A 68,516-nucleotide genomic window follows, 5' to 3' on the forward strand; every position below is an offset into this window, starting at 1 on the left:
TGGGTGGGATGAAGGGATAAAATAATGGGATGAAATGGGGATAAAATGATGGGATGGAAGAGGGATAAAATAATGGGATGGCACAGGGATGCATGGATGGGATGGCACAGGGGTAAAAGGATGGGATGGCCCATGGATGAGAAGGAACAGGGATAAAATAATGGGATGGAACAGGGATAAAAGGATGGGATGGAATATGGATACATGGATGGGATGGCACAGGGATAAAATGATGGGATGGAACAGGGATAAAATGATGGGATGGAACATGGATGAGAAGGAACAGGGATAAAATAATGGGATGGCACATGGATGAAAGGATGGGATGGAATATGGACACATGGATGGGATGACACAGGGATGAAATAATAGGGGGGCACATAGATAAAAGCATGGGATGGTACAGGGATCACTGAGGGGATAGAACACGGATATGTAGATTGGATGGCACAAGGATGGATTGATGGGATAGAACCTGGACGAATTGATGGGATGGAACATGGATACACCTCTGGAATAGCACATGGATGCACTAATGGGATAGAATGTGGATACACCTCTGGAATGGCACATGGATTCACTACAGGACAGCCTTGGAAAAGGCGTTTGAAGGCAGATTTATCCTGTGGGAATCACAGCTGGCAGCACTGCTCCAACACCCTCCTGCTTCCAGCTGCCCATGGCATTCCCCAGTCACAGCCAGATCCTGGTTACTTACAGACTCCCTCCAGGCTCCTGCCTCTCTCCAGGGCGCTTCCCAAAATTCTCAGAGCTGTACTTGGATGATCCTTGTGGGCCCCTTCCAACCAAAGATGTTCCATGGAAATCCCTCAAGCACCCACCTTGACCACAGCACTTCCTGCTCCAGGGAGATACATGGCATACACGGAATATTTGGGATCCAAGGAATACATGGGATATTCGGGATGCATGGAATATTGGGGATCTACGCTGGATCTGCACGTGCAATTCCCGTGGCGTGGCTCTCCGTGCACAAGAGGCCATCCATGCATCCCGACGCCATCTGGGGCGCCAATTACTGGAAGCACGCACGGAATCAAGGTAATTACTCCCGCAAATTGGCCGTGTGATTGCACGGGCATCCCTGGGATATTCCAGGCCTTTTCCGAGCCAGGCTTCCAGAAACTCCAATAGATTCCAAGTTATGTTGGAAATTATCTGCCCATCTGGCTGGGCCTGCCAAAAACGGCTGTTTATGGGCAGAGAGATTAAACAGCCGCTCTTGATCGATGGTTTAATCATTGGGAGGGAGGGAAAGGCGTTGGATTTTCCCAAGGATTGACCCAGGATCTGGGGACCAATGACAGGTTTAATTAAACAGGGAATAACCGGCTTTTTCTCCTGAAGTATCCACTAAAAATGGCCCTGGATACAGGAGGAGAACGTGTCTGATGGATCATTGCTGCACTGAGAGGAGCCGTGGGTTTAAATAATCCTGGATTAATTATTAAGCCTGACTTGCCTCCATTTCCAATGGCACAAAACCTGGGAAGGGCTGGAGGAGTTCGTGGCCTTGTCTTTCCAGGGGGTTTCCATGCCTGGAGCTCCATCCCCTCTCTGCTCCTCACTCCTGTGGGTCACATCCAGCTCCATGGAAGCACCAGGGGAATTCCAGTGATCCCACAGGAATCCTTGGTGTTGGAAAATCCATGGCATCTGTCCACTCAGGTGAGGCCCTACCTGCAGAGCTGCTCCAGCCCTGGATCCCAACACCAGCAGGACTTGGAGCTGCTGCAGCAATTCCAGAGGAGGCCACGGAGCCGCTCCAGGGCTGGAGCCCCTCTGGATCCAGGCTGGGAGAGATGGGAATGCTCACCTGGAGAAGGGAAGAGCTCAGGGCCTAAAGGGGCTCCAGGAGAGCTGGAGAGGGACTGGGGACACTGGATGGATGGACAGGACACAGGGAATGGCTCCCACTGCCAGAGGGCAGGGATGGACGGGATATTTGGAAATTAGGAATTGTTCTCTGGGAGGGTGGGGAGGGGCTGGGATGGAATTCCCAGAGCAGCTGTAGCTGCCCCTGGATCCCTGGAAGTGTCCAAGGCCAGGTTGGAGCAGCCTGGGACAGTGGGAGGTGTCCCTGCCCATGGATCCCTCCCAGCCCAAACCGGTTTGGGATTCTGGGAACAGAAGCACAAAAACGTGGAAATGTTCCCTACAGCAGGACAAGGATTAAAAGTCATTCCCAGCATTGTGCAGCCGTGGATAATTTTTCCATGGAAAGCAACTCTCAGTGCCACACCAGGAGGGGGAGGAGGACATCAGTCCAGGGTTTTTGGGAAAAGCCTTTTCCCATCACCAGTGGAGATCAGCAGGTTCAGCATTCCCAGAGGGCACAGGACTCGGACGGGATGGGATGGGAATGGGGATGTGAATCCCTGACCTCAGCACCCAGATGATTCCCAATGCTCACCCAGCTCCTGGATGGATTCATCCCCTCCAGCACCAGGAGGAGCCTTTAGACTCAAATCTCTTCCCTTTTGTTCCTTTTTCGTTTGATTCCATGTCAAAAATTCCAGCATTTATCGCACTTTTTGTGCTCCTTAACGGGAGCCTGGTTTTTTTTTAGGGATTATATAAAAATCCATATTTATGAGACGAGCAGGGATCAAGAACATGGAGATTTAAAAGATCCAATTATCTTCCCAAAGTTTGCCTTTATGTTCATCCTAATGAATCCAATGTTTTCCAGGGAGATAATTGCCTTTCCCAGCTCTTTAGAATTCCAGCATTCCCTGATTTTCAATTTAAAAGGAGCCTGTGCCTCCTGCTTGAAGTCTTGGGTCTCCAAGGAATTCCCGAGGAGGAATTTTTTGTCCTGCACAATAAAAATAAAACTTCCTAAACATTCCTGGCATCCTCGCTGGGTGGAACATCCTTTTGTGGGGATGGGAAAACCCGGAATGTGGGATTCAGAGGGAAAAGGGGAAAAGCAGAGGAAGGTTGGATAGGAACTGCTGCCATGGGAGACACCAGGGAACAAGTTCTGGGCTGGCTAAATAAAGTTGGGAATTCGGTCAGGAACTGGACAATTCCAAGTATAAATCCCACACTTCCTGGACCAGCGGCTCCGTGCCCTGGCTGGGCACCCCAAACCCCAAGGATCATTTTGGAATCGTTATCCTTTAGGATTCCCATCAGGATAAAGACCCCAAAGCCTCCTACACTCACACGGAAGAGGTTTCCAAGGCCTTCCACGTCCCTGATCCCACCGGAGCCAATGGGATTCTTGGGATGTGCCCCAAACCAAGGTAAAAGAGGGACAAAAAGCAGCAGGAATTTGTACCTGGAAAGGCTGAGCTGCCCCATTCCCAAGGAAAACCAGGATTTCCCAAGGAAGCAGCTATTCTCCCCATATTTTTGAATCCAGGCTCTTCCATGGACATCCAACCCCGCTGACATTCCAAGCTCTCCACCCGACCTGTGGATCAGCATTCCTGGCAAAACAGCAATTCCAAAAAAACCCCAAAGCAAAACCCTTAAATTGCACTTTAATTGGATTTTCCAGAGGGTTATTAGGAAATGTTTCCAATCAAGGAGTAAATTGGGATTGTAATAAAATATTCCATAAATATTTACATTGGCCCTGGCTCCACTTGAAAAGCAGGGATATTTTTCCCTCTTGGACACGCTGCCAAAGGAGCCGGTTGGAAAACCAAGGTCCCAGAGTTGGTTTGTTTCCATCCAGGAATGATCAGAGGGGGTTTTCCCCCCCAATTCCACCTGAAAACATTCCCAGGTGCATCCCAGGTAAGTCTTGGGATCCAAATGGGATGACCAGAGGGAGCAGAGGAGGGAAAAATCTCCGAAGCTGCGGCACATCCCAAGGAATTTACGAGCTGTGTGGGGTGGGCAGGGCTCCAGCTCCATCTAATCTGGATCCAGATCCAAGGGAACCGTCTGGTTCCACGGGATGAGGTTTTAATCAGGTGTGGATCAAGGAATTTCCCAGAAGTAATTCAAGCCAGGCTTTGTTTATTGCTCCCCCCGTGACCCCCTCGTGCCATATTGAACCTGTTACCTGCTGATATCCCAGGATTCAAGAGGGATTAGGGAAAATTTTCCTGCTTTTCCAGATAAGCTGCTCTGTCTGTTGGAGCACAGAGGAAGGGGAGTTTTTCTCCAGCATGGAAAAAACACAGCTGGATGAATGGGAAGGGTTAGGAAAACACTGCTAGGGCAGGGATGAGCAATCCATGAAATATTCCATGGATTAATCAATCCCAAGGAAGCAGAGCTGGAGAGGGATGGGGATGCTCAAGGGTCATGGCCAAGCAGCAGGATCCTCATCCAGAATATCCATTGGAGGGAAACCTAGGAAAAATCAGGACAGGCCTCCCAGAGAAGCTGTGGATGAATCCTTGGAAGTGTCCAAAATCAGGCTGGATGGGAATTGAAACAACCTGGGATAGGGGAAGACGTCCCTGCCCATGGCAGGGGTGGAATTGGATGGGATCGAAGGTTTAGGAGCAAAAATCAGGAGCCAAGGATTTGAGAACAAAATCGGGATCCCAGATTTCGGAAGGAAAATGAGAAAATTCAAGGATTAGGGAGAAAAACTAGGAGCATGGGGTTTAGGAGAGAAGATCAGGATTCTGGATCTAGGAACAAAATATAGGAGCCAAAAGTTTAGGAATAAAAATTAGGAGCCCAAGCTCTGTGAGGAAAAATTTGGAGCTCAGATTTGGGAGGAAAAATTCCAAGTTCAAGATTTAGGAACAAAACCTAGGAGCAAAACTCAGGAGCCAAGAGTTAAAATTGGTATTCCAGAGTGCAAAAGCCTGGCAAACCCAATGGAAGCGGCTGGGAAAACAAGGAGCAGGGAGGAATCCCAGGTGGAAAATTTAGGATTCCAGTGAGCCCTCAGAGCTGCCAGTGGCACCAGGAGTTTCCCGACTCCAGTCGCATCCCAGTGCTCCGTTCCCATGGAGCAGCCGCTTGGCAGCTCCCAACAGCTGAGGATATTCCCATTTTCTCCGTCCTTTCCATAATTCCAAGGGACGGAGCCAATTGGCTCTGCCGGGGCTGACGGATGGGAGCTGACAGCGTCACTTCCCATTAGGATTATTTCTGGGAATTCACACCGGGATGGCCCCGGCTGGCATTCCCAGCTCCCGACTCCCTGGAACAATCTGCTGCTTCCCAAGAGTTCAGGGAATGTAGGAAAAGCCGGGATGGGGACATTTATTGGCACCAAGGAGAAATCCTACTGGAAGTGAAGGCTCAGGATTCCCAATTCGGGAATTCAGGATTCATGTAAAGAAATCCTACTGGGAATGAAGGCTCGGGATGGGATTTTAGGAAAAGAGTGGAATTCCAGCCAAAGACAACTTGGCTGGAATGTGAAAATCATTCCCAATGGCTCTGGGACACTCAAAGGCATTTTAAGGACATTGGGGACAAATCCATGGATGGGAATGTCATGGAATGCTGTGGGTGGGAAGGGATTAAATCCCATCCCATTCCATGGGCAGGGAACCTCTCACTATCCCAGGCTGCTCCAATCCCCATCCAACCTGGCCTGGAATACTCCAGGGATCCAGAGGCAGCCACAGCTTCTCTTGGAATTCCATCCCAGCCCCTCCCAGGGGACCATCCCTTCTCAGTATCCCATCTAAATCCCCTTTTCCTTTCCCTGTGTCCTGTCCCTCCATCCCTTGTCCCAGGCCCCTTTCCAGGGAACTCCTTTTCCCTGCTTGTTTTTTCCAGGATGAGGGAAAGAGCATTCCCAGCTGGAATGTTGGGATGTGGCTGGATGGAATTTGGGGACACGAAGGTGGGAAGAGCCAGAGCATGACTGACTCCGGAATGATCCCTTCCCATGGAATGGGATCAAACCCTCGCTCCATCCATGGAATGCCAGGAGCTGGGAACGAGCTGGGATTTGCTGCTGATCCAAGGAGGTTTTTCCATGGTTTGCTGGAAAACAGGGATGGGAATCCCGATCCCACACTGACACCTCATGGAAAAAGCGCTCATTGCAATTCCAGTGCTCCGGAGATGGATTTTTGGGATAAACGCTTGGATCTTGCTGCCCACTTTGTCCTGATAAAGGTGGTTGGGATAAAGGGATATTTCCCCTGAAATTAAAGGGATTGGGACAGGATCTGCCTGGGAAAACCTGGAGATCTTGGAGCTGCAAATCCAACGTTTCCCCTCCAACTTACCTCATCTGCTGGGGCTTTGGAGGAAAATGAAATAAATAAAAATAAAATTAGAAATAAAATCAGAATTAAAATTAAAATAAGAAGAAAAAATTTAAAATTAAAAATTAAAATTAATAAAAAAGGAATAAAAATAAAAGGAAAATAAAAATAAAAATAGACTAAATCAAAATTAAAATTAAAATAATTAAAATAAGAAGAAAAAAGTAAAAATAAAAGAAAATTAAATTGAATAAAAATAAAGGTAAAATAAAATTACAAAAATAAAATTCTCAAATCCAAAGGAGTGGATTCGGAATTCCAAGTGTTTTCAGCTCTTTCCAGTATCCAAACTGTCTCCATGAGCATCAGTTCCTGGTGTATCCCAGTTTTCCACAGAAATATTCCCAATGGGATTTAACTTGTCACCAAGATAATGGAATCCAAATCCAAGAGATGGCTCCTTATTAACGATTAATGAACTCATTAAATCCCACAAATAAGAGCCTTTCCCAGAGTTTTCCATCATTTCTCAGTGGTTATCCCTACCCCATTCCCAATCCCCCAGTTTTCTACCATTCCCAGTGGTTATCCCTATCCCATTCCAAATCCCATTCTCCCAATCCCAACCCCAATCCCAGTTCTTCCAGGGGGCAGGAAGAGGTTTGGGAGCAGGGAAGCTGCCCAGGCTGGGATTTTCCCAGGAGCCATTCCCTGTCCCAGGGCAGGGCCAGGCTCGGGAAGCGGCGCCATTCCCGTGGTTTTCCTGCCCCATCTAGCGGCGCTCCGGGAGAGCTGCTTCCCACGGATCCAGCCGGGAGCTGCCTCTGGAGCTCATGGAATTCCTGAAGGGCTGGAAAAGCTCTCCCTTTGTCCCCCCCTGAGCTCTGGAGTCCCAGCAGGGGAAGGACCTGGAGCTGCTGGAGAAATTCCAGAGATCCCGCAGCCTCTGATCCCAGCTTTCTGCAAAGCCAGGGAAGCTGCTCCCCTTGGAATTCCCTAAAAACCAGGAAGAGGGTTGGGAATAAAAGGATTTATTAAACAACTAGCAGGGAACATAAAGAGAGCTAATTCTCACCCTATCTGTGAAAAAATCCCCTCTTCCCCCCATTCCCACATGGAAAACATTCCAGAATTCCCTCACAACCCCAAAGCAGCTGGGATGTGATTTCCCACTGCTCCCAGGATTTTGGGTGGCTCTGGAATGTTCTGACAGCTCAGTGACACACTTAAATACTCCAAATTAATTCTTGCCAGAAGAAATCTGAATTCCCAAGGTTTTCCTGCTTCCAGTAAAATCGGGAACGGCCAAAAACACCCTTAAAGTGCTGGACTGCAGCTCGGAATAGCAGCGGTTGGGTCTCCCAAAAGAGTGGGAATGACCAGAAAAAATGGATTTGGGATTTAAAAACTGGGAAAACACTGGAAAAATCTCCCAAGGAAAAGCCTGCTGGCACTGTCTGTAAGGATCCAGCTCCGTTCGAAATTCCAGAGGGACCTTGAGGATTTCCCTAAATCTATGGAAAAGGACAGATCCATCCAGAAGTTCTTTGGGATGACCAATGGAGCCATTTCCCAGCTTCCCTAAAAACCTCTGGGAATGAGCACAAAGCAGTTCCTGAGGAGCAGTGGCAGCAGAGCATTCCTCAGGCTGGGAAAATCCGGGATTCCAGCAGGAAAAGTTCAGGGCTTCCTGCGCCTGCAATGGGAAAGAGCCACAGAGAACTTTCAGGATTCATCCAGAGGAATTTTGGGAGCAGCCAACTCCTCATTCCCAGGTTTTTGCACTACCACCCACCTCCTAGAAAATCCAACATTTAATCCAAGGAAACTCCGAAAAATCCAGCGTTTTCCTTGGATTTTTAGGCAGCAGGAGCAGCACACAAAGTTGGATTCCAATTCCTCAATTCCCTCTTCCCATGGGGAATTGGAATTTCCCAGTGGATAACATGAGCAAGAGGTTAGAGGGGCAGGAGAGGGAATCTAGGGCATTCCTGCTGCTATTGCCAACCCTATTCCAGCCAGGAATGAAAACCCAAAGTGGGAAGGGCAGCAAGGTTGGGGGGAAAACATTCCTGAATTTTGGAAGCGGTCAGGAAAGAATTCCAGGAGCACTTCCTTGGGCTGAGTATAGAGCTGGAATTACCAGGGATGCCTTATGAATAATTTGGGAAAGAGGGAATTCTCCAGGCTTCCTTAGTGGTATTTTGCAGTTGGAATTTTAGTAGGAAATCCACTGCAATTGCCTCCTCCCACAGGGAATTGGAGTCCTGAGAAACTGGAATTTCCCAATCCCGAGAAATTGGAATTTTTCAATGGATAACGTGAGCAAGAGGTTAAAGGGGCAGGAGAGAGAATCCAGGGCATTCCAACTGCCATCCCTGATATTCCACGTGGGAATGCAAACCTGACATGGGAAGGGCAGCAAAACCAGGGGGAAAGCATTCCTGAAGTTTGGAAGTTGTCGGGAAAGGATTCCAGGAGCACTCACTTGGGCTGGGCGTGGTGCTGGAATCCCGGTCCCAGCGCCGATCCCGCCCTCATCTCCACGGCCACGGAACACTGGGAACACACCAAAGTCAGGATCCGCTGCTTCCCACCATTCCCAAATCCTCATCCAGAGGGATTTGGATCCCCAGCCCTGGAATGTCCAAGGCCAGGCTGGACGGAGCAGCCCAGGATAGCGGGAAGTGCCCATGAAATGGCTGGATTGGGATGAGCTGAACCTCCCCCCCAACCCAACCCAGGCCACAATTCCAGGACCCAGGGTGACATTCCCAGGGTGACATTCCCAGGGTGACATTCCCAGCTCACCCTGGTTTCCACATCCGTCCATTCCGAGTCCGCGGCGTCCCCGGCAGGGTCGGGATCGGGAGGTGACGAGCGGCGCTTCCGCCTGGAATGGGAATTTTGGAATTACAGCACAAACCTCACGGAATTTGCCACATTCCAACACTGGAAAACATCTTTATTCTTCCTTAATAAATCTTGGATCCAGCAGCTCCAGGAACCATAAACTTCTCCAAGTTTATGGGATTTCAAGTTGGATTTTCCCATTGGATCATCCGGCCTGGTAGAGGTTCCATGCATGCACCCGGAATTCCACAAATCCAGAAGCCCAAATTAAAGGTCCCATCATTGGAACCTTGGGAATTCCAGGACTCCAGAAGCTCAAATTCAAGGTTCCACAACTGGAATTTTGGGAATTCCAGGATTCCAGAGGCTGGACTCACCCGGTGGGAGATTCCTGCTTGAGGGTCTCAATGTCCGTGAACTGCACGGCCTGGCCACCACCCCTGGTCTTGAACACGTCCCCCTGGAATGGGAAAAGGACAAGGAAAAGCAGGATTAGGACAGGAACAACACTGGGATTCATCCCAGAATTCCAGCCCAAAGAGATACGGACGGACACAAATAAGCTCCTCACATTTCATTGCCAATGGATTGATGCCTTTTTCCACAGGAAAATGCAGGAATCATGGGATCCACGGATCAAGGGATTCCAAAATCATGGGATCCACAACCCATGGATGGAATCCATACAAATAATGGAATCCCATAAATCACAGGATTCACAAATGATGGAATCCCACAAATCATGGGATCCATGGACCATAGGATCCACAAATCATGGGATCCCACAAATCATGGAACCCAACTGTGAAAATGCCGAACTAAATTTGAATGATTCCAAAGCAACATTCCCAAGATTCCCACAATTCCCAAGGTCACTTTAATGAGCTCAGTCTGGATCTCAACCTTGCCCCCAGCCCGGAGCACCGAGTGCCACATCCAGGAATTCCTTGGGTCATTTTAATGAAATCTCAGTGATTCCAATGCAACATTCCCAAGGTCACTTGGATGAGCTCAGTCTGGATCTCAGCCTTGCCCACAGCGCCACATCCAGAAATTCCTTGGGTAATTTTAACGAAATTTCATCAATTCCAACAACATTGCCAAGATTCCAAAGGTCACTTTGATGAGCTCTGTCTGGATCTCAACCTTGCCCACAGCCTGGAGCACCCAGTGCCACATGCAGGAATTCCTTGGGTAATTTTAACAAAATTTCGACAATTCCAACGCAACATTCCCGACATTCCCAAGACTCCCGAGGTCACCTTGATGAGCTTGGTCTGGATCTCCCCGTCGGAGGCGAGCTCCTGGTGGGTCAGCAGGTAGCGGTCGCAGCGGGCCAGGGCGCGCTCGCTGGGGGCGTCCACGGTGATGGCCCTGGGCACGCGCGGCTGCAGCAGCGTCTCCGTGGGCACGTGGGACGGCGGCCGGTGATCCACCCAGCGCTCCCCGGCACTGCGGGAACGCCGCGCCCGCAGCGGCGCCACCGGAGCGCTCTGGGAACGATGGAGAGTGGGAATGAGAACGGGGAATGGGCATAGGGAATGGGAACGGGGAATGAGAACAGGGAATGGGTACTGGGATCCACCCAGAGCTCCCCGGCACTGCGGGAACGCCGCGCCCGCAGCGGCGCCGCCGGAGCGCTCTGGGAATGATGGAGAGTGGGAATGAGAACGGGGAATGGGCACTGGGAATGGCAGGGATGGGGGTCAGTGATCCACCCAGCGCTCCCCAGCACTGCAGGAGCACTCTGGGAATGATGGAGAGTGGGAATGAGAACAGGGAATGGGAACTGGGAATGAATGGGCACATGGAATGGATGAGATTGGATAGGGTGGGTGTGGGAAAGGCAAAGGTTTGGTCCTTGGGTTGGATCCTGAGGGCACCACCAAGAGCTTGGCATCGAATTATCAGTGGAACATTCCCGGCCAATTCCTATTTTTTGGGCATCAAGTCATCCATGGGATATTCCAGGCCAATTCCTATTTAATGGAAATTTTATCCCAGCATTGTCCAATCTGTCACATTCCTTTGAGTCTCCTCAAGTTTGGGAAAGCTCCTCCCAAATTTCCAAATTCACAGCACCAGCCCAAGGGATTGTCCTGCTCTGCTTTCCTAAAGTGCTCTTGGATTGAATCCTGAAGGCACCACCATGAGCTTGGCATCAAATTATCCATGGAATATTCCAGGCCATCTCCTGGTTTTGGGGGATCAAATTATGAATGGAATATTCCATGTCAAGTCCTATTTCTTGGGAATTTTGGTCCAATCTGTTGCATTCCACACCTAGGAAGGAGAGGACAAAGGAAGGGATTGTGATCCTCTATTTTTCTAAAGTGCTCTTGGACTGAATCCTCAAGGAGCCAAATAATTCATGGAATCAGAGCTCCCAGTTTAATGGGAATTAGGGAATTAAAGCTGAGGCACACAAAAGGTTTATCCAAGGCATGTTTCCAGGCAGGAAAAGCTCCCAGAAGCACCTTGGAAGCTGGGAAATTGCAGGAGGGATTGGAGGAGACATGAGGGAGACAGAAAGGAAAAGGGAAATGCCAGGAAAAGGGAAACACCAGGGAAAAGGGAAACACCAGGGAAAAACATGAGGACACCCATGGCTAGAGCAGAGTGTGGCCACCTCAGAGCTCCCTAAAAGTGGGAATTCTCAACTTCCAAGGAAGCTCCAAACACCCAGAGGGCAGCGAGAGCAGCCAGGCTCAGTCTGGGACCAGCAGGACACATTAGGGACAGCTCTACTCTACGTTAGGCTCGAGGACAGAGCCAGGCTCAGGCTCAGAGAACCTTTAAGCCAGGCTGAGCCCCACTAGGCCAGGACTAACCCTGCAGCACGGATCCTCTTCCTGCTCTAGCTCCTCTCTATCCCTGGGCACCTCCAGCGCTCGGCTCCAGCACATCCCTCTCCTCCTGGCAGGGCTGGGCCAGGCCGAGCCTGGCTCTGCTCCAGCTTTATTCCTGGGCTTGGGAATGCTGGCTGGCTCGCAGGAAGGGCCCCTCTGCTCCCACTCCAGCACACAGGAGGCCACAGAGATGCTGCTGCAAGAGTTGGAGCGCCTGGGCCCCCGCGGGGCCCCCCGGCTGTCCCCAAACTCAGCGGGGTCACCACAGCTCTGGGGAGAAGGGAGAGAGCAGTGAGACACAGCAGGCTCCATGCAAACAGGGACAGGCAGACAAATCCAGGCATTTCCCGTTCCTGTGGAGATCAGGAGGTGGGAGAATGGATGAAGAGCACACAGGACACAGGGAATTTGAGCTGCTCCAACTCAGGGCTCAAACTTCAGCAGGGACATCACAGCTCTGGAGAGAGGGGAAACATCAGTGACACGCAGGAGGTGTCGTGCAGTCAAACAGGGACACCATGCAGGGACAGACAGGTCCAGGGATTTCCTGTTCCTGTGGATATCAGGAGGTGGGAGAATGGATTAACAATGAACAGAGACAAGACGAGGAACTTAAAAGGTGCTCCAACTCGGGGATCAAACTTCAGCAGGGACACCACAGCTCTGGAAGCAGGGAAACACCAGTGAGACACAGGGAGGGACAGACCCAGGGATTTCCCATTCCTATGGACATCAGGAGGTGGGAGAATGGATGAAGAACAAACAGAAGAAAAGGAATTCAAACTGCTCCAACTCTGGGCTCAAGCCTTAGCTCTGGGGAGAAGGGAGAGGTCAGTGAGACAAAGGAGACTCCAAGCAAAAAAGGACAGAAAAACCCAGGGATTTCCCGCTCCTAAGGATATCAGGAGGTGGGAGAATGGACGAAGAGCAAACAGCAGACAAGGAACTCAAAGCAAGCTGCTCCAACTCTGCGCTTGGGGGCTACTAATGACTAAAATCCCTGCACTTAACCCCAAAAACGCTGTTTCCTAAACGCAGCAGGTTTGGGAGTGACTCACGGGAGCAGGGGAGGGAGACACGGATCTCGGGAGAGGCTTTTCCCGCTCCCTTTCCCGGGATGGCCTCTCCGGCCTCTCGGCTCTGGGCTCGGTGACGATGGCCTTGAGCTGCTTCAGCTTCTCGTCCTTCACCCACAGCTTGTTCTGCATCTCCAGCTGCTTGGCTGCCACGCGTCGCTCCTACAGGAACAGGGACAGCAGTGGAAAACATGGAATTAATTGCTGAGGTTGGAAAACCCACCAGGATCAGCAGGGCCAAGCTGGGACTGAACCCAGCCTGGAGCCCTGAGTGCCACATGCAGGAGTTCCTTGGGTACCTGCAGGGATGGGGATTCCAAACCTCCCCGGGTAGTTCCAACGTTTATAACCCATTCCATGAGGGAATTTTCCCAGTATCCAACCTGAGCCTGCCCTGGCACAGCCCGAGGCTGCTTTCTGTCTCCTCCTGTCCTTGTTCCCTGGGAGCAGAGCCTGACCCCACTGCCCTCCTTCTTTCCATTCCCTTCAATTCCTTTCCTTTCCATTCCATTCCCCTCAACTCCTTTCCATTCCATTCCCCTCAATTCCTCTCCCTCCCCTCTTCCTCTCCATCCCATTTCCAACCCAGAATTCCCACAAACACCAACAAATCCGCTCCTTAAGATCCCACACCCCAAATCCCCAAATCCCCGATGCCTTGATCCCGCTTTTCCCCCATTCCTGCACTCACACATTCCTTCTCCCACTTGAGGGAGGTCTCAGCCACCATTCCCTGCAGCCTGGCCTCCAGCCTCCTCTTGTCCGACGCCTGCCGCTGCAGCTTCTGGCTCTTGCTCTCCAGCTCCTGCTGCAGGTTCCTCTTGTCCTCCTCGTAAATCGTGGCTGTCTTCTCCAAAATCTCAATCTGCAGCAAGAGAGGAAGGATTTGGGTGGGAACGCTACCTTCCAATCCAGGAATTCCTGCTTGTATTTCCTGGGAGATCTCAATCTTCACTTCTAAATCGCTGATTTTGCTGCTTTAAAAGCCCCACCTCATAAAAAAGCCAACAGATTTTCAGCAGAAGTTCCCCCCAAAATATTTATTCCTGATGGCAAGGAATTTGCCAATAATCCATTAAAAAAAAAAAAAAGGGTTTGTGCTCCAAAACGACCCAACTGACCTTGTACTCCAAGGTTTTAATCTTCTTCTCCAGCCGTTCCAGCTCCGTCTTCTGCCCTGTTATGGTTTTCTCCTTCTCAGCCAGTTTTCCTTGGACATAATTTTCCTTGGATGCAACACTGGAGTCAAATTCTTGCAGCATTGTTTTAAAGGCAAGAACTGGAAGAGAATTCAGATATTTTCTATTTTACCTTTAATCTTCTCTCTTATCCCCAGAACATCCAAACCTCTGTTTTTCCCAACAAATTTTAAAGCCTAAAATTCCTCAAAAAAAGGTTGAAACAATCAATCTAAACAAGAAAATTGAGACAAGGGGAATCCTTTGAGGAATAATAAGGGCACCAAATCTGAGTTTTGCCCTGATGTTCCAATTTGGGGCAAATTCCTACCACTTTTGGCAAATTCCTCTGTCAGCATCTGCCTCATTTTGTGGCGCTGCTCCAGGGCCTCGATCAGTTTTGGGAGTGTTTGGTCATCGTTGATGTCCAAGAGCTCACAGGAAGGCAGGGGAGGGAAGCTCTGGAAGAAGAGCTCAGCAGCAGATGGCTCCTCTGGTCCTGCAGGATGGAAAATCTGTCAGCAGGATGGGAAAATTCCAATGGACAAAGGGCAGGATCATGGAAAACTGGGAGTGATTGATGGGAGCTATGGGTTTCCAAAGAGGTGAGGGATGGGAAAGGATTAAATGTGACATCTTTGATTCCTTGTTTTACTAAAAGCAGGTCCTGAACATTGGGGAACATCCCTCAATTTCCTTGGCACAATTTCCTGTCAGGAGCTACAATACTGGGACCATGGATTCATCCCAGTCCCATGGAATTCCTTGGAAACCTCCACAGGGACACTGCCGAGGGACACAGAGCTCCTAGGGCACTGAGGTTCCTCTGGCACAGTTAAGGCTCAGTAGAATTGGTTTAAAATTTAATTCCCAGCCTTGAATTCCTAACAGAAAACTCTGCTGGAATCATGGAATGGTTTGGGTTGGAAAGGACCTTAAAGTGATCCTGTTCCATGGGCAGGGACACCTCCCACTGTCCCACATTCCAACCTGGCCTTGGACACTTCCAGGGATCCAGGGGCAGCCACAGATACTCTGGGAACTCCAGCCCAGCCCCTCCCCACCTTCCCAGCCTGGAATTCCTCCCCAGTATCCCACCCAATTTCCAATTTGAAGCCATTCCCTGTGTGCTGCCCCTCCGTCCCTTATCCCAATCCCTTCCCCAGCCCTCCTGCAGCCCCTTAAGACCCTGCAAGGCTCTCCAAACTTTCCCTGAACCCTTTCCTTTCCCAGGTGGACATTCCCAGAGCAGAGTTCCCCATCCCAGCCCTCACCTGCTCCCACGGGGCCGCCCCTGAGCTCCAGCTTGCGGGACAGCTCCTCGCGGAACGCCTGGTTGCGGAGGCGCCGCCCCGGCGTCAGCCCGCACAGGGGCCGGTCCAGGGGCCTGGCCACCTCCACCTCCTGGGTCATCTCTGCAAAACGCATCACTTGCTGCAAGAAAACGGGGAAAAAAACACCAGGAGATGGGATTGGGAGCGGGGTTGGGTCATTGAAGTGGGAAAGGAGGAATTACCCGGCTGAAATCGCAGCTACGGATTGGGATCTTCCAGAAACCTCCCCCCAGGGAGCCACAAAAGCGTGGGCAGAGACAGCTGGAGTTCTTGGAATAGGAAGGATTAAACACCCAAATATGGCTCCATGGAATTCTGTGAGGAAGGAAAACCTTTCCCACCTTCCAAGCAAGGAGCAGGTGTAAAATGAAAGCAAAAACAAGACTTGGGGAACAGATTTATCCCACAGAACTATAATTGAAGGGCTCAAACAAAAATTATAATTCTTTATGTCTCTTGGAGTACAAGAATCCAGGGAAGAAGGAAAAGAAGAGCAGGAAGGAATGGAAAAAGGGAATTTACCAGGCTTTCCTCGTAGTCCTCAGCTTTGGGATTCACACACACAATCATCCGAACTTTCCCTTCTCCATCAAAATAGTTCTTGAAGAGATGAGTCAGCTTGGAATCTCTGTATGGAACCATCTGGGAATAAAGGCCGAGAAAACCCCATGAGTTTTCCTTATCCAGGTGGTGAAATCCAAGGATAAGCAGGGAAGGGCTGCCCACCTTGTTTGTTCCGTACAATTGGTTTTCCCGCAGAACCTCGATGCACGTCCTCAATGTCATCAAAGACTGGTTGATATTCCCTAAAAAAAGCAAACACAAGGCAAAATAACTCCATGAGCAGCCCTTGGATCACATTCCCAGATTAGTCAGAAGAATAAATTGCCTAATTAACAATATTTGTTAATAATTGCTCTAATTAACTGAAGTGGCAGAAGCGCTGCTGCAAGCTTGTGGGAAGATTTGAGGTCATCAAATCCTAACTGATCCTACCAGAGCACTTCAAGAATTCCTGGGATTCCTCCCTAGGAGACAGGATTAGCAGGAGTTTAATTAGCAGGGTTAATTAGCAGGGTGCTCCAGGGTGTTCCTACCTGCCTCCCGCAGTCTGTTTCCCTCAGCTTTGGTCCTGTTGGTTCTCTCACTTCCCGCCAGATCCACCAGGGACAGCTGGCTCAGGGTGATCTGCTCCTTTTCCTGGGACACAGAAGAAATCGGGGATTCCCTCCAGATTGGGCTGGGGGACACCTCATCCCAAAACCCACTTCCAAAGAATGTGCTGGATACGAGCTCACAGGGGTTGGTACAGCCCAGACAGCAGCACAGCTTTTTTATGAATAACTCTGTCACCTCCAAACTTGAGGCACAGGAGCTGCTTCCAAGGTAAATTCCATAAAATCCTCCAGGAATGACCCAGAACTGACCTGGAGGACATTGTCCCCATCAGCATCCAGAGGAGCCTGTGCCAGCTTGATGATGAACACGGAGTGGGAGCGGCTGGATTCCCGGTTCAGCTGCGTGTTGGCGATGCGTCGCTTCTTCTGCCCTGCTCAGACACCCCAAATTCCCAAAATTCCTGCTGCTTTCCCACAGCTCCCTCCAGCATCAGGGTGTGAGGGGTTTCCCAGCTGTGGGATATTGGGAAGGGCTGGGAATGGGGAGGCCCTAAATGCCTGGAGAAGCTGTGGATGCTCCATCCCAAGGATGGGGCTGATCCAGAGGAATTTCCCTGCTCGTGGATGATGTTTAAGGTGCTGGGAATGTGGGATCAGCCCTGAATTCCAAGATTTTTACCTCTCCAAAAGACTTCAAAAGCTTCCTCTGTGGATTTGACCTCCACTTCGGTGCAGCCCGTCACATACATGTTGTGGTTCTGGTCTTCCCGAAGGATTTTGGACTGGGGAGGTCTTCGGGATAGTGGGAAAGAGGGAAAAAATCCAAATAAATCCCAATGGAGGGGAGTTCTCTGTGCAGCTTCGTGCCATGCAGATTCTCTCGGAGGGCAAATTTCAGCAGGAAAAGGTCAAAAATCAGAGGGAAAAAATTCAGAACTTGGAGGGAAAATGTCGCAAGTCTGAGGGGAAAAGGTCAAAAATTCTGAGGGGAAAAATGCTGGGGGGAAGAAGTCCAAAAATTCGGAGGGGAAAATGGTGAAAATTCAGGGGAAAAGGTCAAAAATTCTGAGGGAAAAAATTCAGAATTCGGAGGGAAAATGTGACAAGTCTGAGGGGAAAATGTCAAAACTCTGAGGGGAAAACATCAAAAATTCAGAGGGAAAAGGTCAATTATCCATCTAAAAGATGGAAGAGGGAATACAGGACATGGACACACAGCCAGGATTAGTGACACTCCAGCTACTGCTCTAATTAGCAGCTATTTAATTGCAATTAATTGCTTTGGTGGCAGCTATTGCTTTTCTACAAGCACACAGAAGCAAGGAGAGCACCCTAGGTTTCCTAGGAAAGCAAGGAAAGGCAGGGAATTTTCTGCTTCTACTCAAGGAAAACAGCACTGGAATAACGGGAAAAAGACATTGGACACATACACAAAGTCTCCATTTCTCACAGGAGTGTTGCAATTGTTCCACCTACCAAAAAAACGGGGAAAAATATTAAATATTTGATTTCTGCCTCAAGTCTTTCCACGCTGCTGCTTCCAGAGGGAGAAATAATCTCAGATATTTTTTTTTAGGATGGGCTTTGGGAAAAATACCTTTTAATTTTTTTTTTACATTTTATTTTAATGTTTAAATTTTTAATTGAAATTTTAATGTTTAAAAATTTTATTTTAAAATGGTTTAAAACCATTCAGTGTTTAAACACTGAATGGTTTAAAAGCATTCCCAGAGATTCAAAACCTTCTGGAATGAAGACCCTGGAGACAGCTCCCAGTTTGCTTTGCTGTTATTAGCCTTTGTTAATCAACCACTCCTTAATTAACACAGGACTGAGAAGCTCCTTTAATGGAGTTGGAATTTCAATCCATAGATTCCAAGTGGAATTTGCAGACTTCTCCTATTGATTTTAGACATCACAAATGCACACCTTTGGAAAAAAAAAATCCCTAAAAAATATCCCTAATTTCTGGTTTTATGGGAATTACTGATATCAAGTGGAATAATAGGGAAATATGGAGCACCAAACCAGTGTTTTGCACTGTTTCCAGGGCAAAAATCTATGGAATGGCTTGTTCCAAGTTGAAATCACCTGTTAGAATAGACGGGGAATTTAAGTGGGATAGAATTGGCTAATTAATTAAATATTTGCTTGCCAATCATGCAGCCTAATGAAGAAGGGAGCACCCTGGCCACCAGCACTGAAACATTCCTGGCTGGAACCCTTTCCACGTGTGTTTAACAGTGATTCCCAGGAATTCTGAGCCAAGCTCCCAAAGGTTAGAACCAAAAAAACAGGGTGGACATCCTACAAAATCCTCCCAGGACTGGGAACACAGGAATTCCCAAACTCCCTTGGGTCTGGTGGGCTCCAAGCAGACGATGGATGACGGAATAGGACACAGAGACCCTGCTCTCATCCCACTGCTCTCATCCCAAACCCCTTCCCAGCGGCTTGGCACCAATTCCCAAGCCCAGCCTGGGCCAATCCCGGCTTTCCCAACTCACTTGGGTTTGATGGAGTCGCAGGGAGCCTCCTCCAGCAGGTCGTAGATGTAGTTGTTGTAGATCTCGATGTAGGAGACAAAGACGCCGTAGACGTTGTCCTCGTCCACCTCCTCCGCCCGGCAGTGATCCTGCACGTTGATCATGTCGGCAAACTCGGGATCCAGCTGTCTCCTGTGGGAAACGGGGATTTGGGATGGCATTCCCGGCAGCCGGGACGCGCCGGGGCGGCTCAGAGCGGAGCTGCAGGGCTGGCTGGGGAAACACGCAATATTCGGCAAAAATCCCGTTCCTGCGGGGTCCTGGGCAGGGCCTGGAGTCGGAATTCCATGATCCAACGGGGGGAATTCCATGACTGGAATTCCATTATCTAACTGAGGAAATTCCATGATCCAACTGGGGGAAATCCATGATCCAACTGAGGGAATTCCATGGTGGAAACCCACTATCTAACTGAAGGAATTCCACGGCTAGAATTCCATGATCCAACTGAGAAATGCCCATCGTTGGAATTCCATGATCCAGCTAAGGGAGTTCCACGATTGAAATTCCATTATACAACTTGAGGGAATTCCATGATTGGAATTCCATGATTCAGCTGGGGGAATTCCATGATCCAACATGAGAAACATCCGTGGCTGGAATTCCATAATCCAGCTGAGGAAATTCCATGGCTGAAATTTCATGATCCAGCTGGGGGAATTCCATGGTTGGAATTCCATGGTCCAACTGGTGGAGTTCCATGGCTGGAATCCCATGATCCAGCTGAGGGAATTCGGTGGTTCTATGGAAATATCTCCAAATTGAACTTCACTAGATTTGGTTGGGAAATCCGAAGTCCAGTTTGAGAGCTGGATTCTTACTGAATACCAGGGGTTTTAATCCTGGCTTAACAAGTACAAGAAATAGGCTGAGCCTAAGTCTTCTCAACTAAAGAGCTGCTCAAACCACATGGAACACACTCATTTCCCATTAATATTTTACTAATTATTATTATTAATAACTTTGCCCATGGAACAATATCAACTTGAAGATCCCTTTGAAATTCTGAGGGGAAAAGGGACAAAATCTCAGGGAAAAAAGTTATGGAATTACTTCCTCCAAGCTGAAATCTCTTGTTAGAACCACAGGAATAGATTGGGAATTTCAGTGGGATAAAATGATCTCATTAATTAAATAACTGCCAATTTTTTCCCATTTTCTTCCTTAATTTTTTCAAGGGAAGAGCCCAAGAGAAGCTAAACCCCATTTCCAGGGAATAAATTCCCTCTGCTATTCCCAGAGTCACTCACTTCCCAGCTGGAGTTTTTGGGGTGGGCAGGGCCTCTCTCCTCTGACGTTCCAGCAGAGCCTCCACCTCGCTCTGCACATCCACCCCGTTCTTGTCATCCAGCTTGAAAACCTGAGGGAAAAACCAGGAATTTCAGCCAATTCCAACATCCAGGTGCTGCCCAACAAAGCGTTATTTGGTTCATTAATTAGTCTGATTAGGCTGGTATCAATTTATTAATACCATGCCCCTCATTGGCACTCGACCCAGCAAGATCTGAGAGAAACAATTTGCAAAATAATGTTTTAGAAAAGCTCCCAAGGATGAGAAATCCAGGATTATTTCAGTGTATTTTAGGCACCACTAGTGCACGACTTTGGAAAAATATCCCTGATTTCATGAGGAGACAATTCATTTTTGGTTTTATGGGAAATACTGAAATGAAGCGGAATAATATGGAACTATGGAGCAGCAAACCGGTGTTTTCCACTGTTTCCAGGGGAAAAAAGCCATGGAATGGCTTCCTCCATGTTGAAATCACCTGTTAGAACAGCAGGAATAGATTGGGAATTTCAGTGAGATATAACCACCTAATTAATTAAATGTATGCTTATTAATCACCCATCCTAATGAGGAAGGGAACACCTTGACCATCAGTACTGACACCTTCCTGCCTGGATTCCTTCCCATGTGTTTTTAACAGATTTTTCCAAGGATGGGCTTAGGCAATAAGCACCAAACCACTGAATGCTTTAAATGCATTCCCAGAAACCCAAACCCTTTTGGAACGAGGACCCTGGTGTGGGGCTTTTTCCCTCTTCCAAGCCCTCCAGGGGCAGGTTTGGAGCAGGAATCCATGGATTTGGGGCTGTGGGGAGGCACTCACGAATCTCTTGGCCTGGAAGGGGCCGATGCTGTTGAAGATCATGGCCAGGCAGCGGGGCAGGAGCCCCCCATCCCCAGGAGATCCTGTCATGGTGTGGGTCTTCCCACTGCCCGTCACTCCATAGGTGAACAGCAAACCTGGGAATGCAGGGAAAAGGGAGAAATCAACGGGATTGGGAAAAAAAAACAACACACCTCAAATATTGCACGCCATCCAAAGTGGTCATAGCTGGGAATATCCATCATCCTCTCCAAGCTGTGCCATCCCTGGAATATTCCAGACTGGATGGGGCTTGGAGCACCCTGGGATACTGGAAGGTTTCCCTGCCCATGGAATGGGATGAGCTTTAATGCCCTTCCCATAGATTGGATGGTGCTTTTTTGCCATTTGTTGGCTTTTTTGGGAGTTGAAAATGCACTTTGCTAAAAGCCCAAAATGCTGATTGCACAACTTGCAACTCCCACAAGCCATGGGAAAACTTGGGAGAGCAGGGAGAGGGATCTGGATGCATCATTCATGGAATTCCAGAACGCTTTGGGTGGGAAGGGACCTTAAAGCCAATCCCATTGCCAAAGGCAGGGATACCTCCTGCTAAGCCAGGCTGCTCCCACAACACTTCCATGGCACGGGATCACCCATTCCCACCCAAACCATCCCAGCATTCCTATCCAGAAAGATCTTCCAGGAGTATGCTGGGAGGAGCCACAATTCCAAACAAACCTTGGGAGCACTGCATCATCCATTCCCACCCAAACCATCCCAGGATTCCTATCCAGAAAGAGCTTCCAAGGGAATTCCAAGCTGAAATCTCTTGTTAGAACAGCAGGAACAGATTGGGAATTTCAGCTAGATACAATTACCTAATTAATTAAATATTTACCTTTTTTTTCCCAATTTTTCCTTCATTTTTTCAAGGGAAGAAAAGTGCAATCTCTGTGTGAGGAGCTGAGCTACGATTCCAACCAAACCTCAGGAACCCTGGATCATCCATTCCCACCAAACCATCCCAATATTCCCATTCCAGAAAGAGCCTCCAGAGGTGTGGAGTGAGGAGCTGAGCCACAGTTCCAACCAAATTTCAGGAACCCTGAAATCCTGGGAATGGGGCCACAGGAGAGGAGCTCTGCTCACCGTTCTTGCCTCGGATCAGATCCTCCACCAGAGGCTTGGCCACCACGTCAAAGAGCTCCTTCTGTGCCACCAGCGTGCCAAACACCTCCTTGAAGGAATACTGGGTCTGCCAAGAGAGGGAAAACCACCCTGGAATTCCAGCCCCACAGCCTGGAGTAGCCAGAGGGATCCCATGGAGCAGAGAATCCCCAAAGGACAGCTAAAAACTGGAATTTCCTTTCAGAAATTCCCAGAATCCAAGCAAAGGAACATCCACCATGGCCAAAATGGAGCTGTTCCCTCATGGAATTTTGTTTATTTTGGATCTTTTTCCAGTCCAGCCTCAGTTCTCAGTCTTGAATTTCAAGCTGGTTTTATTTTTTTAATGAATTATTTTAATTTTAAATTTAAATTAATTTTAATTTAGTTTTTAATTCATTATTTAAATTAATAAGTTATTTTAATTTTAAAATAAATTTTACTTGTCCTAAATTTCAAAATGTTTTTATTTTTTAATGAATTATTTTAATAAAATTTTAAACTAATTTTAATTTTTGACGGTCATTTTCCCACCAAAACTCTTCCTTAGGGAAATAGCTGAATTCCAAATTTCTGAACAAAACCTCGTTTAATTAAATTAACATTTCATTAATAAGGCTTTCCCTGTTTTATTTAAACCTTTGAAGACCCCTTAATGCCCTTCCCATTGGAATCTTCCAGCTGAACTTGGAAACAAAATATTCCACATCCCAGCTAAGATTCCCACCCGGAAAAGCTGTGGATTCCTTTTCCCTGGAGTGTCCAAGGCCAGGTTGGATCAATCTGGAATGCTGGATTCCCATGGAATGGGATGAGCTTTAAGGCTCTATTTGACAGATCAGGAAGTGATGAGGTTTTTTTGTCCTAGATGGGTTTTGGGTGGAAAACTTTTGGATTTTGCACTCTGCAAGTGCCACAAATCACGGGAAAGCTTGGAGAGCGTGAGCTGGATGGAATTCATGGAATTCCAGAACTCTGGGTGGGAAGGGACCTCAAAGCCAACCCCACTGCCAAGGGCAGGGACACTTCCCGCTGCTCCAGGACACCTCCAGGGGCGGGGGCAGGAATTCCAGGCGAATTCCAGGCGGGAATCCCGTTACCTCGCGGTACTCGCCATTGCGGAACACGCGGTAGCCCTCGGGAGGGTGGATCTGCACCGTGGTGCCGTTGATCACCTCGATGCAGCACTCCTGGTCCGCACGGCTGAGCGGCCGCACGCGGCAGTACACCTGGGAATGGGGGAAAAAACCGGGAATGAACGGGAATGAACTGGGAATGGACTGGGCAGTACAGCTGGGAATGGGGGGAAACCGGGAATGGACCAGGAATGAATCGGGAATGAACCGGGAACGGACCGGGCAGTGCACCTGGGATGGGGGGGGAAAAGCCGGGAATGAACGGGAATGAACCGGGAACGGACCGGGCAGTGCACCTGGGAATGGGGGGAAAATCGGGAATGAACGGGAACGGACCGGGAATAGACAGGGCAGTACACCTGGGATGGGGGGAAACGCCGGTAATGAATCTGAAAATGATGGAAACAGAGATAAACTGGGAAAAAACCTGGGAATGAACCCTGCAGTACAGCTGGCACTGGAAAACAGGGATAAACCCGGGAATGAACCTGGAGTGAGGGAAACGGGGATAAACCGGGAATAAACCTGGGAATTAACCTGGCAATACAGCTGGGATTGGAATCAGGGATAAACCGGGAATAAATCTGGGAATGAATTTGGGCTTGGGAAACAGGGAATAAATGTGGGAATGAACCTGGGATTGGGAAACGGGGATAAACCCAGGAATAAACCGGCAGTACAGCTGGAATGAGAGGTGGGAATGAGGGAAACAGGGATAAACCGAGAATAGAGCAGGCAATGAAGCTGGGATTGGATAAAACAGGGATAAACGCGGCAGTACAGCTGGAATGAGAGGTGGGAATGAGCGGGAACCGGGATAAACCAGGAATGATTCCGGGATAAAGCCGGGAATCCGGCGGGGCGGGAAGGGGGAGCTCGGGATGGGCCCGGCACTCACCCCCACCGGGTCCTTCTGCGTGGGGTTCGTGGCTTTCCTCGGCCTCCGCGGCGTCCTGGCCCTACTGAGGGGAGATAGCGTCAGGGGACCGGGAACGGCCCGAACGGGGAACCGGGAACGGCAGGAACGGGGAAACCGGGAACGGCCGCACCGGGAACGGCGGCACTGGGAATCGGCAGCGGGGAGGGGGAGAGGGGAGACAGCCGAGAGGACGGGAGGAGCGGGCAAGGGAGGGGAGAACCGGGAGAAGCGCGACAGGGGAGCACCGGGACGGGGGGAGCACCGGGATGGCGAAGGAACCGAGAGGGAGCTGAGGGCGACCCCGCCGCCCCCCGGGACCCCCTCAGGCCGTCCCCCCCTCCCCGCCCGGGGCTGCGGAGCCACTCACGCCGCCTTCATGTCGCGGGTGGCGCCGCTGTCGCGACAGGGCCCGGGGCTCGCGCTGCGGGGCTCGCACCGGGCGGCGGCCGCGCGCCCGAGAGATTCAAATCTGTCCAATCAGCGAGCACGGCGCCGTGACGTCGTCACGCACGGCACGTCACCATGGTGACGCGAAAAGGGGGCGCGGCCCGAGGCGCGGGCGCCCCCTGATGGTGGCGGTGGTGGAGGGGAGGCCGCGGGTTCGAATCCCGGCCCCGGCAGATCTCGGTTTTTCCCTCCCTTTTTATCCACTTAATTTCAATCTTTCAGGAAAACAGGTGGAATACAGACCGTTTGCAGGGCCAGGGCTTCCCTGTGTGCCTGCCTGGAGGTGAATCAGTCACTCAGTTAATTCCCAACCCGATGGAAATGACTGAATTCCCCATCTGTGGAAAATGAGTGAATTTCCATCCCAATGGAAATAATTCCCAAACTGTGGAAAATTAGTTAATTCCCAACCCAATGGAAATGAGTGAATTCCCAATCTGTTGGCAATTAACTAATTCCCAACCTGCTGGAAATAATTCCCAACCTGTAGGAAACAAGTTAATTCCCAACCCGATGGAAATTAGTTAATTCCCAACCTGTGGGAAATGATCCGTGGTGGAAAATAACCGTGGAAATGTGCTGCTGGGACATGTGGGAAAAATCCAGCAGAACAAGTCCAGGGAAAAGCAAACTCCCTTCCCAGGGAATGCATTCCAATGGGGAACTGGGGAGAGGGATTCAAGTCCTTTTAAATTCCAGGGAATTCCCATTTATAGTCCAAATTCTTGAATGTTTCCACAAGGCACTTCAAGGATATTTTTTTTAAAAAAGGGATAAAATCACCTGGAGGAGCCTGAAATTCCTGCCTTTTTCCAGCTTTTCCAAATCCCTCCACGTGGCTTAGGAGGGATGAGGGAGGTTTGCTGGAATTTCATCCCAAATTCCTTTGGCATTTGGTGTGGATCAACATTCCACAAATAAATATCCCTGTTTATTTCCTTGGAAAGACTGGACAAGGAGTTTTCATTTCTCCTGGAAAGGTAATTGAGGAAAATCCAGAGATTTTTTGGTAAAACGCAGGAAAAATCCTCTCCCTGTGCCGCTCCAAGATCCAGCATCACCCATTCCATGGGTTCAGCCAGCGGATCCCGTGGAATTCTGGCATTCCATCCCCTTTGGAATGCAGTTTTCCCAAATTTCCCAGCACTGGAGAGGACGGGAGAATTTCAGTTCAAAAGTTGAATGACCTGGAATAATCCTGGGATGATTCCCGATGTTTTTCCGGGCTCTCCAATCCCAGCTGGATTCCTCCCCGGTCACAGCAGCTCCCAAAGTAAATAAACTCTGGAATTATCAGCAATGATCTCCAAAGGAATTAGTTTTCTCAGGAATATTTTTATTATTAAGCAGAATAAAATCAGTGATTTATATTAATTTAATAAAACCTTTGGAAAAACAATTCCAGTGCTTATAAATACCCCAAAAATCCCGCTCAGCGTTCCCAAGGATTGATTTATCCCGTATTTAACCCGTTCATCCCAGATTTTACTGTGATACCCCAAATTCCAGCAGCTCCCAAAGTGCAGCAGTCAGACCTTGGCAAAGGCAATTAAAGGAAATTAATGGAAGACCCGTGGGATTATCCAGGAAAATATTCCCAAAGAATAAAGTGTGTGCTGCATTCCCACAGGAAAATCCAAGAGGAAAACCTGGATCCTGGGAAAGCCTGGAGCTCCAGGCTCCTCCTCCAAAATCCAGGAACAGCAGGAAAGGAAAACAAGGAACAGCAGAGGGAAAATCCTGGGAATTCTTTAAAATTCCAGGCTGCTTTTAACCTTTGAGCTGTCCCAAATCCTGCTTTCCTCCTGGCATCTCCCCACGGATCCCAATCCCAAAACATTCAAACCTTTTCCTAAAGGATCTCAAATCCCGGGAGGTTGGGACGTGGAGCTCTCACATCTCCCACCACAAATCCCAGGATCCAGGATGGAATTCCTTAATTCCTAATTCTTTAATTCCTAATTCCTTAATTCCATCCTCCCCCTGAGGAAACTCAGAATTCCCACAGCAATGAATGTCCCAGGATTTCCTGGAATGAGACCCTGGCAGAGCTTTCCTGCAGGAACATCCCACTGGGGCTCTCCTGGAATCCCTTTTACTGGATAAAGAGTAAAAACAGTGGGAATTAAACTGGGAGGGAAACAACTCCAGTCGCCCCATCCCACCTTTCCAGGCACTTGGGCTGAGTGCAAGGCTTGGAATTCCAAAGGATTTCCACTTCCAAGGGGAAAATGGGAATTAGGGAGTGCTTGGCTTCACCAGAGATCTCCCAGCTGGTGATGCCAACATTCCCTGGATCAGACCTGAGGGATCCCGGATTCTTTGGGAAGCAGGAACGCTTCCCTCCCTTTCCAGGGATCAAATCCCGATTATTTGACGCTTTCCCTGTGGATAACAACGGGATGGGAAGCATTTCCCAGCCCATCCCCGGATAAAACCAGCGCAGTTTTCCCTAGGGAAATTCCCAAATAAATATTTCCAGGCAATCCAATTCCCCAGTGGACACCTCTGGGATGGGACTGCTCCCGGAAACCCGAGGCAATCCCTGCTCTAGTGGGATTTTTCCCGGGGAGGAGGCTCCGGGCGGAGGCTGCGGAAGCAGAGCCCGAGGATGGCCAGGCTGGCGGCCGCCCCCATCCCCAGGGACCCAAAGGTTTGCAGGGCAGAGGGCAGCGGGAGGCGGCCCCGCCGCTCCGCCATGTCCACGGAGACGGCTTCCAGCTGGAAGAGCGTTCCCAGGATCCCGCAGACGTGGAAAACCTGGTGGCTGTGCCCTGCGACAGAAAGCCCTTGAGGATTCCATGGAAATTCCACGGAAATTCCAGGGGCGTTCGGCTGGGCCAGGTGGGTTCCACGTCCCCAGAATGATCCGGGGGCTTGGAGCGCTCTGGGAGAGTGGGAGGTGTCCCTGCCCATCCAAAACACCCCGGAATTCCACGATTCCAGGACTGAATCGTGCTCAGCCCGCTTCACCTGGCATCCGTGGAATATTTATCCCACAAATTCCTGCTCCTGATTGCTGGAGTTTTACCATCCTACAAACTCCTATTCCCAATTCCTGGGGTTTTATCCTCCCTGTAATTCCTATTCCCAATGTCTGTGGCTCCAGGGAATTTATTCCTGGTATCCTGTGGGGTTATTCCCGGCATTCACGGGGTTCATTCCCGGCATTCCCAGGGTTTATTCCCGGCATTCCCAGCAATGCTCACCGATGAAGTCGAAGCTCCCCGGTGCCAGGCGCTCAGGCAGGTGGGAGGTGAAGCTCAGGAAGGTGAGGAGGGCGCAGAGGCTGTGCCGGGAATGCAGCGGGAGCGAGGCCTCAGAGCAGCTCCAGGAGAGCTGCCGGCAAAAACGGGAGTGATCCATCCATCCATCCATGAATCCATGAATCCATCCATCCATCCATCCATCCATCCCTCCATCCATGAATCCTTCAATCCATCCATCCTTCAATCCATGCATAAATCCTTCAATTCATCCTTCTCTCCATCCATGCATCCATGAATCCTTCAGTCCATCCATCCATCCATCTGTGAATCCTTCAATCCATCCATCATCCTTCAATCCATTCCATCCATCCGTTCATTAATCCATCCATTAATCCTTCAATTCATCCATTAATCTTTCCTTCAATCCATCCATGAATTCATCCACCCATGAATCCCTCCATCTATCCATTAATCCATTAATCCATCCATCATCCGTCCATCCATCCATCCATCCATCCATCCATCCATCCATCCCAAAGGGGCAACAGCCATTCCCAGTTCCCCACTCCCCTCAGACCCACTCCAACCCTGCTTCCCAGAAAAAAGAAGGATTGATCCGCCAATCCCAAGGAGCCATTCCCAGTTCCCCACTCCCATCCCCTCCATTCCTGCCAGCCCAAATTCCCACCCTGCTCCAGTTTAATCCCTGGAAAAGGCCCCTCCCAGCTTCCCAAGGCAGGAATTTTCCAACCCTTTGAAGTGGGAAGAATTCACCGGCAATGAGAGCAGGAAAAAATATCCCAGGGCCTTTTCCTGCTGGAGTTTGTTTGCCTTTCAAACCCCGAGCTGGGCCTGTTTTCCCAAAGAATTCCAGCCTGAGGCAGCTGAAATTTCCCAGGATTTTGTGGGATACGCACCCTGTAGAAAACGGGGATGCTGTCGAAAATGTAGGGATACACGAAGGCCAAAGTTCGGAAGGCTTTGCTCAGGCGGGGCCGCTCCGCCTCCAGAAACCTGGGAAACACCGGGAATTCTGTGTGGGATACACTGGGATACACAGGGAATTCCATATGGGAAACACAGGGAATTCCACATGGAATACATGAGGAAACACTGGGAATTCCACATGGGATACACAGGGAATTCCACATGGAATACATGAGGAAACACTGGGAATTCCACATGGGATACACAGGGAATTCCACATGGGAAACACAGGGAATTCCACATGGAATACACAGGGAATTCCACATGGGATACACTAGGAATTCCAAATGGAATATACAGTGAATTCCACACGGGATATACCAGAGAACACCAGGAATTCTACATGGGATACTCAGGGAATTCCACAGCTTCTCCAGGATAGCGGACTCTGGGATATCTTCCCTGGGATAGCAGACCTGGATCATCTCCAAGTTCCCTCCCAACCCAAACCATTCCAGGATTCCACAAATCCCCTTTGGAACATCCCAAAAATTGAAACTCCTCCCATTATCCCACATTTTCATAATCGAATTCTCCTCATTTCCCAACGGAAAAATTCCCTCTCTCCCCTTCCCCACCTCCAGTCTGGCCCAGCCCGTGAGGAAACCCCTCATCCCGAATTCCCACTGGATCCCACCTGGAATAGCAGGACAGGCCAGTGCTGAGCACGGAGTTGAGCACGGCCACGGGAACGTAGAAATCATGGAATGTGCTCCCGACCCATTCCAGAGGGAAGACGTAGGCGGAATAGGCCAGCGCCGAGCCTGGAAGCATAGCGGGGCCATCAGCTCCAAATCCTGGAATTCCCTGGAATTCCCCTGGAATTCCCTTCCTCCTCCTCCTCCTCCTCCTCCTCCTCCTGGGCTCAGCTCTGAGCTCCGGGACGGAACATCGGGAAGGGCCGGGAATCTCTAGAGCAGGCAGCATTCCAGAGGGGCTGGAGGGCTGTGGGAATATCCTGGAATTGCCTCGTGCTCCCAGTTAGGCTCCTCCAGCTGGGTAAAATCTGGGATTTTTCCTGTTATTCCAAATTTTTCCTGTTATTCCAAATCCCAATTCTGAGGGTTATGATTCCAAATTATTTGTGGCCGGAGCTGCTCCAGGCCATTCCCGAGCTCCAGAGTGCAGGGATGAGGAAAAGGAGGAGAAGGAATTTCCCCCAAACCTCAAACCTCCCCTCTGGATGTGGTGTCCCATAAATCCAGGCTAAATTCACCAAATCCTGTAAATTTGACCTATCCTAGCTCCTCCCGACCCCCCAAATTCCTGAAATTCCATAAATCTGAGTTAAATTCCTGAACTGCTGAAATCTGGGCTATCCCAGCTCATCCTGTGCTCCCAAATTTCAGAAATCCCATAAATCTGGGATAAATCCCCAAATTCCCATAAAACTGGCTCACCTGTCCCCTGGAATTCCCAAAATCCTACAGATCCAGTCTAAATTCCCAAACTCCCATAAATCCAGGCTCTGCCAGCTCCTCCTGACCTCCCAAATTCCCGAAATCTCAAAAATCTTCCCTGGAATTCCTGAATCCCATAAATATCCCCAGAACTCCCAAATCCCATCCATCCCTCCTGGAATTCCCAAGTCCCATCTATCCCCTCATAATCCCCAAATCCCATAAACCCCCAGATTTCCCAAATCCCACAAACCCCCCCAGGATCCCCACATCCCATCCATCTCCCTGGAGCTCCTGCATCCCACAGACCCCCCAGCACTCCCCAAATCCCATAAACTCCCCGGAATTCCTCAAATCCCATCAATCCCCCGGCATTTCCCAAATCCCATCAATCCCCCCGGAATTCCCAAATCCCATGCAGCCCCCTGGCATTCCCCAAATCCCACAAATCCCCCAAATTTCCCCAATCCCATAAATCCCCCCAGAATTCCCAAACCCCATCCATCCCCCCATAATCCCCAAATTCCATCAACCCCCCTGGAACTCCGAAATCCCATCAATCCCCCCGACATTTCCCCACATCCCATAAATCCCCCCATATTTCCCACATCCCATAAACCCCACAGAATCCCCAAATCCCATAAATTCCCCCCCGGAATCCCCCAAATCCCACAAACCCCTGGAATTCCCAAATCCCATAAATTCCCCCCTGGCATTCCCCAAATCCCACAAACCCCCCAGATTTCCCCAATCCCATAAATCCCCCCAGAATTTCCCAAACCCCATCCATCGCCCCATAATCCCCAAATCCCATCAATCCCCCTGGAACTCCGAAATACCATAAATTCCCTCAGATTTCCCGCATCCCATCAATCCCCCCCAGCATTCCCCAAACCCCGCAGACCCCCTGGCATTCCCCAGACCCCACAAACGCCCCGATCCCCATCCCCACCCCGCTGACCCAGTCTGTAGAGGCTGAGCGCGGCGTAGTCGCAGCAGTAGGCGCGGTGCCGCCCGTGCCCGCCCAGCGCGCCCAGGGCGTGCGCGGCGCTCGAGGCCAGCGGGTACAGGGCGCACGTGCCCAGGTAGGCCAGGAACGGCCCCGCCCCGGCCTCCGAGCCCGGGCTGCCCAGCCGGGACAGCAGCAGCCACAGGAAATACCTGGGAATGGGCCGGGGAGAGGGGGGTCAGTGCTGGCACTCAGGAGGTGGGCAAGAGGTGTGCGCCAGAGGTGCCCAGGGGTGTGCCAGGTGTGCCAAGTGTGTCCAGGTGTTAAGGGCTACCCACTAGATGTGCCCAAGCGTGCCCAAGGGTGCCCAGGTGTGCCCAGGGGTGCCCAGGTGTGCCCAGGTGTTAAGGGTTACACACTAGATGTGTCCAGGAATGCCCAGGTGTGCCCAGGTGTGCTATGTGGTGCCCAGGTGTGTCCAGATGTTAAGGGTTACCCACTAGATGTGCCTGGGCGTGCCCAGGGGTATTCAGGGGCTGAGGGCACCCCCAGGTGTGTCCAGAGGTGCCCAGGGGTGCCCAGGGGTTAAGGGTTACCCACTAGATGGGCCCAAGTGTGTCCAGGTGTGCCCAGATGTTAAGGAGCACCCTCAGGTGTGCCCAGGTCTTAAGGGGCACCCACCACGTGTGCCCAGGTGTGTACAGGTGTTGAGGGGCCCCACAGGTGTGCCCAGGGGATGCGGGCACCCCCAGGTGTGCCCAGGTGTTAGGGGGCATCCCCAGGTGTGTTCAGGTGTGCCAGGGCTGCGGGCACTCACCCGGCGGGCACCAGATGTGTCCAGATGTTGAGGGTCTCGTTGTTCATCCCGAAGAGGCTGAGCAGGCACTCACAGGGCGAGCTCTGGGGAGGGCGGTACCCGGACAGGATTCCCGGCTCCCGGTAGCTCTGGGAATAATGGGAATGATGGGGATAATGGGAATAACGGGAACAACGAGAATAACGGGAATAATGGGAATGGGACTGAGGATAGGAATAATGGGAATGGGGATGGGAATGAAGGGAATGAGGTTGGGAATAGGGAACGGGAATAGGGACAGGGATGGGAATGGGAATAATGGGAACTGGGGATGGGGGTGGGAATGGGAATGGAAATGGGAACAGGCACAGGGAGGGGAATGGGAATATTGGGAATGGGAAAGGGAATTGGAGATGGGAATGGGAATGGAAATGGGAACAGGGACAGGAATGAGAATAATGGGAATTGGAATTGAGGATGGGAATGGGAATAGAAAAGGATGGGGAGCATCCCCCAAAATTCCGGAGTCGAGACACAGCTGTGGCTCCCTTGGGGTGACCCCACTGCCGATCTCAAATCCCACTGATCCTGGGATCAGGGAGGGAATTCCTGCTGACCTCGGGCACCTGGTGGGCGCGGAGCAGCCGGGCCGTGGGGCTGGGCATGGCCGGCTCTGGATGGAATTCCCGGGATTTTCCAGCTCAGATTCCACGGGGACGGCGCCTCAAATCCCTCCCGGCTGCATCCTGCAGGAATGGCGCTGCTCCTGTGAGGATCCCGAGATCAGGACGGCCTGGAGGGGATGAGAATTCCCGGGATGCACCATGGGGTCCAATCCCAAATCCCAAATCCCACAGGGAATTGTATCCCAGCAGGATGGGGAGCACCCATCCCGAGGGGTGCTGGGATCCCAAGGGAGCAGCGGGACAAGGCCGATCCCACTTCCCAGAGGGACGGGAATTCCAACAGATCCAGAGGGACGTGGGATCACCTTGGGATCACCTCGGGATCCCTGGATGCAAGAAGGTCCCTCAGGAAGAGGGAGGGACACTGGATCCCAGCTGGATCCCTTTTCCTGCTACCATGGAATATCCCAGCTCAGGCTCTTACCCGATCCTGGTGCTGGCACTCTGGGAAATCAAGGGAAAACTCCATGATCCCTCTTTCCCGCCTGCCCGGAGCAGGACAAGTGGGAAGGGAGCTCCTGCTCCAGGCACTGCCTCAGCTCCATCCCACCAGGATCCAGAGGAATCCGAGTTCTGGATTCCCGGGATCCCGAGAGCGCCCGGAGCCTCTGCAGCACCCTGGGCTGCCATTCCAGCTGCTCCAGCCATCCCAGGTTCCCAGCGGGATCCAGCCCTTGGATGTGCCACAGAGCCATTCCCAAAGAACCCTTTTCCTAGCCCTGGAGTTCTGGGATTCCCTCCCATCCCAGCCCTACCTCTGCCAGCTCCGGGGTGAGGCAGCTCCAGGAAAAGCCCTGGGACACCGGGAACGGCTGGAGAGGGAGGGAAAAATTAATGAGGCAGGAGAGCAATGAACCAACAAAACCCCGCAGGAAACGCCTCTGGTTAAAGATTAGACGGGAATGGAGAATTGGGAATGGGGAATCAAATGCTGCCCGGGGCTCTGGAAGTACTGAGGTGCTGCCTCATGGATCCCACAGAATTCCTGTGGTTTTCCATGGTGGAAACGGGACCTGAATCCAGGGAGAGCTCAGGGCCTGAAGGGGCTCCAGGAGAGCTGGAGAGGGACTGGGGACAAGGGATGGAGGGACAGGACACAGGGAATGACTCCCAGTGCCAGAAGGCAGGGCTGGATGGGAGATTGGAATTTGGGGATTGTTCCCTGGGAGGGTGGAGAGGGGCAGGGATGGAATTCCCAGAGCAGCTGTGGCTGCCCCTGGATCCCTGGCACTGCCCAAGGCCAGGCTGGAATCTGTTCATAGAAGGGTCCCTGCAATGGCCGGGGCTGGAATGGGTTTTAAGGGCCCTTCCGACCTGGAATTCTGGAATTCTGGGATTCTCAGAAGACAAAGGAATGAGCCCTTCCAGAGGCTCCTCCCAGGTGCAGGATCCCCCAGTGCCCAGAGCCCCTGGATGGGATCCCTGAGCTGGGAGCACCTGGATCCATCCCGACCCAGACATTCCTGTGGCAGGGATCCCTTCCCTGTTCCCTGTTCCTATTCCCTGTTCCTTGTTCCCTGTTCCTTGTTCCCTATTCCCTGTTCCCTATTCCCTGTCCCTGCTCCCAGTTCCCTGTTCCCCATTCCCTGTCCCTGTTCCCTGTTCCCTGTCCCCATTCCCTGGTCCCTGTTCCTGTTCCCTGTCCCTCATTCCCTGTCCCCATTCCCCGTTCCCTGTGGGAAGCAGGAGGAGGCTCCAGGCCCGGCCTCAGGCAGGAATTTGTGGTTTGGGAGCACAACGAGGGCAGCGAGCACAGTGACTCACTGGGGCCGGGCACACCCTGCGGGCCGGGACGAGCCGGGCCGAGCCGGGCCTGCTTCCTCCCGCTCCTCCTCCTCCTCCTGCTCGGGCTCTTCCCAGCCGGGAATGGGAATGGGAATGCGATGGGGGCATGGCGGGGCTGTGACCCCTGCGAGTCACCTCTGCCAGCGCTGCGGCTTCGCTCAGGTGGCTGCAACAGCTCCTCTTCCTCCTCCTCCTCCTCCTCCTCTTCTTCTTCCTCCTCCTCCTTAATTTCCTCCTCCTCCTCCTCCTCTCCCTCCCCCGGTTCCCCGCAGTCCCACCCGACCCTCTCGGGGCTGTCCCGGCCCTGCAGCCGCAGCTGCTCTGGCCCGGGAGCTCCCGGCTCAGCCCAGCAATGTCCCCACCTGGCACCGCTGTCCCCACCCGGCACCACCGCCGGGAGCCCGGCCCTGTCACCTTGTCACCGTCCTCTGCCATGGCACAGCTCCCATGGCACATTCTCTCCTTTCCTTTCCTTTCCTTTCCTTTCCTTTCCTTTCCTTTCCTTATCCCTCCCCACAGCACGTCCCTCCCTATGGAATCTCCTTTCCCTATGGAACATCCCCATCCCTCCCCCATGGCAGATCCCACCATCCCCCGGCACGGCTCTCCCTGGCACATCCCTCGCTCCGTGCGGCGCTTTTCCACGGGCCGGGAATATTCGGGAATTCCCGAGCGTTCCAAGCGGGAGCAGCGCTGGAAAACTCCGGGAGCGGCGCGGGCCGTGCCAGGAGCGCTCCCGGCGGGACAAGGGCGGCTTTGTGGGAGTTGTTGTTGTCGTCGCTGCCGCTGGAATTCGCCGGGAGCAGCAGCAGCCGCTTTTCCACGCCGGGAACCCGCCGCTCCCACCCGTCCTCCCCGCGGGATCCCGACCCCATCCCGCTCCCGGGTGAAACTTGCCGGGAATTCCGCGATCCCCGCACCGGGAGGGCCGGGAATGCTCCCGCTGCCCCGGCGCTTTTGCCATCCCCATTCCCATCCCCATCCCCATTCCCATTCCCATTGCCGCATTCCCGAATTTCCCGTGAGCCGACCCTCGGGAAAAGCTGGGAATGCCGGAGCGGGGGACAAGCCGGGACTTACGGCGCTGCTCGGAGCCGCCGCTGGATGCGGCGTTTTCCAGCGCTGCCTCCGAATCCCGGGATTACTCACTGGGAACAAACACTGCCCACATGGAATTCCCGGCCGGCCGGGCGGGCGCGGCTGCTCCGGAGGCACGATCCCGCCAGGGATGATCCCGGAGCCGGCAATTCCCAGGATTTGGGAGAGAATGAACCCTGGCTCGTCCAAGGAAAAAAAGGTTCCCAGATAAACCCGGAAATCAGCGCGGCCAAACGCGGCCGGGATGGGAGCCAGCCACGAGGAAGTGGAAAAAAAGCAGGAAAAAATAAAAATTCCCAGCCCTGCCGAGCATCTCCCGCTGGAAAACTCCCGGAGCGCCCGCAGAGCAGCCCGGCAGTTCCAGCCCTCCCGCGGCTCCTCATTCCCGGATTATTCCCGGCTGGATGGGGATGAATCCCAGCCAAACGGTGAGTTTCCCCTTCTGCTTCCCAAAAATCCGCTGCTTTTCCTGCTGTGTTCCAGTGGGAACGGCCTTCCCAAAGTTTGGAGAGCGGGAGATTCCAGCGGGATGGACAGGGATGAGCGGGCGCAGTTAATTATTAATTAATTATTAATTATTGTCCCTTAGTTATTCAGGAATTGGGAGAAGCAGAACCGGGCAGGGCTGGTGGATCCCCAGCTCTATCCCGAACTTCAATCCCACAGGAAAGTCCTGGGAACTCCAGGGAATTAACCCTTTCCTGCCAGCACTGGGACGCAGCTTTTCCCTGGACATTCCTGCGGCTCTGGAATTCTGTTCCCACTTTCAGGGATGCTCCAAGGCTCTTTTCAATCCCAGCATGCCAAGGAATGGGAATCACTCGGGAGATTCCCAGAATATTTTGGGTGGGATGGGCAGGGACACCTCCAACTGCCCCAGGATCCAGGGGCAGCCACAGCTGCTCTGGGAACTCCATCCCAGCTGGGAATTCCTTCCCAAGATCCATCTAAATCTCCATTTTTCCAGCCATTCCCTGCGTCCTGCCCCTCCCTCCCTGATCCCAATCCCTCTCCAGTTCTCCCATGATTCCTGGAAGGGGCTCTGGGATTCCCTGGAGCTGCATTTCCCCATTCCCGACACTGGGATATTTTTAGTGACCTCTCCGTTAAAATCCTCATTTAACAATTCCCAAAAAATTCCAAACGAGCTGGATTTACCAGGAAAATAATTCCCAGCAGGAATCCACCACTTGTGCTCCTTCCCTCAGTCACCAAACCCTTAATTAATAGGAAAAAATCCACATTTTCCAGAAGAAAACCTCCTTAAAACCACGACACCTCAAAGCCACCACAGGAAAAATCTTGGAATACATCTGGAAAATAAAATACCTGGAAAATCCCCAAATAAGCAAAACATCCCAAGGTTTGTTTTTTTTTTTTCCCTTAAGATAAAAAAATTTATTTCCCAGTCTTAGAAAGCTTTCCAAGCATTCCCAATGTCCCATAGAAACGTAGGAGAACCTCTTCCCGCCAAAAATTCCGGAGGGGCGGAATACAAAACTATCCTGTGCACATTGTGCTTAAAGGAGCGCCCAGCCCGGAGCATCCTGTAAACAAATTATTGCATATTTTCCATCGGGATCCTCGGGAAAATCCCGGGAAATCCAACAAAATCCCAGCCAAGCCACGCCCGGGGAGGAGGAGAACGGGAATGAGCGGCTTCCAGGGAATTCAGGATCCCAGGGAATGCCAGATCCGAGGGAATGCCAGATTCCAGGGAATGCAGGATTCCAGGGAACACCCAGATCCCAGGGAATGCCGGATTCCAGGGAATGCCGGATTCCAGGGAATGCTCAGATCCCAGGGAATTCCTGGATCCCAGGGGGAGTTGTGCTTGTGCTGTTGGGGTGGGGGAGCCACGGAGAGGGGATCCCATGGGAAGAGCCAATGGATCTCCGGGTGAAGATCTGGGATTGGAGCTGATCCGGGTCCCAAAGATCTCTGGGAGTTTGAAGGTGGAAATGAACAAAGAAATCCTAAACTGGAATGAATTCCAAGAAGTTCTGGGGATTGGTTCCGTGGCCAAGGGTCCTCCTCCAATGCACAATTTAAGGAATATCAGGAATTCTCCATGGAATTGCAGCCTCTAGTGGGGATTCCTGGAAGCTCCACCTGTGCTAAGGCCAGCAGAAGGTGCTGGAAGGACAGGAGGCACAACCTTGGAATGCTCCATCCCAAACTTCCAGCGGCATCCATGGAGAAAAGATCCCATGGGAAGAGCCAATGGATCCCCACAGGAAAATTTGGGATCAAAGCTGATCTTGGTCCCAAAGATCTTTGGGAGCTTGAAGATGGAAAATGAAGGAAAAGATCCCAAATTGGAATGAATTCCATGAAGTTTTGGGCACTGCCGGCATGGCCAAGGATCCTCTTCCAATGCACAACAGAATTTAAGGAATACCAGGAGTATCCCCATGGATTCTCCATGGATTTACAGCCTCTGGGGATTCCTGGAAGCTCCACCTGTCTAGGGCCACCAGATGGAAGGACAAGAGGTGGAACAGGAGGAACAACCTTGGAATGCCCATCCTGCACTTCCAGAGTGGAGAAATCGGCCACATTCCAACCCCACCATCAGCATCAATTCCCAAAAACTCAACCAAGAGGAATTCCGGCCTCTGCAAGGCACCAACACCATCCTGGAGCAGCACCCAAGGAGGCTCTCTGGGTTTTCCAACTGGGAAAAAGATGGAAGGAACACGTCAGGGGAGGATGGAGCGGATTTTTGGGAAGAAATCCCGGGTTTGGGGTGGGTTTGTGTCTGCTGGGTTTCCACGGGCATGGAGAAAATTCCCCTCTGCTACCTTTGGTATTGGAATTTCTCCTCTGCCATCCATTGGATGGGTGGATCTGACCAGAGCATGCAGATTAAAGCTGGGAAAAATTCACTCCAGGATCAGTGAGAAATGAAGGAAAAGTCTCAAAAAATGAAAGCAATAAAAAGATGGAGATGGGTGTTGTCCTTGTGCCCGGGATTTTGGGACTGGGATCAGCTCCACCATGGAATGGGAGCAGTGGAAATTCCCAAAGTCCATCCTCAATTTCAGGATCAGGCAGCCGGTGGGATCATGGAATCATGGAATGGTTGGGTGGGAAGGACCTTAAAGCTCATCCCATTCCACAGGGACCTTCCACTGTCCCAGGCTGCTCCAAGCTGGCCTTGGACATTCCAGGGATCCAGAGGCAGCTACAGCTCCCCTGGGAATTCCATCCCAGGGAGAGCTGGAAAACCTCTGGGATGGAACTGTTACAATGCTGGATGAGCTGGAGCAGGAGAAAAATGAAAATTCCCAAATTCTTGAATTTCCTGAGGAACTCTGGATGAGCTCCATGTCCCGCTCAGCAATTCTCAAAAACACCCCCAAAGCTCTGAGGAACCTCCCAGATGGAATTCCAAAATCCCATAGAAAACACAGGGATATCCAATATCCCACACAAAACACAGAGCTCCAGGAAAAAGGATCCCAGCTCTGAGGGGACACTGGTGACAGGGATAAGGATCCCAGCTCTGAGGGAATTCCAGTGACCGGGATAAGGGATCCCAGCTCCGAGGGGACACCAGGATAAGGGATCCCAGTTCCGAGGGGACACCGGGATAAGGGATCCCAGCTCCGAGGGGACACGGGTGCTGGTGGCCCAGGGCTGTGTGCTCCAGGCTCCCAGTTGTGCTTCCATGATGCCGGGCACGTGTTTTCCATGAAGAAACCCTCCAGCTCCAGGACCTCCAGGCAGAGAACTGGCAAAAGATTCCAACTGCGGATTTTCCATCCCAAAAAAGCGAATCCCTAGGAAACCCCCCCCCACTTTAAAGCACGCTTTGCACTCCCAGGCTCCGAGTGATTCCCGTGGACGGCGCTCATCCCACGGGAGCTGCTCCAACACGGACACAAAATCCCGGTTCAAGAGGCCCTGGACGAGCTCTCCAGGCAGCGACCGCGCTTCCAAGACTTCTATGGCTTCTGCAAACGTTTTCCCTGGAAAAGGAAAAACCAATCCCAACAAAACCCAACCTCAACGTGGGAGAGAGCGTCCCGATCCCAAACCCTCCCCGGAGCAGTTTTAAGGCCCAAAATTTTGGGAAGGACCCGTCGGAACCGCGGCAAGGACGGGGAGGAGCTCAGTTGTGCTTGGCCCGCCCTCCCCGCAGGTAACTCTTCCACCTCTTGACGAACTCCTTGAAGACGGGCGCGTCGTCGATGGAGCCCAGCAGCTGCAGCTGGTTGATGTGCGTGGTGTGGTAGTCCCAGCGCGCCAGGTTGGGCGCCGTGCCCAGCATGAAGTGCCGCAGGTCGTAGATGGTGCCCGAGCCGGTGTCAAAGAGCGGCAGCATGGCCTTGAGCGACTCCATGCCGCGCTCGTAGAGCAGCCGCGCCTCCTTGCCCAGCTTCTCCCCGGCCGTCTCCTTCAGGTCGTAGAGGCCGATCAGGGAGTACATGAAGCCGTTGAGCACGAAGGAGCTGGGCGTGGTGGGGTACTCCTCGTACCAGTCGTGCCGGTTCATGAACACCGCCTTGACGCCGCGCTGCTCCGCCGGCAGCTTGAAGGGCGCCGTGGCCCGCAGCGCCGCGCCCAGGAACGCCGGCTCCTTGGTCAGCTGGTAGGCCCTGACCAGCGTGGACATGGCCTGGCCCTGCGCCATGGCCGAGTACCAGCCCGGATCCAGGGATTTGAAGCCTTCCCCCAGCTTCCTGGTGACCATGATGGGCCAGCCGCCGCGCTCGTCCTGGTTGCGCAGCAGCCAGCGGCTGGCGGCGAAGAAGGCGGCCATGTGGGCCGTGGCCGAGATGGTGACGTTGTCCAGGAAGCCGCGGCCCTTGGCCACCAAGCGCAGCACCCTCTTGGGCATGATCTTGGTCTGCTTCACCGCCTTGGTGTTGGAGAGCCCCACGCCCTTGCGCAGGTCTGTCAGCAGGTCCCGCGTGAGCGTGCTCCAGCTGCTGCGCGCTCCGATGCCGTAGAAGATGTCCCTGTCCCTGAGGGCGATGAGCTGCGTGCTGGACACGTAGTGCACGGTGAAGAGCTGGTTCCTCTCCGTGGTCTCCAGCACCACGGACACGCTGCCGTTGCTCAGCAGCTTCAGGTCGAAGGAGATGATGAAATCCCGGCCGTTGTTGAGCTCCAGGGAGACGCCCTCGGAGCTTTCTGCAAAAGCAACCCCGGAAAAGCCTCGCTCAGCACGGAAAGATTCCCGCTTCCAAAGGGTTGGAGCGGATTCCAGAGGCCATCCCCGCTCCCAGGAGGGATTCCAAAGCTTTTAGAGCAGCCCTTCAATAATTCAACGTTTCTGGGCTGTTTCACCTGATTGGATTGGGAATGAAGGATGAGGAATGAAAAGGATGGGGAATGGAGGACTGGGAATTAAAAGGATGGGGAAGGAAGGACTAGGAATGAAGAATTTGGAAGGAAGGACTGGGAATGAAGGATTGGGAACAAAGGATTGGGAGGAAAAAGGACAGGGAATAAAAGGATGGAGAATGAAAAGGATGAAGAGTGAAGAAGACAGGAAATGAAGCATAAGGAATGAAAAGGATTGGGAATGAAGGACTGGGAACAAAAGATTGGAATGAAGGTGAAGGATTGAGAATGAAGGACTAGAAATTAAAAGGGTGGGGAACAAGGGATTGGCAATGAAGGACTGGGAATGAAAAGGATTGAGAATGAAGGACTGAGAATGAAGGACTGGATTCAAGGATTGGGAACGAAGGACTAGAAATTAAAAGGGTGGGGAACAAGAGATTGGCAATGAAGGACTGGGAATGAAAAGGATTGAGAATGAAGGACTGGGAACGAAGGACTGGAATCAAGGACTGGGAACAAAGGCCAAACAAAACCCCAGCACCCAACAATTCCCGCTCCCTGCTCCACCACCCACCTGGGCAGGAGAACTGCTTGACGCCGGTGAGCCGGGTCTTGTCCCAGACGGTGGTGAGGGAGCAGCCCTTGGGCACCGTCCATTCCCCGTTCCCGTTCCCGTCCCCGGCCGTCTCGTACACCTCCACGTGCGGCGCCTTCTCCGTCAGGTTCTTGCTGTAGTGGCTCAGCCCGTACTGGGCGATCTGGATGGGGTAGAAGTAGCCCTGAGGGCCCCACTGCGTGGAGAGAGGAACTCCTGCCCGGAAAAAACATGGAAAAAGCGTTGGAATGAGGGGAAAAGTCCTCCTCTGCACCCTGAAATTCCGGGAGCTCCATCAATGCAGTTGGAGGTTAGAGGTAAGGAGGAGGTTGGGCCCTTTCCCACTAAAATCTGGAATTCCATGGTTTTAGCTGGCAGAGGAACCCCTGGCGTGGACTTCATGACTTTTATAAAATTGTGGAACAGGCTGGGTGCAAGGGAACCTCAATCCCACCCCATTCCAGCCCTTTCAAGGGCAGGGACACTTCCACAATACCAGACTGCTCCAAGCTGGCATTGGACACTCTTGGGATCCAGGGGCAGCCATGGCTTCTCTAGGAATTCCAGCCCAGCCAGGAATTCCTTCCCAATATCCCATCCATCCCTGCCCTCTGGCAGTGGGAGCCATTCCCTGCGTCCTGTCCCACCCAACTCATCCTTGAGGATCCCAAGGCTGGAGGTGCCACCACTAAACCCCATTCCCACATTCCCCCATTCCCAGCACCAAATCCAGGTCACTTCACACTTCCAACACATTTTAAGGAGGACTTCCAGCAGATTTTCAGGATCATCCCAATCCCTAAAAACCTTCTATTCTGCTGATGCCCTTGACCCTGTCACAGACCTTGCCAGTGCCACCCCCACTCCCACATTCCTACCAGAACATCCAGGTCACTCTGTACTTCCAGCACATTTTAAGGATCATCCCAATCCCAAAAATTGCTGGGAATCCTCTGCTTTCCCAGCAAAACCCACGCTGCACACCACTGATGCACCTGACCCTGTCACAGACCTTGACAGCGCCACCCCCATCCCCACATTCCCATCACCAAATCCAGGTCACTTCACACTTCCAGCACATTTTAAGGAGCACTTCCAGCACATTTTAAAGAGCAGTTTCAGGATATCTTCAGGCTCATCCCAATCTCAAAAATTCCTGGGAATCCTCTGCCTCCCACCTTCCACACCACTGATGCTCTTGACCCTACCACCACTCCCACATTTCCACCAGAACATCCAGGTCACTTTGCACTTCCAGCACATTTTACGAAGCACTTCTAGCACATTTCACAGCGCACTTCCAGGAGATTTTAAGGATCATCCCAACCCCAAAAATTCCCAGGAATGCCCAGTCCCTCACCCTCCACGCCGCTGACGCACTTGTCCCTATCACCATTCCTACATTCCCACCAAAACATCCAGGTCATTCTGCACTTCCTGCACATTTTATGGAGCACTTCCAAGAGAATTTAGGGCTCATCCCAACGCCAGAAATTCCCCACGGGGAACGCCCAGTCCCTCACCCTCCACGCCACTGATGCACTTGACCCTGTCATGGACTTTGCTGGTGCCACCTCCATTCCCACATTCCCAGGAGAAGATCCAGGTCACTCTGCACTTCCAGCACATTTCTGGGCTCATTCCAACCCCAAAAATTCCTGAGAGTGCCCAGGCTCATACCTTCCACGCTGCTGATGCGCTTGATCCTGTCATGGACTTTGCTGGTACCACCTCCATTCCCACATTCCCACCAGAACATCCAGGTCACTTTGCACTTCCAGCACATTTTACGAAGCACTTCTAGCACATTTCACAGAGCACTTCCAGGAGATGTTTGGGCTCATCCCAACACCAAAAATTCCCAAGAATTCCCAGGCCCTCACCCTCTACGCCACTGATGCACTTGACCGTGTCATCACCCCCATTCCCATCCAGATCACTCTGCACTTCAAGCACATTTTACAGAGCACTTCCAGGAGATTTCAAGGCTCATCCCAACCCCAAAGATTCTCCACGGGGAACACCCAGTCCCTCACCCTCCATGCCACTGACGCACTCGTCCCTATCACCATTCCCACATTCCCACCAGAACATCCAGGTCATTTCGCACTTCCAGCACATTTTACGGAGCACTTCCAGCACATTTTACAGAGCACTTCCAGGAGATTTTAGGGCTCATCCCAACCCCAGAGACGTCCCTCACCCTCCACGCCGCTGATGCACTTGACCCTGTCGCGCAGCTCCACGTTGTAGCCCTCGAAGGACATGAAGACGCCGTCGGGCCGGTACGGCGCGCGCTGCGCGTACACCTTGGAGTAGCTGTGCGAGAACTCGAACCTCTCGCCGCCGTCAGCCTGGGCGATGCGCCCGTACACCTGGAAGTACTTCTCCACCCAGCTGAAGGGCAGGAACACCTCGCTGCCCTCGCGCCGCCCCTTCACCGTCTGCTCCTCGTTGATGACGCAGTCGATCTCCTCGTAGCGCGGCCCCGCCGCCGCCGCCGCCCTCCCGGCGCTTCCCAGCATTCCCGGGGCTCGGGGGGCGTCCTGGGGTGAGGCCTCCTCGCTGTCGGGAACGCCGGGGTGCTCCGGGGGTCCCGGGGCGGGCGGGGGGCGATGGGAGCAGCGGGTCCAGAGCAGCAGCGAGAGCAGAGCCAGGAGGGAGCAGAGCACCAGGAGCGCCTTGGAGCTGAGGCGGGCCAGACAGCGCATGGTGCTGCATTCCTGGGGAAAACAACGGAGAAAAACGGGGAAAAACGGGATCAGGAGAGGGATTTGGGGTGTTCCAGATGGGAATGGTCATGGTGATGGGGTCAGGCAGCGCATGGTGCTGCATTCCTGGGAAAAACAACAGGGAAAATGGGAACAGGAGAGGGATTTGGGGGGTTCTGGATGGGAATAACGGGATCAGGACAGGGAATTGGGGTGTTCCAGATGGGAATGGTCATGGTGATGGGGTCAGGCAGCGCATGGTGCTGCATTCCTGGGGAAAACAACGGGGAAAAACGGGATCAGGAGAGGGATTTGGGGGGTTCCTGATGGGAATGGTCATGGTGATGGGGTCAGGCAGTGCATGGTGCTGCTTTCTTGGGAAAAACATAGAAAAATGGGGAAAAACGGGATCAGGAGAGGGATTTGGGTTGTTCCAGTGGGAATGGCATCTGGGCCAGCACATGGTGATGCATTCCTGGGGAAATACAGGGAAAAACACGGAAAAACGGGATCAGGAGAAGGATTTGGGGTGGACCTGATGGGAATGGTCAGGGTGATGGGGCCAGGCAGCACATGGTGCTGCATTCCTGGGGAAAACATGGAAAAACGGGAAAACGGGATCAGGAGAGGGATTTGGGATGTTCCAGATGGGAATGATCAGCACACAGTCCTGGGAAAACAGGGAAAAATAGGATCAGGAGGGAAATCTGGGATGTTCCAGATGGGAATGGTACTCATGGTGCTGCATTCCTGGAAAAACATGGAAAAATGGGATCAGGAGAAGAATTTGGGATGTTCTGGATAGGAATGGTCAGCACACAGTCCTGCATTCCTGGGAAAACATGGAAGAACAGGACCAGGAGGGAGATTTGGGATGTTCCAGCTGGGAATGGCACTCATGGTGGAACATTCCTGGGAAAACCACGGAAAAACAGGATCAGGACATGGGTTTGGGATTTCCTGGATGGGAATGGTGTCCCTGTCCAGGGTCAGTGCCAACATTCCCAGGAATCAGGGAAATCTGGGATCCAAGCTGGGATAGGAACTCCCGGGATCCCAGCAGAGCCGGGAATAAACAGGAATGGGGAAAAGCAGCTCTGCTCTTACCTTAGGGAAAGGGAATTCTGGGAATTCTTGGAATTCTAACGCATCTCGAGCTTCCAGAGGCAAAAATCCCGTGATTTACGGATTCCTCTTGGGATTCCTGCAGGGAAAACCGGGAAAAATGGAGCTGGAGCAGCCCCAGATGGAGCTTTTCCTGGGAAATCCTGGTACTCCCAGGAAACTCCTCTGAATTCCAGGAAAACCCTGACGTTCCCAGGGAAATCGTGGTGTTCCCGGGAAACTCCTCTGATTCCCAGGAAACGTTTCAGAATTCCAGGAAAATCCTCAGGGAATCCCAGGAATTCCGGATCCCATATTCCCGAATCCCCGAGCCGAGGTTCCTGCACTCCACATTCCCCCAGCCCATATCCCGTATTCCCGCACGTTCCCAGCCCGCATTCCCGCATTCCCAGCCCGAATTCCCGAATTCCCACCGCTCCCATTCCCTCATTCCAGGCTCCGGCAGCAACCCCGAGGCGGCCCGAGCACGCCCAGCCCGGGTAACCGCGCTGCCCTCCCTCTCTCCTGCTGCCATGATTCCCACCACTCCCGTCATTGCCATCATTCCCGTTATCCCGGGAATTCCCGGGAATCCCGGCCCGCTCCTCACCTGCGCCCAGGGCCTGGCGGGCGGCGGAACCCCCGCGCGGGGCAGCGGGGGGAGCACGGAGGGGCCGCGCCGCGGCCCCGCCCTCGCGCGTCGCGGCCAATGGGAGCGCTCGGGAGGCGGTGCGAGCGCCGGGCGCCAGCCAATGGGAAAGCGCGGCGCGGCGGTGCCGCCGCCACAACGGCGCCGGGTAGGGTAGGGTGGGGTGGGGAGGGGCGGGGAGGAGGCGCCGCCGCCCCGGCGGCTCCGGTGGCACCGGGAGCGCTGCGGGCGCCGCTCGCACCCGCGCGGGGTCCCGGCACCGCCGCAGCCCCCGCTGGCACCGGCGCGGCCGGGGGGGAGTGGCGGGAGCGGCCCCGCCCCGGCTTCCCGCGAGAGCGGCGGCGACCAATCAGAAGCGCGCGTTTGAGGGGCGGGGCTTCCGGGCGGAGCGCGCCGCGGATTGGCTGAGCGGTGCCCCGCCCACAGCGTGGTCACGTGGCGGGGCCGCGTGAGGCGGCGGCTTTGATCGCGATAATTAACGCGGATTAATGAATAATTAATGAATAATTAATGAGTAACTGATGAAAGGGACCGGGAGAGCGGCGGGCTGGGCAGGACGGCTCAGGGAGAGCGGAGGGGGGAGCGGCTGCGCCAGGGGAGGTTTGGGAATGTTGGGAAAATTCCCACCTGGAAAGGCTCCAGGCACGGAGGAGCTGCCAGGCAGGGCTGGAGTCACATCCCGGAGGGATCGGAACCCTTTGGATGTGGCACCTCGGGACAGTGGTGTGGTTGGAGTCCGGGATCTCCAAGGGCTTTTCCAACAGAAACAATTCCATGATTCCAAACAAATCCCTGATCCTCCATCCCTAAAAACCACCCTGCTCGGGATAAACCCAACAGAGCCTGGATGAACGCGGTTCAATCCCAATCCAACGCTAACCCGGGTTTCTGTGCCTTGCCCACCAGGAGCTGCTGCTTTGGAGCAGATCCCAGGCCTGGAAAAGGCTGGAAAATCGGGAATTCCAAGCGTGGAATTGTTATCCATGGCCTCACCAGCTCCTGATTCCTGGATTCCCTTGATTCACCAGGAAACCCAATGCAAATCCAGCACAGATTCCAGGCTGGAGCGAGTAGCATCTCTCATACACTGATTCCCATCCCAGTTTTTCCTTGGTTTTGCCAAGGAGCTGGAATTGCTCCCATGAGCCCCAACATTTCCATCTTTCCCTCAATTATTCCTGAGATCCAAAGGAAGCTTTCCCATATTTTCCCGATTTATTCCCGCGCTTTTCCAAAGGGAGCATTCCCACATCCCCACCCCGCTGCCGGCCGCAGATCCCGGCTGACATTCGGGCTCTCTCAGAAGTTCTCCCGGTGGAAGCGGAAGCCGAAGCGGCGGCAGTGCCCGCGGATGGCCCGGGCCAGCCCCGCGGATCCGCACAGGAACACCGCGACCGCCCCGCGCCGCTCCGCCGCCACCCGCGCGAACACCTGCAACGGCAACGCGCCGAGATCCGCGACCCAGGACCCGCCCTTCCCTTCCCTTCCCTTCCCTTCCCTTCCCTTCCCTTCCCTTCCTGCATCCCCTGAGCCCATCCCATCATCCCTGGGCCAGACGGGACAGTTGGAATGAGGTCAGCGTTGGGGTCTCTTCCAACCCAACCCATTTCATGATCCCATTCCTCAATTCTCTGATCCCATTCCACGATCCCATTCCACAATGCCACAATCTGACCCAGATCAGAGGCTTGGAATGACATCATCTTCCCATTCCCTCCCAACACATTCTAGGATTCTCTGATCCCATGCCCCAATTCTCTGATCCCATTCCCCAATTCTTGGATCTTATTCCATGATCCCATTCCCCAGTTCCATGATCCCATTCCCCAAGTTCTCTGATCTCATTGCAGGATTCCATGATCCCATTCTCCAGCTTTCTGATCCTATTCCATGATCCTATTCCCCAGTTCTCCGATGCTATTCCATGATCCCGTTCCCTGATTCCCTGATCCCATTTCCCCAATTCTCGGATCCTATTCCATGATCTCATTCCTTGATTCTATGATCCCATTCCCCAGTTCCATGATCTCATACCATGATCCCATTCCCTGATTCTCTGATCTCATTCCTCAGTTGTCTGATCGTATTCCATGATGCCATTCCCCAGTTTTCTGATCCCATTCCCTGCTCCCATTCCCCGATTCCATGATCCCATTCCATGATCCCATTCCCCGCTTCCATGATCCCAGTCCCTGATTCCCTGATCCCATTCCATGATCCCATTCCCCCATTCCATGGTCCCATTCCCCAGTTCTCTGATCCCATTCCATGGTCCCATTCCTTGATTCCTTGATCCCATTTGCCGATTCCGTGATCCTATTCCCTGCTCCCATTCCCCGATCCATGATCCCATTCCCCGATCCATGATCCCATTCCCCGATTCCCTGCTCCCTCCCCTGGCCCCGCTCACCCTCTCCCCTGCCCACCATTCCCATTCCGTGTATCCCGTTTCCCTGACCTGTTCCCAGTCGGGGCGGCCGGGCTGGGTGCGGCAGCGCAGCCCGGAGATGGAATCGCGCTGCTCCCGCGCCGCCAGCAGGTCCAGGGCCAGCTGCAGCCCCAGCGCCTTCACATCGCCCCTGCCCAGCGCCGAGGTCATGTACAGGTGCAGCTCCAGGAACTTCCCTGCCAATCCCAGCCGTTCCCACCAGGATCCGGCCCCGCTCCAGGGCCTGGATTGGGCTGGGGGTGTTCCCGGGAATGATGCCGGGTTCTCCCGCTCACCTCCCAGCTCCAGCTCCGCCTGCTCCGCCTCCAGCTTGGCCAGGAGGCCCAGGAACCACTGCAGGTGCTGCTGGTCCCGCGTGATCCAGATGAAATCCACCTGGCAGGGCGGGAAAGCCTCGCCTTGGGACCTCACTGGGTCCTGCCAGGTCCCAATACCAGATCCTGATACCAGATCCCATCACCAAATCCCGGCACCAGATCCCGGCACCGGATCCCATCACCGGATCCAACCCCCATTCCCAAAGCTCCCAGATTTCAGGGATGCTCCCAGGCTCTCCACCCCAGACCCTGCAGCCCCATGCCAGGCCAAGCCTGGATCCCACATCCCCTCTTGCTCCCATTCCCACCTTCCGGAGCGTCATCTCCTCATCCCGCCGTTCCTCACTCCAGGAGAAACGGCAGCTGGGGCAGCTCTGCTTCCGCCGCCGGTACCTGTGCAGGGAGCAGCATTTCCTGCTCATTCCTGCCTTTTCTGGCTCCTTCCTTCCCATTCCTGCTCATTCCTGCTCCTTCATTCCTATTCCTGCTCCTTCCTTCCCATTCCTGTTCCTTCCTGTCCCTTTCTACCTTTTCCTGCTTCTTCCTGCCTTTTCCTTCCCTTTCCTTCCCCTTCCTACCTTTTCCTGCACTTTCCTTCCTTTTCCTGCCCATTCCTGGTCCTTCCTTCCTTTTCCTTCCCTTTCCCTCCCTTCCCTCCCTGCCTGCCCATGGCCAAGCTCCCTGCAGCGCCTTTCCCGCTGCCCAAATCCCCAAGGAAAACCCTGGCACCAAGAGAGGTCCCACCTCTTGAATCCCAAGGATCAAGGGTTGGAGGACAGCTCCACCAGGGCCTGCATCCCAAATCCCTGGGGAGTTCCCAGATTCCAGGGGACCCACCGGATCATGATGCTCTGCAGGATGGAGGCGAAGGGGGTGATCCCGATGCCGGCCCCGATGAGAACGGCGTGCTCCGAGGTGAAGATGCGCCGGCTCGGCGTTCCGTAGGGACCGTCCAGGAAGCACTGGGACAGATCCAGCAGTTCCAGGGGCGGATCCAGCACTTCCAGGGGCTGGAGCAGCTCCCAGGTGGAGGAGAAAGGCACAAAGGGGATCCTGGAATTTGGGATCTTCCCAGGGTTTTGTGGGAGCAAGGAATGGGTGGGAAGGACTGGAGTTTTCTGGCAGGGCAGGGTTTGATCAGCCTCAGGTGGGATCATCCATGCACAGGGATACAGGGATGGAGCAGCTGGGAACGGGGATGGGATGGTGGGAATGCTGATCCCAGCCCATTTCCCAGGATCCAGGAAAGGTGGGAACATCCTCACCTTGACGCTGCAGCTCCGCTGGCTCTCCCCAGGTGCGGTGCCCTGCAGGAGCGAGGAGCAGTGATCATCCCCCCTTCCCAAGCACTCCCAAAATTCCCTGGATTTGGGCATTTTCCCACTGAGCTGCACACACACAATTCCAGCTGTCAATGCCGCAATAATATCCAAGGAAATTCTTTCCAAAGAGGAGATTTTAAGGAGCTTTATCCCATTTGGGATCCAGTCCCTGTCCCTGGGATGAGGGCAGTGCTCACCCCCTGCTCCGGGTCCTTTCCAGGGAAAGCGGCTCCAGAGGCTCGGAACGCCGTCAGCTCCACGGCTCCATCCCTGCCGGAGGCCACGGAGCCTTCCTGGGAACCAAGGCTGGAATCAGCACTGGGATCACTGCTCCAGGGATCTGCTGGGCCTCCAGCAGAGTCACAGGAATTCCCATTTCATGGGGCAAAAAATCTCATCAGTCCCAAATCCTACCATCCCTCCCATCCATCCATCCATCCATCCATCCATCCATCCATCCATCCCAAATCCCATTTGATGTGGCACAAAATCCTATTAATCCCAAATCCCACCATCCCATCCCATCCATCCATCCATCCATCCATCCATCCATCCCATTCCACGGAGCACAAATTCCCGTTCCATGGGACACAAATCCTTCAAGGCTGGACAAGCAGGGAACCTTCATCCCGAGGGATTCCCCAGCTGGGATGATCCCATGGGATCCGTCCCCTTGCTCTGATCCCAACCCCACAATCCCACCTGTTCCCAGTGCCGGCTCCTCCGCTCCCTGCAGCCCTTCCCGGGTGGATTTGGCTCCGGGCCGTGCAATTCCAGCTGCTGGAAGTACTCGTAGAGCTTGGTGGTCCATTGGCCCCGCGCCCGGATGTGCAGCCAGAGGGTTTCTGTGGGGATCAATCCCAAATTCCTGGAATTATCTGGATTGGGAAGAACTTCAAACCCAACTCATCCCATGGAAACGCCTTCCATGGCCCGGCTCGCTCCAAGCCCCATCGGAGCTGGAAATACTTCACCATGGGCATGGAAAACAGATCCTGGGGGTGGGAAATGGATCCTGGGCATGGGAAATGGATCCTGGGGGTGGGAAACATTCCAGGGATGGGAAACAGATCCCAGGGGTGGGAAAAGAAATCCCAAGGGTGGGAAACAGATCCTAGGGATGGGAAACAGATCCTGAGGGTGGGAAATATTCCAGGGATGGGAAACACATCCCAAGGGTGGGAAACAGATCCCAGAGATGGAAAACAGATTCCAAGGATGGGAAATGGATCCTGGGTGGGAAAACAGGTCCCAGGGATGGAAAACAGATCTCAGGGATGGAAAACATTCCAGGGATGGGAAACAGATTCCAGGGGTGGTTCACAGAGCCTCGGGATGAAAAACAGATCCCAAGGGTGGGAAACAGATCCCAGGGGTGGGAAACAGATCCCAGAGATGTTAAAGGAAAATTCCAGGGGGATTTGCAGGGCGCAGGAGGAACCTGGCTGCTCCGGGGCGCTGCTGATGGAGAAGGGGTGCCACTCGTAGGCAGCGATGGCCGGCACGTTCAGGTACACGTAATCCCCCGGCTGGAAGCGGAAGGATTTCGGCCTCTGGATCACCAGGTGGGTCACCTGCAGGAGAACGGGAGCAGGAAAACCGGGAATGCCCAAAGGATGTCCCCTGCTGGATTCCGTGCAGCGGAAATTGTAGGTTCTGCCCCTCCTGTTGGGTTTGTTCCCCATTCCCTGCCCAGTTTGGTTTGCACAGAATCCCAGTTCAGATTGGGCTCAAACTATGGGATTTGGGGAAAAAAAACCTGTGTTCCAGGAGTTTTTGTTCTGCTCCGGTTGTTCAGTGAGTTTTCATTTTAAAAAATAGGGGAAAAGGCTTGGAAATAAAGGAATTCCTTTGGCCTCCCACTGCCACCTCCAGCTTTTCTGTGTTTGTTTGTTTGTTCTGTCATTCCCAGAGTGCCAGGAGAAGGTGGGAGGTGGGATAGTGGGATTTGGGATGGATGGGTGGATGGATGGATGGATGGATGGATGGATGGATGGATGGACCCTCCAAAGGGCAGCAGGTGGGTGGGATTTGGGATAATGGGATGTGGAATTGATGGGATTTGGCATGTGGGATGATAGTATGTTTGGGATTTTGGATAGATTGGATTTGGGATGTTTGGGATTCGGAATATTTAGGATTTGGGATTTACTCCCACCTTGGAGGGCAGCAGCTTGGCCTCCAGGATGTGCAGATCCTCTGCCCGGCGCCACGCCCAGCCCAGAACCTTCTCCAGCACAAAGAGGGAGCCGGGAATCAGGAACCACTTCCAGAAGTGGGGACCGTGCAGGAGCAGCAGGAGCCACACGGGGATGTAGGAGAGGTGGCTCCAGTAAAACACCTGGGAATGGGAATGGGGGTGGGAATGGCAATGGGAAGTGCTGGACCCAAATGGTGCTTCCTTGTGGGACTGTCTGGGTATCCCAGTGGGAAAAGGCAGCCCAAGGGAATCCTGGAATCTCTGGGATTTGGCTTGGAAAGGACCATAAACCCATCTGGTTCCAATCCCAACGCCTCCCACTATCCCAGGCTGCTCCAGGGACACTCCCACAGCTTCTCTGGGAACCCCATCCCAATATCCCTGTGGCACTGGGAAACCATTCCCTGGGTCCCGTGGGGAAGAAAATCGCAGGAACCCCGAACTGCGAGTGTGGCGTGCCCAGGGCTCCCACGGGGCAGCACCAGGACGGGCACCCCCTTCCCACCAGGGCACCCCCGCCATTCCAGCCGGGAATTCCCATGGGATCACCTCGAAGTGGCCGCCGCGGCGCACGCAGGGGCTGGAGCAGGCGAGCATGGCCAGGAGCAGCGCCAGCAGCGCCAGCCCGCTCTGCGGGGCAGTGCCACCAACGCCACCAGCGCCCGCCCGCCGCACGTACTCGCCCAGGGCCACGAGCCAGTCCCGCCGTGCCAGCCCTGGGGACACGGGCACGGCTCAGCGCGGCCCTGCCACCCCCGCCGGGAATGCCCCGGGCCTGTCCCGGGGGTGCTGGCACGGGAGGGACACGGGGAGCAGAGCGGGGAGAGCCCTGGCACCGGCTCTGGGATGGGGACTGGGGGTACCAGGGTGTGGGGTGCCGGGATTTGGGGATGCGGGGTGCCGGGATTTGGGGAATGCGGGGTGCCGGGATTTGGGGATGCGGGGTGCGGGATTTGGGGATGCGGGGTGCCGGGATTTGGGGATGCGGGGTGTCGGGATTTGGGGATGCGGGGTGCCGGGATTTGGGGAATGGGGGGTGCCGGGATTTGGGGAATGGGGGGTGCCGGGATTTGGGGATGCGGGGTGCCGGAGTTTGGGAACGTGGGGTGCGGGGCTTTGGGGATGTGGGATTGGGATCCCGCTCGGGACCTCGGCTGTCCGGCGGGAGCCGCTAGAGGGGGATCACAGCCCGCGGCTGCTGCCCGTGCCCTGCCCGTGCCCTGCCCTGTCCGGCCCATGTCCCGTGCTCGGCCCCTGTCCCTGTCCCCGCCTGTGCCCTCGCAGCCGTCCCGGCACGGCCATCCCTCCTCCGGGGCATCTCCCCCGTCCTTGGGCACCCCTTTCCATTGGATCCCGCGACACGGACACTCCTTCCATGAGATCCTGGGACACGGACACCCCCTTCCATGGGCTCCCTGTCCCCGTGTCCCCATGTCACTGACCGGCCTGTGCCAGGTGTGTCCCCTGTCACTGACCGGCCTGTGCCAGGTGTGCCCCCGCGTGCGCGGTCCCCAGGACCAGCACCAGGTGTCCCACGCGCTCGTGGCCCCGCACGTGCAGCTCCAGCGGGAACAGCTCCGCCAGCGGCGTGGAGCGCAGCCAGGTCAGAGAGCGCCGCAGCATCAGCGCCTGGCGACAGCGACAGGGGACAGCGTAGGGACAGCGGGGACGGGGCAGGGGACAGGGACAGCGGTGAGGGCAGGGTCGGGAGAGAGGGACGGGGGGCGAGGTCGGGAGAGAGGGACGGGGACAGGGGGCGAGGGAGGAGACAACAAGAGGGGAGGGGAACAGGGACGGGAGTGAGGGAGGGGACGGGGACAGCGCTGGGGACACGGACGAGCAGTGGGCGAGGAGAGGGGCCAGGGCACCCGGAGATACCAGGGAGCAAATGGAAATGGGAGGCACTGGGGCAATGGGAAATGCGGGGAGGCAATGGGAAATGGGAAATGTTGGGGGATAATGGGACATTCCAGAGGGAACGGGAAATGTTGGGGGACCATGGAAAACGCCGGGGACAACAGGAAACTTTGGGCCAGCATCCCTCCTGGCTATCCCAGGACCCTCCCGGCCTTTCCTGCTCCCTCCCCCTCCGTGTCCCCCCGGTGTCCCCCCGGTGTCGCGGGGCACTCACGGCCAGCAGGGCGCAGTTGAGGTTGAGGCTCTGCCCGCAGCCCCGGGCCAGCGCCAGGGCCGGGCCGCGCTCCCGGTGCCACAGAGCCCCCAGGGCGAGCAGGAGCGCCGTGGCGGCGACCCAGGCCCCCAGGCAGCACAGCCGGGCCCGCCGGTCCCCGCGGGATTCCCGGGAACAGCAGCACATCCCGGGCTGCTGATCCTCGTGGGGTTCCCGGGAAAAGCAGCACATCCCGGGCTGCTGATCCTCGTGGGGTTCCCGGGAAAAGCAGCACAGCCAGGGCGCAGCAGGGCTGGGACTGGGGGGCTTCAGCCAGCTGGCAGCACTGGGAAAATGGGAAATGGGGTTTGGATGGGAATTTGGGGGTGTTTGGATGGGGAATGGGGAGCTGGAGAAGTACCCAGCCCGGGGTGGTACCCAGCCCTACAGCCAGAGTGGCAGCATCCATCCCAAAATCCAAACCCTGCACCCATCCCAAGCCATCCCTGATCCAATCCCAAACCTCTCCAGCTGCTCCCAACCCCACTGTGGGCTCCTCATGGAATCCTTTCCCAGAGTTCCCCTCCCCACCTGATGCTCAGGTTCTCCAGGAGTTCCGGGAACGCTTCCAGCTGCTCCCGGAGCTCCGGGAAGGTGATGGAGCCGCTGTGGTCCCGGTCCAGGGCCTGGAGCAGGGCCTGGCTCAGCGCCCCGAGCCGCTCCTCGGGAAGGGCCAGGGAGCTCTCCTGGAGACACCCCCGGAGCACCACCCGCAGCTCCTCGGCATCGATGGAGCCGCTCCCTGGAAACCGGGACAATCCCAATATCCCACAGCCCCATGGAGTCATCTCCATCCCAATATTCCAGTCCTACAGTCACCTCCATCCCGATATCCCACAGCCCCATGGAGTCATCTCCATCCCGATATCCCACAGATCCATGGAATCACCTCCATCCCGATATCCCACAGCCGTACAGAGTCACCTCCATCCAGGTATTCTAGTCCCATGGAGTCATCTTCATCCCGATATCCCACAGCCCCATGGAGTGACTTCCATCCTGATATTCCACAGTCCCATGGAGTCACCTCCATCCCAATATCCCACAGCCCCATGGAGTGAATTGCATCCTGATATTCCAGTCCTACAGCCACCTCCATCCCAATATTCCACAGCCCCATGGAGTCACTTCCATCCCAATTTTCCAGTCCTAATCCAGGAATTTTCCTCGCAGGGAGGAAAAACCTGGGTGGGTCAGGATGTGCTCCCTGGAGAATCAGGTTGATCCCAATATTCCACATTTCTACGGAGTCACCTCCATTCTGATTTTCCACGGTTCTACAGATTTTCCCAGTGGAAAACCCTGGATGGGTCAGGATGTGCTCCCCAGAACCAGGAACAGGACAATGGGAATGGCATCCAGGGGAGGTTCAGGGTGGATATTTGGGAATATTCCTTCATGGAAAGGATGGCATTGGAAGGGGGTTGGGGGTGGGAATGGTTGGATTCGATCTCTGAGGGCTTTTCCAACTCAAACGATTCCAGAATTTCAGGAAAGCAGGATGGGGAGTTGGGATTGGAGCGGAGCAGATCCTGCTCTCCCTGGCTGATGGGAAATCCTCGGAAATCCTCAGTTGTGACTGATGGAATCCTTGTCTTCCCGCTGGAATTTTCCCATTCCCACATGGAACGAGGGCAGCAGCCTCATCCCAGCCAAAGCCGGATGCTCAGAGAAGACCAAATCCCAAATCTATCCCAAGAAACCCCAACGAATCCCGCTTTTCTCCTCTCACCGTCCACATCGTACACCTGGAAGAGGAATTGGAGCTTTTCCGTGGAATTCCCGCGGAGCAGGCGGCTCAGGGATCCCAGCAGCTCCTCCCGGCTCAGGGAGCCGCTCCCGTCGGAATCGAAGAGCGCAAAAAACCTCTCGGCAAAGAAGGACTGCGGGAAAAGCGGGAATGTTCCCCTGGAGCAGGGAATCGGGAACGTTCTCCATGCATCAGGGAATGTTCCCATGGATCAGGGAATTGAGGAATGTTCTCCATGGATCAGGGAATGTTCCAATGGATCAGAGAATGTTCCTATGGAGCAGGGAATCAGGAATGTTCTCATGGATCAGGGAATTCCCACTGATCTCTCCCGTCATGGATCCTATTCCCTCTTCCCATGGATCCCTCCCCTCTTCCCACATATCCCATTCCCTTTTCCACGGATCCCTGACCTCCTTGACCTGTAGGGCAGATTTGAACTCTTCCAGGCTGATTTCCTTCCCAGCGACACTCCCGAATTTCTTGCTCACCCAGCGCAGCCACTCCGCGTCCGCCGCCGCTCCCATGGTTCTGGAGTGATCCCTCAATCCCAACAATCCTTTTTTGGGATCTCCCAGCCTCGCTCCATGGAGCATCCCAAAGCTGGATCCTGCAGGGATCAGCTGCATTCCATGGAATCTCAAATCTCCATGGAGCTGCTGAGCCCAATTCCTGGGATAATCACGGGGTCCATGGGGGCATCCCTGGGGATTCCTTTTTCCCAGGAAATCCAAGCAGGGATCATCTCCCATTCCCATTCCCTCCTTCCCCATTCCCATTCCCTCCTTTCCCAGCCCTCCAAAACTCCTCCAATCCCCCACGCTCCATGAAATCCATCAGCACTTCCCAGCATCCCAGATTTCCCCAGGATCCAAAGGAAAATCCAGGTTCCAGGAGCCTTTTCCCATCTCCAGCCTCTCCCGTTCACCTCCAATGAGGAGACTCCAACGGGAAATCCCAGAAGAGCCCGCAGTGTTCCCGAGGAGAGGGATGGGTCTGGCTGGGATAAATCCCAAATCCCTGCTCCCGCCTCATCCCCATTATCCCTCCCTTCCCAAATCCCGCCCAGCTCCGTGGCCCGTCCCGATCCCGCTTTTCCCAGCTGTTGTTTATCCCTCTGCCAACCCCTGCACTGGACATTCCCTGTCCCATCCATCCCTCGGGAATTGTGTTCCTGCCAAACCCATCTGGAGCCGCCGTTCACGGGATGCGCTCCGGAATTCTGGCCCGTCAGGAACACACCGGGAATGTCTTCTCCAGCCTCCATCCTTTGATTCCCTCCACAATGAATCCCCCTGGGATGAGGTTGCCATGGGAATGTCAGGAGCAGATCCAGGTACAATTCCCGCATTCCAGAGGCATCCGAGCCCCCGGGTCCCGCTTGGAAAAACCACCAGGAGCTGCTGGAGCACGGGACTGATCCCAAAAAATTCCAAACATCCCCAGGATCTCGGGATAATCTGGATTAAATCCAGCCCTGTCCTATCCCAAATCCAGCCTTTTCTCCTCATCCCAAATCCCGCCCCGCCCTATCCCAAATCCAGCCCCGTCCTATCCCAAATCCAGGCTTTTTTCCCCATCCCAAATCCAGCCCTGTCCTATCCCAAATCCAGCCCTGTCCTATCCCAAATCCAGGCTTTTTTCCCCATCCCAAATCCAGCCCTGTCCTATCCCAAATCCAGCCCCGTCCTATCCCAAATCCAGGCTTTTTTCCCCATCCCAAATCCAGCCCTGTCCTATCCCAAATCCAGCCCCGTCCTATCCCAAATCCAGGCTTTTTTCCCCATCCCAAATCCAGCCCTGTCCTATCCCAAATCCAGCCCCGTCCTATCCCAAATCCAGCCCCGTCCTATCCCAAATCCAGGCTTTTTTCCCCATCCCAAATCCAGCCTTTTTCCCATCCCAAATCCAGACTTTTTTCCCATCCCAAACCCAGCCTTTTCCCGGGAAGTCCGTGCCTTTATCCAGGTATTTTTGAGATCCCAAAGGTTTTTCCCGGGATGGAGCCGTCCCCTCCTTTTCCCGCTGCTTTTCCAGCTCTTTGTGCCATATCCAGGTGCATCCATAGGGAGAAACCCGGGGATTCTCCTGCTCCACATGGGATGTGGGGCTCCAAAGGGGCTTTTCCCAGCTCCAAGGAATGGGAATTCCAGGTGGGAATGTCGGGAATGGGGGCCGGCAGCAATGGGAGCTCCATTCCCAATTTTCCCTTGGACTCCATGGGATTTGCTCATTCTGAAGAATTCAATCCCTGTTTTTCACAGGAAACCTCCCCCAATTCCCAACTTTTCCTTGGATTCTACCTCAAATTTATTCAATTTTTCCATGTTTTCCACCCATTCTCCCTAAATTCTGAGGGATTATCCCAGAATTCCTTGGACTTTTAACTCACCCTGAATATTTGGGGCATTTTACCAAATTTTCCCATTAACCCAAGCAAATAAAGCAGGAAAATCTTGGAATATTCCATTAGAAAAATCAGGAACATGGCAATTACCCCACAAATTTTTCCATGAAAAAGAAAATTTAACAATAATATTTTAAAAACGAGAATAACATTTTCCAACTATTTTTAGGGAATTTTTGAGCCATCCCGGAGTTTTTTTCCTCATTTTTTACCTTCAAATCAGCTTTTTCTCCTATTTTTATCAGATTTTCCCACTTTTTTCCCTGGAATGCTGCGAAAATTCCGATTTTAAGGGGTTAAACCACAAATTGGAAATTCTTGTGAAATCCCAAGGGTGTTTTCCATGGAATTCCTGGATCCCAGGGAATTGTTTCATCCCAAAGTTCCCCAGCTGGGAATGTTGAGGGTGGGAATTTGGGGAATTCTGGGATTTTTTCATCTGTGCAGAGCTGGGAGTTGTTCCTAGGAAAAAGAAGGAATTCTTTGTGTGGGAAAACAAAGGGACATTCAAGGGATGAACAAACAATTCCCAGGGATTTTCCATGGGAATTCACCCCAGGAATGCGGGGCAGGAATGGGAGGATTCCTATGGAATTTGGGAGGGAATCCTGGGAAAAGAAAGGGAAAAACTGCAATTTCCTGTGGGGAAAAACCCCAAAAATTCCATTAAAAATTCCTGCTAAAAACCAATCCCAAAAATTCAAAATTCCCAGAAAAATAAAGAAGGAAAAATCCCAGAAATTCCTGCTAAAAATAAATCCCATCAATTCAAAATTCCTGTTAAAATGGCCAAGTAAAAAAACTCAAATTCCTGCAAAAAAACCCAATCCCACAAATTCAAAATTCCTCTTAAAAATAAACAAGGAAAAATCCCACAAATTGAAAATTCATGGTAAAATTTAACAAGGAAAAAACTCCACAAATTCCTGTTAAAAATTAACTATGAAAAATTCCATAAATTCAGAATTCCTGGTAAAAATGGACAGGACAAATTCCATTGAAAATTCCCCTTAAAACCACATCCAAATAATTTCAAAATGCGTGGTAAAATAAACAAGGAGAAATCCCAGGAATTCCATTAAAAATTCCTGGTAAAAACAAATCCCACAAATTCAAAATTTCTCCTAAAAACGAACAGGAAAAATCGCACAAATTCCTGTTAAAAGCAAGGAAAAAACCTCAAATTCCTGCTAAAAACCAATCCCATAAATTCCAAATTCCTGATAAAAACAAACAAGGAAAAAATCCCAACAATTCCCATTAAAAACCAACCTCATAAATTCACAATTCCTATAAAAACAAAGCAGGAAAAAAACTCAGGAATGAAAAATCACAGAAGGAAAGTTGTACCATGGAAAAATAACCCTTCAGGTTTATTCCCAATATTACAATTCCCAATCTTTCTTTAATTCCCAAACTCTTGGAATACAAAGAATGACAGGAGCAGCTTTAAACGTGGAATTTCGGCTTGGAACTGAGAATAAATTCCCTCAATAATGAAAGAGAAAGGAATTTCCTGCACCTTCAATCAATCAAAATCCACATTTTTCTTTAGAACAAACAAAGGAAAAAGCAGCTCTGGATTCCCAGAAATTCCTCTGAAATCCCAGCTTGTCCCAGCAATTTTTTTTTCCAAGAGAAAATTCCTTTTCCAGAGGTTTTCAGCAGCACCAGGAGCAGAAATCCCATGAAAAGTTCCTGAAGATTCAGCCCAGGAGCCACCTCTGGACACAGCTGGAAAGGAGAAATTTAAAGAGAGTTCAAATCAAATTCTGCCTCATTCCCAAATCCCAAACATTTCAAAAAGTTTGGAATATTAATTCCAATCAAGGATTTCTCAGCCAACCCTAAACTTCCATCCTAAACCCCTCAAACATCTCAAAAAAGGGAACATTTTGCAGTTTTCTTTTGCTGAAATTGGAATTTTTACCTGGAGCTGGATCCAGCTTTTCCCGTCCTATTCCCAACACAATTCCTGCTGGTTTTATCCATATTCCTGGAATTTTCCCATGCTCACAGCTGAGACTTTTTCTCCATCCTGTCCTATAAAATACATTGATAAAATCAAGTTTTGCAGGGATTTTCAGCATTCCCTCGATGCTTTCCAACATCTCTTTGGGATTTTCCAGCCCTGTGTTTTCCAGGAAAAGCAGGAAAGGATAAACAGGGATTTTAGAAGGAATCAAAGCGCTTTTTACCCGAGTTCTGCTCCAGCTGATGGGAACAGTTTGGAAATCCCAAATCCTTGGAGAAGAGCAGCTCTGGGCTTGGATCCTCATCCTGCAGCACCTGGAAAAGGATCCGGGAGCAGGGAATGGTTTGGGATGGGAAGGAGCTTCAAGCTCATCCCATTCCATGGGCTGGGATCATTCCCACCATCCCAGGCTGCTCCAAGCCCACCCTGGACATCCCAGGGATGGAGCACTGGGAATTCCAGCCCAGCCAGGAATTCCTTCCCAATATCCCACCCCACTCTCCCCTTTCCCAGTCTGGAGCCATTCCCTGTGTCCTGTCCCTTGTCCCAGTCCCTCTCCAGCTGTCCTGGAGCTCCTTTAGGCCCTGGAAAAGGCTCTGAAGATTCCTGGATCATTTCTTTCTCCAGCATTCCCAGCCTAGCTCCATTCCCATTCTGCTGCTCCTGAATTATCCCATTTTCCTTAAAAATTCCTGGGATGTGGCTTGGAAAAGACCTCAAACCCACCCAGTTCCAACCCCAACGCCTTCCCCTGTCCCAGGCTGCTCCAGCCTGGGCTTGGGACGTTCCAGGGATGGAGCAGCCACAGCTCCTCTGGGAATTCCATCCCAGCTAGGAATTCCTTCCCAATATCCCACCTCACAGTGCTCTCGTCTAGCCTAAATACATCCCCCTTATCCTGGCACTCCTAGGAAAAAAATCCCGTCCCATCTTTCCTGGGAACTGAAGGATTCTCGTCCTTGGCCCTGCTCCACCCCAGCACAGCCGGGCCCCGCTGTCTCTACCCGGGGGGATCCTCCCGCCCTTCCCTCCCCGGAGGCCCCAACCCTCCCGTTCCCCTCCGGAGCCGCTCCCAGCCCGCCGAGGACGCGGGGACCCCTCTGAGGGCGGCCCGGCCGCTCCCCGTCCCCTCAGCGCCGCCCCGCCCCGCCGGAGCCCGTCCAGGGAGGCCCCTCCCGGTACTCCGGGCACGGGCAGCGCCTCCCGCTCCCCTCCGGAGCCGCTCCCAGCCCGCCGAGGCGGCCCCGGCCGCGGGGATCCGTGAGGGCGGCCCGGCCGCTCCCCCTGCCCTCAGCAGCGCCGCCGCCCCTCCCTCGCTCCGCCCGCCGCTCCGCTCCGCCCGCCCCCCGCCGCCGGGGCCCGCGCCATTGCCCGCGCCATTCCCGTGCCTCGCTCCGCACCTTTCCCTCCCTCCTGGCTGCGCGCCCCTGGCCGGGCGGCTCCGGTTTGGCCGCCGCTCCCCGCCCCGGCGCCTCCCCCAGGCTCGGACGGGCGCAGAGCGCAGCGCGCACCGTGCCCGGCGCGGCGGAGCCGCGGCCGCTCCATCCCCATCAGGCGGCAGCGCGGAATGAGCCTGGGCTCGGCGCCGGGCTGTCCCCCTGCCCGGCACAGCCGCTCCCCCATTGGCTTCCGCCGCGCCTCGCGCTGCTGATTGGCTGAGACGCGGCAGCGGCGCGCTCCCATTGGCCGATCGCGCCGTCAATCCCGGCGGAGCCCCCGGAGCGCCCGCCCCCGCGGTTATCAGGTTAGTGCGCGCCGCGGTGCTGCGCTCGGGCTTCCGAGCGGCGCTGGGCGAGCCCGAGTCCCTCCGCGCCCCGCGATCGGGGGGCTCTGCACGGGGTCACTGCGCCAGCCGAGCCGCGCACCCTCCGCGCCTCCCGCCAGCTACGGACATGGACATGAAGAAAAGGATCCACTTAGAGCTGCGGAACAGGACGCCCTCAGATGTAAGCAATGCAATGCCAAAAAAAAAAAAAATTAATGCTAATAACGCTAATGATGAGAATAATAAAAAGGCATCCCACGGTTAATTTTTTTTTTTTTTTTTTTTTGGCGGGGTGGAGCGTGCCAGGTGTTGGCGGGGCCGCTGCTGCCCTTGAGGTGCCTACCTGTGTGTGTGGGGGGCTGTGCCCCCCGCTTTGGGGGGCGCGGGGCGCTCCGGGGACGTTCGGGGGCTCCCCGGGGCTGCTCCTGCCCGTGCCGGGCTGCGATGCCTCGGAGAGGGGCTGGCTGTGCATTAAATAAAAAATAAGTTGCTCGCTGCTCTCTCTCTCGGCGTGTTTAGTTGGCAAATATTTGTGCAGGGTGCTGGGCTAGGGAGAGGCAGGCAGGGACTGCGAGTGAGTTGCGAATGGTTTAGTTTAAAGTGCGTCTTCATTTCTTTGCAGTGATCAGGCAAGAGAGACTGGGGAGCCATATTTGTAACTTTGTAGTCCTCATGAACGCGCCCTTTCTCTCTCTCTCTCTCCCTCTCTCCAGATGCTGAGAAGATAAAAGGAAAGAATTTTGAAACCGACGCTTAGCGTTGGTTGGGTTTGGTTTGGGCTTTTTTTTTTCCCTGTTGTTGTTTTTTTATTTATTTTGCGGGCGATGGGGCATCGCCGCCGGTAGCGCGAGCGTTGAATAATAATCCTAATAATCATAAGAATAATAAAAAATAATATTGGAAGAAATGAACGCACTCTCCACCCCCTCCATCCCCACACACGCACAAAAAGGCTGGATGTGTGTGCGTGTTTTTCCTTCTTCCCCCTTTTCCCCCCCTTCCTTCCCCCGGGGCCGGACTTCAGGTTGTTGTTCCGCGTCTGGCGGAATAAACGGGGGACGGCGAAAAACTTTGGCAGGACAAAAAAAAAAAAAAAAAAAGCCAACCAAAAACCCAACAAACCCCCAAACCCCCAAAACAAGCAAGAAAATAACGGGGGGAGGGGGGAGGAAAGAAGCGAAAAATAGGAAAAACCACCCCAAAAAGAGTGGGCGGGAGGTGGCCGGGGGCAGGCGGGGCACGAACCCGCGGCGGGGAAGCCCCTTCCCCTCATTCCCCCCCGCCCCGCCGGGCCCTCGGTGCTGCCCGGGGAGGCTTCACCAAGCCCCGGCCCCGCCGCGTCCCCCGAGCCGCCGGGGGCTGCGGGAAGGGGAGAGCGGGGGGCGAACGTACCTCAGCGGGCAGCGCCCGGGGCAGCGCGGCGGGACGCGGCGGCCGAACCGAGCGCGGTGTGCTCCGGGGAGGGGGGGGACAAAGGCGGGCGCGGGGCGGCGGAAGCTGCGCTTTAAAGTTTAAAAACTCCTGGGCGAGCAGGAGGAGGAAGAGGAGGAGGACGGCGAGAGAGGAGGGAGGAGGGGGGACGACTCAACGGCAAACCCCGCGGTACAGCCGCCATGGCCGGGGGGCTCCGTGAGGCGACCGCAGCGCAAGTAGGACGCGGCGCCATGTTCTGTGCTGCCCCCCCGCCTTCCCCTCACGGCCGCCTCCTCCTCCTCCTCCTCCCGCCGCTGCCGCTGCCTCGGCCGCGGGCGGCCCCGCGGGGCCGTGAGGGAGCCCCGCTGGCGCCGGGGCTGAGGCGCTGCGGAGGCTGCGGCGGGGCCCTCCCGACATGACGGGCAGCGCTGCCATTTTGTCGCCGGCCGCGGGGCGGGAGGAGATTCGTGAGGGCCGCGTTGGGGGTAAAAATAAAAATTTTTAAAAACCCAGCTTTTTAAAAATTGGGTTTTCTTGACAATTTGGGGCACCGGGAGGTCCGAACGGGGCCGGGGGAGCCCCGGGAGGAGCCCCGCGGTTCCCCTGAGTGAGGAGCGCGGAGCGGGGAATCCGCCTCCTTCCTGGGCAGGGCCCTGTGGGGAGGCAGCATTGGGCTTGGGAAGTGTTTTGCTCCTTTTCATCCTGTTTTTTCTTATTTTTCTCTGTTTTTTTCATGAGTTTTCCCCTAATTTTTAAAGAGTTTTCTATTTTTGCCTCCCATTTCGACTCACCGCCCTCATCGCTGGAGGTTTCTTCCCCATTTTAAACGCTGTTTAAAACGAGCCTCCAAAAGGATAAACTCAATTTTCTCCTCTTTTCCATGCTTGCATTTTGTGCTCTTTCCGCTCACTTTTGTCTAATGCCGAAAAAAAGTTGGGAAAACTCGGAGCTGGAGGGAGTTCCCTGCTCCTCAGGGCTGGGAATGGGCAGCAGGGAGCTGGAAAATCGGGATAATTTCACCTTTCACCGCTTGGTTTTCCTTGTAAATTTCAGTAAATTTCCTTGTAAATTTCATAAATTGGTGCCTTGCCCCCCCTAAAGTGTTCTAAATCCCGGTTTTCCAGTTTTTTAGGCAGAGAGATGGAAATTCCTGTTGGGAATGTTGTTGTGTTCTTAGCTGTGTGCATGTGTGTTTTAGGGAATGAAGTTTGTGGGATGGATTTTGTTCCTTTAAAATATTAAAGGGAAATCCTGCTAATTCCACCCTCTGGAATTGGGATTTGGCAGGAATATTGATGCCCAAGTCATTTATTCCTGGATTTTAGGAAGTTTTGGGTGGGCAAGATGAGTTTGGGACTTGTTTACCTTAATTTTGAGTGTTTGTCCTTAATATTCCCCAATATCTTGTGGAATAGCAAGAAATCGTGGGAAAATCTCCCTGAGTTTTTGGAATCTCCTTGAATTCTGTGCTACTTTTTGATTTAAATCCTGGAAATCAGAATTAAATCTTTGGACGTGGATGGGGTTTTGTGCTTTTTCCTGAGCTTCTTTGGGATATTTTCCACCTGGATCTCCTATTTTTCCATGGAATTCTGGGCTTTTCCATTGGATAATCCCAGAAAGTCACATCCTGATTAATAAAACATCCTAAATATATGCTCTGGTGGATTCTGTGGAGAAATCCTCTCCTCAGTCTCATTTTTATTGTTTAATTTTTTTTAATTTTCCCTTTTTTTTAATATTAATTCAGTGTGAGGAAAAAAGTGGATTTTACTCCTGGAAAATCGGGAGGGTTTGGATGTTCAGGCAGTTTTTTTCCCAGATATTCCCACTTCTTATCCCGTTAAATTTATGAATCACAGCAAAAATGTGATTTTATTTCTCTTACTAATTGATCCCTGATGGAATCCCCATGGGCTGGAGGGAAGGAGAGACTTTGGCTTTTTTCCTGGAAAAAGGGGAAGATTAGCAAAGAATCTTCCTGAAATTCCTTCTGAATGCCAGGGGAGGCTCAGGTGGGTTTTTCCAAGGAAATTGCAGCAGAGCAGGAATTCCAGCGGGAATTTTGGGAAAGCCAGGATGAGTTTGGAACTTGCTGGGATGGGAATTTGGTGTTCTCGGGAAAGGTTTAGTCCAGAAAGGTTGGATTGATGGCTGCATTCTGTTGATTCTTCCAAGTCTTTTCCAAGGATTCTCTGATTCCGGGTTGGAATTCCAGCTGGATGAGCTGGTGTGAAAGGGGGCAGGAATGGAGCGTGTTCCCAAGGATCCTGGCTTTCCTCAGGAATCCTGGACTCCTCGGATCCACCTGGGGACTATTGGTGGGAACAGGAGTTCTTGGCTAGGGGGAATTCCATAAACTGGAGCTTGGAGAAATCCCAGAAAATTCCTGGGAAGCCCTGGCAGCCATGGTGCTGCTTCCATCCGTAGAGGTGCCGATGGAATTGTGCTCCTGATCCCACTATCCCTGTTAATCCCATCCAGTCCCTTACCTGCCTATGCTGTGGGATTCTCCAGGCTGGATGATTCCTGGGATTTCCATGGAATTGGGCTGCTGGATTTCCTGGGAATTGGGTCGTGTTCCATGGCTCTTTTCCAGCACCGTCTCTCCCTGCCCTGGGATTTTTGGGATTCTCTTCCTAGCACATTCCTGGCCAGGAGATGGATATATCCGTGCTCATGGATAACTGGTTGGAAATCAATTTATCCCATCTCAGATATTCCCAATGGGAATTTGGTATTCCCAGGAAAGGTTTAATCTGGAGAAGTGGTGGGATTGGATTGGTGGCTGGATTCCATGGCTTAGTGGTGTTTTCCAAGGATTCTCTGATTCCAGGTTGGAATTCCCATTGGAATGAGCTGGTGCGAAAGGAGCAATCCCAAGGATCCTGACTTTCCTCAGTGATCAGTTTATCCCATCTGGGATATTCCCAAAAAAGCCCTGGAGGGCTGTATCCATATCCCAAATCCCATGGGGTTTGGGGAAGAAATTCCACCCACTGTTTATCCCGGGGCAGGAAAAGGGTGGAAAACCTTGGGAATTCTCCCTTCCCTGTGGAACGGGATCCTGCTCCAGGTCAGCTCCTCCTCACTCCTGAGCAGCAGCAGCAGCTGAGGATCCCCCTGGGACGGGAATCCCATGGAATGGGAATCCCCAGTGGCCACGGGCCATGGCACCTGCTGCCCTCCCTGCCCTGGGCAAAATTCCAAGGGCTCTGGAAAACCTGGAAGAGCTCTGGTGCAGTGGCCAAGCGGACACAGAGCAGCTGCTGGGAGATATTCTGTGGAATCCTTCCCTGTTTCCCACTGGGAATGGGACCGCTCTGAGCTGCCGTGGGGTTGGATCATGGAGAGCTTGGAATTGCAGCTGGAATTTAATGAATTATTTTAATTGGGTTCTTGAGCTTGGGGATTTTGGAATGGTCTTGGAGCAGGGATTGGCTCATCAGAGCCTTCGCAGCAGCTCTGGTAATCCCGGGATTGAGTAGGAAGCTCATCCAAGCTTTTGTTGTTCTGGTTGCGTTCCAGGTGGGATTGGAATGGGAAATCTAGAGAATTTCTCAACTCTGGTTGGAATTTTGTGGGAGACAAATCCTTGGAAAAGTTCCCTGTTAGAGATGTGGGAAGTGATGGCCTCTCCCAAGGCTTCTTGTCCTTGAAATTCCAAGATTTTATGGAGTGGGAATGTGTCATGGAAGGCAGATACACCTGCAGGGTGTTGGGAAAAATCCCACCAATTCAGTTCCTCCTTTCCTTGGGGAATCCTCCTGGATTTCCTAGGGGATTCTTAGGGCTTGGAGCCATTCTGGAATTTTGTTTGGAATGCTGTTGTTTCCAGGGATTCAGGGAGTTAACACCGACACGATGTTGCTCTTGGGAAGGGTTGGGAATGTGCTCTGCTCTTCCCAAGCTGTCTCTGAACACATCCAAGCTTTCCAAGCATGGCCTCTTGGATTCTCCATGGATTTGTTGAATTTGTGCCTTTGCCCAGTGCTGGAAACAGGGGAAGAGGGAATGTGGAATTTGTGCACCAAACTTCCTGAAAAGCTGGGAGGAAACAGCCTTCTGTAAAATATTCCTTGGAGAGGTGGGAATGGGTTGATCTTTAAAGTCCCTTCCAACCCAAAACATTCCAAGATTCTGAAAAAATACAAATTAAAAGGGGGGAAAAAAAAGGCTGTTGGGTCATCGACCTTCCTGCTAAGGGATTTTCCTTTGTATCCAAGACTGTTTCCAGCTCTTCCTTAAATCTCCGCTCTACACCTGAGGGAATTGCTGTCTAATTCCCTGGTTTTCTGTGCAATTCCCTGGTTCCCATGCTGAGGGAGGAGGGAGGGATGGATATCCCACCTCCTGGATCAGGGCTGGGGCTGTTTGTCCCTCAGTGTGAGCTCTGGCCTCATTCCCTTCCCTCCATTCCCGCTCCCCTCAGCTCCTGAAATTCCTGTGAGGAATTCCCAAATTCCTCTGAGGCAAAACCCATCTGGGGCTTCTTGGTGAGGATCCCAAGCCCTTCTGGCTCCGTGTCTGGGGGTGCTGGGATGAGATAACGGAGCAGGGACACAGATAAGGAGGATTCGCCTCCATTGCAATTT

At 53.1% G+C, this 68,516-nt stretch overlaps 5 protein-coding genes and 1 long non-coding RNA gene across 9 annotated transcripts in view; 1 reads left to right on the forward strand and 5 right to left on the reverse strand.

Annotated features, from left to right (window-relative positions):
• Positions 1 to 7,354: 7,354 nt before the first annotated feature.
• Positions 7,355 to 24,817, reverse strand: KIF23 (kinesin family member 23). The gene is given in 25 exon segments (XM_054272836.1): positions 7,355 to 7,863; positions 8,656 to 8,726; positions 8,979 to 9,060; positions 9,398 to 9,480; positions 10,283 to 10,513; positions 11,837 to 12,086; positions 12,839 to 13,107; positions 13,637 to 13,810; positions 14,067 to 14,224; positions 14,455 to 14,616; positions 15,398 to 15,417; positions 15,454 to 15,557; positions 15,980 to 16,099; positions 16,184 to 16,263; positions 16,555 to 16,657; positions 16,885 to 17,006; positions 17,255 to 17,367; positions 18,006 to 18,047; positions 19,083 to 19,253; positions 20,372 to 20,481; positions 21,236 to 21,372; positions 22,367 to 22,472; positions 23,485 to 23,613; positions 24,419 to 24,482; positions 24,807 to 24,817. Coding segments are annotated over 25 exon segments (2,928 nt in total). The 3' UTR covers positions 7,355 to 7,847.
• A 2,619-nt stretch (positions 24,818 to 27,436) lies between these two features.
• On the reverse strand, positions 27,437 to 32,914 carry PAQR5 (progestin and adipoQ receptor family member 5). Its single transcript, XM_054272954.1, has 7 exons — positions 32,845 to 32,914; positions 32,249 to 32,376; positions 31,444 to 31,643; positions 29,720 to 29,846; positions 29,013 to 29,109; positions 28,096 to 28,225; positions 27,437 to 27,660 (listed from the first exon to the last, which is right to left on the reverse strand). The coding sequence occupies exons 1-7, from the start codon at positions 32,890 to 32,892 to the stop codon at positions 27,437 to 27,439; spliced, it is 954 nt and encodes a 317-aa protein (XP_054128929.1). The 5' UTR covers positions 32,893 to 32,914.
• Positions 32,915 to 39,585: 6,671 nt separating this feature from the next.
• Positions 39,586 to 46,183, reverse strand: GLCE (glucuronic acid epimerase). Its single transcript, XM_054272682.1, has 5 exons — positions 46,115 to 46,183; positions 45,508 to 45,604; positions 43,893 to 44,412; positions 41,669 to 41,905; positions 39,586 to 40,938 (listed from the first exon to the last, which is right to left on the reverse strand). The coding sequence occupies exons 3-5, from the start codon at positions 44,398 to 44,400 to the stop codon at positions 39,914 to 39,916; spliced, it is 1,770 nt and encodes a 589-aa protein (XP_054128657.1). The 5' UTR covers positions 44,401 to 44,412; positions 45,508 to 45,604; positions 46,115 to 46,183; the 3' UTR covers positions 39,586 to 39,913.
• A 1,269-nt stretch (positions 46,184 to 47,452) lies between these two features.
• On the reverse strand, positions 47,453 to 56,888 carry NOX5 (NADPH oxidase 5). Its single transcript, XM_054272984.1, has 16 exons — positions 56,775 to 56,888; positions 56,344 to 56,494; positions 55,143 to 55,353; positions 54,573 to 54,897; positions 53,917 to 54,070; positions 52,991 to 53,157; positions 52,400 to 52,582; positions 51,683 to 51,815; positions 50,944 to 51,086; positions 50,439 to 50,534; positions 50,185 to 50,307; positions 49,757 to 49,881; positions 49,228 to 49,312; positions 48,878 to 48,977; positions 48,612 to 48,778; positions 47,453 to 47,584 (listed from the first exon to the last, which is right to left on the reverse strand). The coding sequence occupies exons 1-16, from the start codon at positions 56,886 to 56,888 to the stop codon at positions 47,453 to 47,455; spliced, it is 2,409 nt and encodes an 802-aa protein (XP_054128959.1).
• Positions 56,889 to 60,112: 3,224 nt separating this feature from the next.
• LOC128934963 (uncharacterized) lies at positions 60,113 to 64,174 on the reverse strand. Of its 3 annotated transcripts, XR_008482913.1 has the most exons (5): positions 63,901 to 64,174; positions 62,852 to 63,224; positions 60,967 to 61,057; positions 60,699 to 60,811; positions 60,113 to 60,502 (listed from the first exon to the last, which is right to left on the reverse strand). It is a non-coding gene; the product is annotated as an uncharacterized LOC128934963 (long non-coding RNA). The 3 variants fall into 3 exon arrangements; XR_008482912.1 differs by lacking the exons at positions 62,852 to 63,224; positions 63,901 to 64,174 and adding an exon at positions 62,144 to 62,225; XR_008482911.1 differs by lacking the exons at positions 62,852 to 63,224; positions 63,901 to 64,174 and having other exon boundaries at positions 60,967 to 61,350.
• Positions 62,351 to 68,516, forward strand: part of ANP32A (acidic nuclear phosphoprotein 32 family member A) — a 12,816-nt gene continuing 6,650 nt past the window's right edge. For both annotated transcript variants that reach the window (XM_054272919.1, XM_054272920.1), the window contains exon 1: positions 62,351 to 62,689. In XM_054272919.1, the coding sequence (XP_054128894.1) occupies positions 62,636 to 62,689 (54 nt within the window). In that variant the 5' untranslated portion in view covers positions 62,351 to 62,635. The remainder of the gene's footprint in view (positions 62,690 to 68,516) is intronic.

Source organism: Melozone crissalis, unplaced genomic scaffold, assembly GCF_028551555.1.
Source record: "Melozone crissalis strain CALT ecotype California unplaced genomic scaffold, PUWL_Pcris_2 ptg000014l_1, whole genome shotgun sequence".
Lineage (NCBI taxonomy): Eukaryota > Metazoa > Chordata > Aves > Passeriformes > Passerellidae > Melozone > Melozone crissalis.

Coding starts and splice junctions, on each gene's coding strand:
- NOX5 (XM_054272984.1), bottom strand. CDS start 56,888: ATGGGAGCGGCGGCGGACGCGGAGTGGCTGCGCTGGGTGAGCAAGAAA. Junction 56,495..56,774: donor CTGCCCTACAGGTCAAGGAG/GTCAGGGATCCG, acceptor CTTTTCCCGCAG/TCCTTCTTTGCCGAGAGGTT. Junction 51,816..52,399: donor CCAAGCTGCTGCCCTCCAAG/GTGGGAGTAAAT, acceptor GTTCTCCTGCAG/GTGACCCACCTGGTGATCCA.
- GLCE (XM_054272682.1), bottom strand. CDS start 44,400: ATGCGCTGTCTGGCCCGCCTCAGCTCCAAGGCGCTCCTGGTGCTCTGC. Junction 41,906..43,892: donor GTGCATCAGCGGCGTGGAGG/GTGAGGGACGTC, acceptor TTTTCCGGGCAG/GAGTTCCTCTCTCCACGCAG. Junction 40,939..41,668: donor CAAGCAGTTCTCCTGCCCAG/GTGGGTGGTGGA, acceptor TTGCTTTTGCAG/AAAGCTCCGAGGGCGTCTCC.
- PAQR5 (XM_054272954.1), bottom strand. CDS start 32,892: ATGCCCAGCCCCACGGCCCGGCTGCTCCGCGCCCACCAGGTGCCCGAG. Junction 31,644..32,248: donor ACACATCTGGTGCCCGCCGG/GTGAGTGCCCGC, acceptor GCCCATTCCCAG/GTATTTCCTGTGGCTGCTGC. Junction 29,110..29,719: donor GGCCTGTCCTGCTATTCCAG/GTGGGATCCAGT, acceptor GGTGTTTCCCAG/GTTTCTGGAGGCGGAGCGGC.